This window comes from Apodemus sylvaticus, chromosome 5, assembly GCF_947179515.1.
Source record: "Apodemus sylvaticus chromosome 5, mApoSyl1.1, whole genome shotgun sequence".
In the NCBI taxonomy this organism is placed as follows: domain Eukaryota; kingdom Metazoa; phylum Chordata; class Mammalia; order Rodentia; family Muridae; genus Apodemus; species Apodemus sylvaticus.
Window position 1 is genome coordinate 103,633,546 of NC_067476.1, and position 69,163 is coordinate 103,702,708.

A 69,163-nucleotide genomic window follows, 5' to 3' on the forward strand; every position below is an offset into this window, starting at 1 on the left:
GGCTCCACCTACCAAGAGCTGAGCCCTCTCCCATCAATTGCTAACTACAAAAATGCCTTACAGCTGGGTCTTATGAAGACAGTTTTCTTAGTTGAGGTTTCTTCCTTTCAAGTAACTGTAGCTTATGTCAAGTTGACATAGATCTAGCCATCACAATTGACCTCTTGTCAACTTGACATACAAACACATCACTGTGAAGCCATAACCTTTCCTATTTTTGGTTCATCCTCAAGATCTCAGATTAATAAATATCATTGTGGTGGTCTGAATGAGAATGGCCCTCATAGGCCCACGGGCAGTGGCACTATCAGGAGGTGTGGGCTTGTTGGAGGAAGTGGATTTTGACGTTTCAGTTACTCAAACCAGGCCTAGTATCACTCTTTCTTCCTGCTGCCTGCAGATCCAGATGTAGAAGGCTCAGCTCCTTCTCCAGCACCACGTCTGCCTGAGCACGGCCATGCTTCCCGCCATGATGACAGTGCACTAACTCTGAAGCTGTAAGCCAGCCCCAATTAAATGATTTCCTTTACAAGAGTTACCATGATCATGGTGTCTCTTCATAGCAATAGAACTCTGGTTAAGACAATCACAATAGAAAACATATTACAGTCGGGCGGTGGTGGCGCATGCCTGTAATCCCAGCACTCTGGGAGGCAGAGGCAGGTGGATTTCTGAGTTTGAGGCCAGCCTGGGCTACAGAGTGAGTTCCAGGACAGCCAGGGCTATACAGAGAAACCCTGTCTCAAAAAACCAAATCCAAAAAAACAAAAACAAAAACAAGAAAACATATTACAAACTTAAAAGTCCCACAGTCTTTTTTGTTAAATCTTTTTTTTTTAAAGAATTTTTTAAAAGATTTATTTATTATATGTAAGTATACTGTAGCTGTCTTTAGACACACCAGAAGAGGGCATCAGATCTCATTATGGATGGTTGTGAGCCACCATGTGGTTGCTGGGATTGGACCTTCAGAAAAGCAGTCAGTGCTCTTAACTGCTGAGCCATCTCTCCAGCCCCAGTCCCACAGTCTTTACCAATTCAAACACTTTAAAAGTTCAGTCTCTTGGAAAATCAAAGTGTCTTCTAAAACGTAAAATCTCTCTTAAAATTTAGTTTCTAAACTGTGGGCTCCTGTAAAATCAAAAATAAGTTAAATACTTTCTTACGTTAAGAGGGAAGAACCAGGGTACAGTCACATTCTGAACAAAGCAAAACCACACTCTAACAGTATAAGTAACTCAGTGTTCTATGTCTGGGATTTACTCATGATTTGAGTTCAGGAACTCTAACCCTGCCACAAAGTGCCAAGCCTCAGCTGCTTCCCAGGACCCATCCACACCTTCAAAAACACCCACCTGGGCAACTTACATCACCAAGTTCGGCTGCCAGCACAAGCTATAACTTTAGCTGTCTCTGGAACACAGCTTCTATCTGTTGACTCTGAGGAAGCATTTCCCAGAAGACGTCACCCCAATGATGCTAGTCTCTTCCTAATCATGCCCCAGCTGACCATCAGCTTTTGCCCCAACAAAGCAAAAGTTTTACTTTAGTGGTTCTGGTCTTTTGTTAATCAGAGCCAATTCTTCGGCTTCTGATGACCAGACACCACAGACTTCTTCACAAAATGACCTGGTGGAGTCTACTTCCATTTGAAAGTTCACGAGCCAGATCTTCATTGCTTTCCATACTCTCATCCCCCAGGCTCCTACAGAACATCCCACTGAGTTCTCAAGGACTTTTCTAGCCCAAAGTTTTAAAGTCCTTCCCCAAATAAACATGGTCAGGTCTGCCACAGCAGTAACCCGCTCTCCTGGTACTAATTTCTGTCTTAGTGTTCTATTGCTGTGAAGAAACACCATGACCACACCAACTCTTATAAGAGAAAGCATTTAACTAGGGCTTGCTTACAGTTTTAGAGGTTTAGTCCATTGGCTTGGGATTTTGAAACTTCAAGCCCACCCACCAGCAACACACTTCCTCCAACAAGGCCACACCTCCCACACCTTCTCAAACAGTTCTACTAACTAGGGACCAAGAATTTTAACATGAGACTATAGGGAACATTCTTAATCAAACTACCACAAGCTTATTTGTTAGTTTGGTCCACTTTATTGAAAAGATTTGTTTTCTTTATACATACCTATTATGTCATTGTTTAATATAATATGTATTCTCAAATGTAAACACATTTTTATAAAGAAAAATGCATAAGAGTTTTCATAATTTAGACATTTTGGTACACTGTTTCCAACTATATTGCTATGAAATTATATGCATCTAGAACAGCAGTTCTCAACTAGAGGATCTCCCACCCCTTTGGTGGTCACATGTCATATATCCTGAATATCAGATATTTACATTATGATTCATAACAATAGGAAAATTATAATTATGTAGCAACAAAATAATTTTATGGTTGAGGGCCAACACAGCCTGAGAAACTGTACCAATGAGTCTCAGCATTAGAAGGTTGAGAACCACTGCTCTGGAAGATCATGTACTGGAAAGCAGGTCAAAACTACAGTGGGTGTGGGGTGTGACCTGAATAGGGTCCCTAATACATCAGCACTCCTAAACACCTAGCTATAGATAAGTTTAGACTATTCTTTCAGGTTCTATGATATGTGTTATGATAGCTCTATCCATTCATCTTTGGGTCTTTTACAATAACCACCAGGGAAAGAATTAATCAATGTAATTTTAGAATTTTGTAAAAATTCTATTTTTAGTCAATATTGTCCTTTGCCATCAGAAATAGATTGATTTAAATATTAGGTTGTCTTTCATTTCTGTAAGTTAATGGATATATTAATGATCAATAAAATGGTGTGAAACATCTGGACACCCCAAAATCTGAATGTACTCTGAAAAGGTAATCAGAACATCTCATTGTACTTTGACAAGTTATCTGAGTGTCTTTCCAAAGGCTTGTTTAATACAGAGCAGTTTATTCTAAGACAAATAGTGTTTCTGACTGACTTAGGCTGGCTTAATACCAACGTATTTGGGAGCCAAGCAGTGGTGGCACATGCCTTTAATCCAAGTACTTGGGAGGCAGAGGAAAATGGATATTTAATTTCAAGGCCAGCCTGATCTACAGAGTGAGTTCCAGGATGGCCAGACTACATAGAGAAACCCTGTCTTGAAAATATCAACCAACCAACCAACCAAGTAACCAAAAAAACAATAAAATAATGGATTTTGGTTTCTGTGGGCCATCTAGCTTGGTTTTTGGCCACTGGCCTATTAAACTTTAGTAGAGACTCATTTGGTTTTTTTTTTTGTTTTTGTTTTTGTTTTTGTTTTGTTTTCCCGAGACAGGGTTTCTCTGAATAGCCCTGGCTGTCCTGGAACTCACTCTGTAGACCAGGCTGGCCTCGAACTCAGAAATCCTCCTGCCTCTGCCTCCCAGAGTGCTGGGATTACAGGTGTGTGCCACCACCGCCTGGCTAAGACTCATTTGTTTGATAGGAAAAGTTTCCCTCTGGAGCATGACTAGCCTTAGAAGCTTGAGGGTTGTTTGGGGGTTAAACAGAAACTTCAGGGGCCACCACAAGGGTACTTCTGTGGCCAGTCAGGTTCTGGAACATGTCACAATCTACTTCCACAGTAAGCCTTTGGAGCCCCAGATGTGTCGGGGTGAACTGGAACTGAGTATGCAGGCTGCTTCCTGGCCACACAGAACCCAATCTGAAATAAAGTTAGAGATGAGTGTTAATTCTCCTCTGGATCATTGCTCTACTGATCTCCACGGGTTGTCCTTCCTGGCCTGAAGATATGGGGCACGAGGATATAGAAATCTAAGTAGATTGCTGGGAAGCCAAAAGTGATCATAAGGTAGAGAAGACAGGAGCTTCTCTATACAGAGCAACTGTGTGACTCAAGACAGCATCTGTGATTTGGTTTGGCTCTGTTCTTGGTAATAGTACTGGCAGTGTGTTTGGCAAAGGTTATAGTTTTACACTTCTGCCTGGAGAGCACAGTGAGTCTGCAGGCATAATGAGGGAGTGCCAATGAGCCAGCAGCTTATGGCTGACCTGCCTGGACTATGGTAGGTAGACTTTTCAGTAACTAAGGAAATGCTGGGGACTTTGCTCCACAATTGGTCTGGAAGACCATAAAGTCTAGGTAAATGTTCATGGGTCCCCCTCTCGTTTTGTTGGCAAGAATGACAAAATTTTATGATGCTGTACCCACTGGTACAATAATTGGACCACCTTCTGGGAAGCTCAGTGTTGCCTTTGAACTGTACCCAGCCAGGAGTGAAGTAGGCAAAAACGAAAGAGGATGCTTGCAACGTCTAATACCACCGAGGGGCCTAAAATACACAGGAGCTCCTAAAAAATCAACAAGAATGATGGCAAAGACAGAAGAAAAGCAGCCAAGACAGAGACAACCAGAGAAGAGAAGATGGAAAAGGAGAACCAGCCTGAAGAACAGCAAATAGGAACAGTAAGACATGGATTTCTGTTAGAAATTATTTTTTCTGACTGGAAAAATAATAGTTGGATATTTGTCAGAGAGGTGGGGAGAGAAACTGTCTTTTGGTGCAGGAGGGATCCTGCTACTAAATCTGATAAGATCTGGACAAACCAGATCATGTCCTATGACCCAGAAATTCCATTCCTGTACAGATATAATCCCCAGCATCATCAAAGTTTCAAACAAGCTTAGAAGGGGGCATGCACAAGACTATTGGCTGTGAAACTCTGTGGTGTCAGAATGAGAGGTATTTGTTGCCTATCATTATGGAGCAGTAGGAGACACACAATGGAGTATTATGGAGCCCAAGAAATGGACTTCACATATACATGAAAAGAACATTGAAAAGAAAAAAAAAACCCAAAGCATCTGTATAAGTTAATGAATACACATTGTACATTGCTAAAGAGCCACACATGGACATGGAGGGTGGTGAAGAGATTAGAAATGAAAGGACTTTGACTAGAATTGTGTCTTTTGGTAGTGAATAGGAGAGCTTCCTTATTATACGGAGAGCCAGAATGTCCTATCTGTGCGTTCTCTGGTACCAGATCTAACCTCCCTTCTTCACTGCAATACCTAGGCTGTTCTTGGATGACCAGGACAGGTGAGGAGGGGTTATATGGGGTCCTCATAGTCCCCCTCATCCTCTCCTCCTGTTGACTTGGTGGTTCCAGAATGAGCTAGGCCATTTGGTAGCTTTAATTAAACTTCTGAAGCTATCTGCTTTATCTCCAGTGATATGGCAAAAAGATGTTTTTTAAGTCAGTGAGTCCAAACCAGTTGAGATCTTTTGGTGGGATAAGAAGTTTACAGTCTTAGCCTGGAGGTGGAGGGGTGGGATACACCTTTCATCTCAGCATTCAGGAGGCAAAGGCAGGCAAATCTCTGTGAGTTCGAGGTTAGCCTGGTCTACAGAGTGAATTCCAGGACAGCTAGGGCTTCACAGAGAAATCCTGTCTCAAAAATAGAAAAACAGAAAAAGAAGAGGAAGAAGAAGAGGAAGAATACAGTCTCTTACCCATATCTCTTTTCTCTGTGAATCAGTCCCTTTCCGAAAATGGAGATGATGCAGTTCTGCATGGGGGTGTCTAAGGAGTTGCGCATTCTAACTGAGGCAGTGAGGGGCTGATACTGGGCTACTCTCTTTGGCATCTGTGGGAAGAGGCAACACAGAGAACTACTGATGGACTCTGGGGAAGCAACAGTCATTGATTTCAGGTGTCTACCAACCTGCAACGACACACCTTCTCTAACAAGACCACACCTCCTAATCCTTCCTCAAACTCTTCCACAGCAGCCCCGAATCCTAGCAGCTAAGAGTAACAGAGTTTAGAGCGGGTACCCACCTCAATGATGAGATTTGGTCTACCGATGGCCATATCTTCTTGAGCGAAGCAGGTGAGGCTGGTGTGGGAGTGCCTTGCCATCACTGTGACTCTGAGAAAGCTGTTCTCAGGTGGGTTTTGGTCAAAATAGGAGAAGGACAGGCTGGTGGATATTCTTAGAACTGCAACATACAATAGGCAAGTCAGTACCAAGTATGGAGTACATGCATGCTGGAATCAAACCGTAGCTGCACCTACGACAAGGGACTTAGGGTCTCATAGAAGACAGAAAGATGTCGCATTCCCATGGCCACTCTGTTCTTTTCCAGGACCCCTGCTCCATTACAACCTCTACCAACACTTTTAGCAGACTGTCTCACTGGGGATGTAGAAAAGCTCCTATGAGCTAGATCGGGCCATAAAAATGGTAGGATAACTTGTGTTATGTGACACTGTTCAAGGTAGTGCATATCTCAAAACTCGCCACATAGCAGTTGCTGAACACACGCTTACACAGCCCTGCCCCTTCTCCCATTTGCCTTCCTTTGTCACAGAAAATGTTAAAAGATCAACTGGGACTCTCTCAAGCTCTGGTTCCCACTCTCAACCTGCAGACATAGACATGTCCCCTGCTGTTACCTTTCCCCAGGGGATGTTCACATAGAATCCTATGCTTTTAAAAATATGGGCCCCATTCTCACCCACCGCTGACAAGCTGTGTAGCCTCAGGCAACATGTTTAACTTCTCTGGGTCTCAGTTTCCTCTGACGGCAAGTGGGACTAAAAATGGTACTCACCCCATCAAGTTGTGAGAAAAATGAGATAAAGCATATACTGCACTCACCACCATCTCCAGCAGATATCAAGCACTCAGTAAGGGGAGTTATAATCATTCCATCGGTTATTTGCCCTGAGACTATGCTGTCATTTATAACCCACCTCTCCCAAAGCTTCAGTTTTTTTTTTATATATTATTTACAGCATATAAACAGAGTCACCTTCAAAATAAACCAAAGGATCACACGATCCTCTCCCCAGCAGCTGTACCCTGGGTGACTATACACATAGCCTCTTCCCATCATGCTTTAGGAAGAATTCCACTTCGTGAGTTGAGTTTGTCTAAACCCCAGGGAGCCAGCCTGGGCCACTTTCCTAGTCTGTGCTCTTTAGCCAGGACAACTCGTAATCTCTCTCTCTCTCTCTCTCTCTCTCTCTCTCTCTCTTGTTTTTTGTTTGTTTGTTTGCTTGTTTGTTTTTTCGAGACAGGGTTTCTCTGTGTAGCCCTGGCTGTCCTAGAACTCACTCTGTAGACCAGGCTGGCCTCGAACATCTCGCGATCTCTTCCGACTTTGTGTTTCCCTGTCCCCTTAGACTCCTTTGTCTCCCTCATGTTTGTTCTTTCCCCAAATCCACAATTGCTGATGTGGCTAAGGCTCTCTCCTTGCATCCGGTCCTCCAGCACCTAAGTGCCTGTGCCTGGACTCTGAGTCATTCCCTCTGTGCTGGGACATCTATGTCTGCTCTCCACACGGACTGAATCTCCAACTCTGTGTCTAAATCTCGGCTGCCTGCTGCCTGTCAGAATACTTGGCTGTCTCATGGGCTTTTAACAAAACATGCTATAACTAGATTCTTCTTCCTCCCAAAACTTGCATTCCCCTCTTCTAGTGGCTCATGCAAACCATGGGCAGACACGCACATTCACAGATCCAGTTTCTCTCACCTCTGGGTTATGTCGTATTTCTGAGTGCATTAGGATTGTGAAGTCTCCCAGAGGCTTCTGTGTCCAGCCAAGGTTAAGAAGGGCTGCTCTGACATGACCCCCTCCATTCCATTTGGTCAAAAGGTCTTTTTTTTAAACATGGACTTCTGATAACACTGACACTACTAATGTAAACTTTTTACTAGCCCACTGTTACCCAGACAACAAAACTCAGGCTCCTGAGCATGACACACAAGTCTGTCTGACTCTCCTGCTAACTCACGCTATGCTGGGCAAGGCCCAGTGATGGGGAAAACAGAGGCCTAAACTGCTACAGTCCTGAGGACTACCTTGTTCCTCAAGCTTGCTTGTGCAATGAGATTTCCTCAGGAGTTCTGCAAATTCTGATGTTTGTGTCTACTGCAGAGTTTTTTTGTTTTTTTTTTTTTAACCTTATTTCCTGGAGTATAGCCTAGGCATAGAAAATTCCCAGGTGACTACAGTGTGTGACCAAGTTTAAGCAGGATTGATGGACTTCAGGGAATCTTATCCCTAAAATACATAGAGTTTCTGAAGAGTACCCCTGTGTGACCTCATCTCAGATGAATTAAACAAGTATCTAAAAGAGAGAAGGGACCCCTGCACATCTTCTCTCTGTCTGGAATGCTTGGTGCATTTTTTCTGACTATCTGTCCTTTCTTCATTCTTCAAAACAGCCTTTTGCGGATCATCTGGGTGCAAACTGCCCCAACCTGGGCAAGGGGCTTCCTGTCCTGCCCTCTGTCAGGCTCCCCAAATGCTTTCTTACTGCCAGGGTGGGTCGTGTACTTATCTGACTGCATTTGGGACTGGGATCCTCTTAGTGTGTCAGAACAAATGTATATGATTGATTGAATGTATATGTGTTGACTGAATGTTATGTGAATGTACATGTGTTGACTGAATGTTATGTGAATGTACATGTGTTGACTGAATGTTATGTGAATGTATATGTGTTGAATAAGAGTGAGCACCAAGTGACTAAAAGCTGTCTCTGGAGACTCAAGGGCGGAGCCTGAGAAAGAACCACATGTGTGCAGGGTGCCTGCTGGGGCAGGGTGTCTGCTGGGGCAGGGTGTCTGCTGGGGCAGGGTGCCTGCTGGGGCCAGGGTGTCTGCTGGGGCAGGGTGTCTGCTGGGGCCAGAGAGGTTACCCTGGTTGGGTCCGAGCATGAGGAACTGCTTCTGCATCCAGAGGCCAGTAGCAAGGACTCCATTGTAGTACAAAGCCTGGGCCCCAATCACCAGCTGCACCTCCTTCTCCTTGTCTGTGGGGTTAATCAAGGTCACTGAGAGCCGACCATTTCCTCTCAGAGGGAGGGAGCTAGGTGCTTCCAAGAACAGGTGCAGAGGCTCCCCAGGCTCACAACTAGGAAGACACATGCCATTGTCTTTCCCAAGTTTCATTCTTTCTTTTTCGACTCTCTCCAGCACCTCCTTTTCTTGAAGAGATCCTGCAGAATAAAAGAGAATAGAGAGTACCTAGTAGGCACAGATCCTTCTGATAAAATGGTTAGAATGTATTTACCACTTCTGCTCAAATACCAGAATCCTAAAAAGCTTTGCAGATGCCTCAGGCTTTGATTTTGCCTTTGCACAAGGAAAACAGATTTTGTGATCGTCAGTGCTGTTGCTGGAGACATTTTTTCAAGAAACTGACTCTCTAAATGTTAAGAGACTTGGAATTACTCCAAGGGCAAAGGAGCTGTGTAATTTATTTTTGAGTGGGGAGATAACAATGTTCTCATGTCTTAGAAAGTGAAAGTGAAACGGGAAAGGGAACTGTGGTGGAGACCAGAACCAGGGAGCCGCCATACTATGGGCAAGAGGTTTGGGAGCTGCAGGATTACCCAGGCTGTGAGGAAGACAGAGTCAGGCAGGGACAATGTGCTGTGAAGGGGAAGGCGCAAGTTACAAGCATCCCGATTTGAAATGATAGATAAAAATGCTAATAGAGAGAAATAGTTGGTGATCTTGGAAGAGAGGGAGAATCAGGTAACTTCCTCTCCCTCAGTCCTGAAAATCTTCTTGAACAAGGCTTGGTGTTTAGTGTTTTGTTTCATAGTAACAGTTTTCAACTGGTGGCAATTTTGACCCCCAAGAGGACATATGTAAAAACATGAAGACGTTTTTGGTTATCAGGACTGGCTGGAGTTGGGGACTGACATCTCATGAACAGAAGCCAAGAGAAGACAGCAATGCATCCTGCAGCTCCTACAGTACAGAACTGTCCAATCCGAATCAGCAGCCACGCCAGCCAGACTTGAGAAACCTATTTTTATTTGGAAAAGCCTGGGGCTTTTTCTGGCCTTCATGTGTCCTCCCTTTCCCTTCCTCGAATTTGCTGTTTAAGGTAGCTAGGCCAGTTGCCTTGGCTGGTCAGTACCTGCAGGATACTTGTAGTTCTGAGTGATGTCTTCGCAGCGGTCACTGCCCACGACCTTGGTGCTGATGCAGTTGCCCACGTTCTTTCTGTTGGAGTTGGTCAACTCCAACTTCCCATCCTCACAGCACTTCCAGACCACACACGACGCATTTACTGCAGCAAAGAGCTCTGGTACTGCTGGGTCCAGCTGCAGCTCCCCCTCCTTGACTGCTCTGACTGGGACCAGACTGCAGGGTCCCAGGACTGCGGGGGAGAGAAAGGGCAGGTGAGCAAAGGAACCACACTTGCTCTCTGCTCTGCTTAGGGCTTTAGTGTCAGGCCTCGTCCTGAACATTATTTTTCCTTCTCCAGGATCAAGGTCAGAGGTAGGAAGTAGACAGGATTTCTGAGAAAAATCAGAGATGAAACTCACAATTGGCTGGGCAGTGGTGGCGCATGCCTGTAATCCCAGCACCTGGGAGGCAGAGGCAGGCAGATTTCTGAGTCTGAGGCCAGCCTGGTCTACAAAGTGAGTTCCAGGACAGCCAGGGCTACACAGAGAAACCCTGTCTCCAAAAAACCAAAACCAAAACCAAAAAACAAACAAACAAACAAAACAAAACAAAACCTCACAATTATGCAGTTTTAGGTCCTGGCCTATACCAAAAACTGGACAGGAAGGCCCTCAGAGGAACATAATTAGTTCCCTGTCTTAATACTAATGTGCTAGGGACAGGCCACCTTAACTGCTTCCAGCATGCCAGGCCCCTGGCAGGTCTGCTCCAGGTCAAGGAGCCGCCGTTCCTCAGCCGCCTGAGTTGCCCTCTGCAGGCCCGAGCTTCCCTCTGCAGGCCTGAGCTTCCCTCTGCAGGCCTGAGCTTCCCTCTGCAGGCCCGAGCTTCCCTCTGCAGGCCCGAGCTTCCCTCTGCAGGCCTGAGCTTCCCTCTGTAGGCCCGAGCTTCCCTCTGTAGGCCCGAGCTTCCCTCTGTAGGCCCGAGCTTCCCTCTGCAGGCCCGAGCTTCCCTCTGTAGGCCTGAGCTTACTATTGAGGCCCCTTTCACCCCCACACAGACAAGCCCTCTCTGCCCCCCACAGCCATGTTAAGATCTTGGGCCTTCATTGAGATGGTATTTCCTTGCCCGTGGCTTTAAGTGGGCCTAGTGTTCATGCGGTCTCATGTGATAACTGACATCTCTACCCCCTGAGCCTGCTGGCACCACTTCTGCTTCTTCTGTTTTAAGAGGGTGAAGACCCTCTCTGGATCACACACTGCTCTTAGATCCTTGCAAAGGGCCCCTTAAGCTCTTGCAGCCCTGGTTGGTCTAAGACCCACCCTCAGGCTTTACCTTCAACTCCATCATTAGGAGCTCTTGGGTGCAGAATCTGCCATCCACCATAACCCTGGAACAAATCAGGTCTGTTCATCCAACATTCTACAGAAGTTTGGAAGATCCTAAAGGTAGCAAAAGCAAAACTTCAAGTGGGGGAAAGAAAAAAAAAGAGAATATGGAAGAAAAAGAGTCTAGGAATGTGACCTTAGGGAGCTGTTGGCATGGGGAGTGAGGACACTGTGTAAAACCAGCAGTGACACTCCTGAGAGGGGTTAGCACCCCACCGCTGATCCCCACCACCTCCTGTAAGAGTCCTGAAGGTCTGCTCTTAGCCCAGGGTTCTCCAAGTGTGGGGGTTCACATAGAACTTGGCACTTTCTGGTCTAGAACCCTAAGTCCTTTAGGCTTCTCACCAGATACGCCCCTTCTGTCCTTCTCCGTTCTGGAGTCCCTCCTCATTGTAGTACTCATCCACCAGCAGGCTCCCATCGGTACCTTGGGCTGAATCAAATGTGGTAACAACTCGAGCTGGGATGCCCAGGCACCGCAGCACTGCAAGGAAGAGGCATGGGATATCAGAGGCCAGAAAAGCCCCAGGCTGGACAGGGTCTGTCTTAAATGACAGGTGACATTGTAGAAAGAGAAGGATTCTACACTGAACTGGCGAAGGCTGGTAAATGATGCACAAACCACACAGCACAGGAATATAGGTCAAGAGGGGAGCTGCAGAAGCACTAGGCTTGCCCTGTAGGGGGCGACTTTGAGAGCTAGTTTGTAAATGAGCTCAGATTTGCCGAGGGGTAAGAGAAGCCGCAGCTGGTAGGGAAATTGGTCAGAGGACTGCTTTAAGATGCAGGCTAGACACTACAGGAGTCCAGAAAGTGACCTGTGTGCTGCCTGCCCTGTACCTGTGCAAGCAACAGCAGCAAACACCCATGCCTGGGTCTCATACACGGGTCGTCCTTGGCCAGTGAGCCATTGTCTCAGGATGGGCACGCTGCCTCGTCGTTTATACAAGGCACCTTCCCGGGCAGCCTGGGTCTGTGAAATAGGCAGGACACTCTTCTTCTTGAGGGCATGCAACTGTTGGGGCAGATATGGTTGTCAGTGAGAGTCCTGTGGCTGGACAGCTTTTTTTGGGGGGAGGGGGGAGGGCAGCAAAGAATGCTTAGTGCAGCTTGCCAAACACGTGACTCAATCCCCGGAGTTTGTTAAACGCGCATGCTCCAGGCTCCAGCTTAAATTTTAACTGCCTTATAACCTCAGAGTCAGACCCAGGGCTCTCTTCATCTAAATCATTTTTCATCCCCAGCCACTGGGTGGAGTATCAGAGTTGGTTCTACTGGTCCTCAGCTTCCCCGGCCCTGACTCCTTCAGTATTGTTTGCCCCGGGTCCTAGAGGCCACTTATCTCAAGCCTCTTCCTTCTTGCAGAATAGCCTCAATCCTACACCCTGCTTTGAAAGGAAATAGGGACTGTATTACTTCTCTGAGAGGGTTTTGTGGACATGGTGTGCTGGCTAGTTTTATGTCAACTTGACACGAGAGAAGGGAACCCTAATTGTGAAAGTGCCTCTATAAGATCTATCTGTAGGCAAACCTGTAGGGCATGTTCTAAATCACTGATTGATTGATAGGAGGGCCAGCCTATTGGGCGGAGCCATCTCTGGGTTCTTGGTCCTGGGTTCTTTAAGAAAACTGACTGAGCAAGCCATGAAGAGCAAGCCGGTAAGCAGCACCCCTCCACAGCCTCTGCAGCAGCTCCTGACTCCAGGTTCCTGCCTCGGTTGCTTTCAATGGACTATGGCTCTAGATATGTAACTCAAATAAAACATTTCCTCCCCAACTTGCTTTTAGTCATAATAATTTCATAACAGTAGTATTAACCCAAACTAAGACACATGGGAAACACCAAGCCACCTTCATGGTTTCCGTGTTCTTAGGAACATTTAGAAATAAAACAAGATCATTGGATTACCATAGCCAGCACTGAGAAGGAGAGGGTATAGCTCCCCTCCTAGGGATCTAAGCCTCAAGGTCAGGAGGTCAGGGCTGGGACCTGACCTGGAGGCTTCGAGAGCTCTGAGGAAAGCCGGGTCATCCCCCCCCCCCCCCGGCTTTTGTCTTTGATGAACCCCGCTCCCTGTTCTTTGCCTTTCTCTCCCACCAGGCTCTACTCTGAAAGACTGTCTCCCACACCCGGGGAAGGGGACCTGTCCATGCTCTGAGGGCTTCCAGAGGCGTGAAGGTGGAGCCTCTTGAGCAGAGTGCTCATGGCCCATCGCCTCTCCCTCTGCTTGCCCGGCCTTGTGCTCACCAAGGCGCCTACCACGCGGGCCACGTGAGCAGGCTGGTTCCAGTCTTTCACTTGTTTGTCCACACTCAGTAAGTTCAGGCTGAGGTCCATGACGTCTCTCTCAAACTGTAAGGACAACACAGGGTAAGACAAGGCGAGGAAGGGTTTCCAGGCCAGGCGCCATCTCACAGGATTTGTTATCTTGTCCTTCTCTCAAGCTTGGGTCTTATATCTTCCTCACCTGCCTCAACGTCCGCCTTGGGTGTTCTGGCTCTTCTGTCTACCGTACCAACTGGCTGTGCACCGATGAGGTGCACCTCCACTGGTGGAAGATTTCCACCACTGCTTTGTTCTGTGGGCTGAGTTTCCTGATAGGGTGGGATCTCATGAAGATTGGATATTTATTTATTTATTTATTTATTTATTTATATACAGGGTCTTACTGTATAGACCAGGATGACTTTGAACTCGTAGAAGTCTGCCTGCCTCTGTTCCCAAGTGCTGGGATTTAAGGCTTGTGCCACTATCAGTACCATGCCATTTCAATTCATTTACTTTCATTCATTTGTACTTAGTGAATATCTAATGTTCCTACAGGTACTGGGCCAGGTGTGGAAGGCTCCAGGTAGCTCCCACTCTGGAGGAGTCCCTAGTTGGGATGTATGTGGCCCTTCAGGTAACCATAGCAATGTAGCTCAGACTCTAGGCGGCTATCCTAGATGGTGCAATGGAACAACTCCTCTGTCTTTAGGATTTGGGAGAATTTTCCAGAAGGTAGTAAGACAGGAGAAGTAGTTTTCCAAGGGGAAAAAGGAGGAAGCTAGTCCAAGCAGCAGCTGCAGAGAGTACAGTAATGTGGTCCAAGGAAAGGAGGCACCTCAGGTTGACAAAGGCTCTTGAACCCGCTGGCTTTGGCCTGAATGTTGACCATTATGTGTACCTCTTCTTCCCTAGAGGTCCCTATTACCTGGCCAAAGTCCCAGGGCTCTTCCTGAATGCAGCCAGCTGTGCCCAGGTAGATAAAGCCGTTCTGATTCAATACATATTCAGCCCGTTGAGCCTCGTTCGGCAGAAATACAGCATCATCTGTCAAGAAGCAGCAGAGGTTGAGGGCCTGAGGGCCTGAGGGGCTGGGTCTGTCCTCCATTCTCCAGGCCTCTGCCCTGCTGGCCCAGGTTGGGTTTGGTTTCATCCCTCTCTCCAATCCCTGGACCTAATTAACATTCAGGAGGGGCCTTCTCACTGTTCACTCAGGACCTGGCCCACACACCCTCTGTCAGTCAGGGTGGGGCTAGGAACAAGCCGCCCTTAAAAGCCTTGTGCTTTCCAGAAGAGATTTGCAAATAAGAGCCTTACTGGCTCAACTGGAAATCCTAGGGAGTCTCCCAGTGGCCTGTTAAGTCGTACCTAAAAGACCAATTTGTAACAACACAGAAGTGTCTCAGGGGAGAAGTGAAATGAACACAGCATTTAAACACAGGTTAAACAGGGTAAACAGAGGGGGCACACCAGGAAGGAGCAGGGTTCAAAAGAGGAATTCTGAGCGTTGGGCTTCTGTGCTGGGAGGTTCTCTGTGCCTGGGTGACCACAGTCCTTTCCTACGGCCTCATCTGAATCTATTATCCAAGCACCAGGCAGAGCATCTTGAAGAGACTGCAGGCCAGAGAACAACTTTGGCTTGTTAGTCCTAGGCATCCACCTTGTTTGAGACCAGATCTCTTCAGCACTGGTAGGGTAGGCCAGCTGCCAACAAGCTTCTAGAGAGTCTCCTGGGTCTGCTTCCCATCTTCCTTTAAGCACGCTGCTGCGTCCAATTTCCCTTTGAATTCTAGGGATCTGACCTCAAGTCACCGGACTTGCCTGGCAACTCCTTCCCCACTGAGCCTTCCCCTCACTCCTCGCTACCTTTTAATGAAACCATTGTTCACTGAGGAAGCAGCATGGGGTTCAGCTTTCCTTGTCAGATTTTCTCTCATCCAGGCAGCGTGTGTGTATGTGTGTGTGTGTGTGTGTGTATGTGTGTGTGTGTGTATGTGTGTGTGTGTATGTGTGTGTGTGTGTATGTGTGTGTTTGTGTATGTGTGTGTGTGTGTGTGTATGTGTGTGTGTGTGTGTGTGTGTGTGTGTGTTCATGTGTGCATGAGAGATCATGTACTGTGGGGTGGCTAGACTAGTTTCTAGGAACATTAAAGGAATGTCCAGACCACCAAAAGAGTTTCTAGGCTACAGAAACACCGAGCACTTGAGAGCTGCCCAGGCGTCCAGTATTGTCTCTGCATCCTGTGTGCTGGGATTAAAAGCATGTGCTACCATACTTGGCCCATTGGAACCTCTCTCAGTGAGCAGAGGCAATGGCTCCCACTGCCTAATCCCTCCATAGCAGGGCGTCCCTAGGTGGAGTCCAATAAAGGGAGCAAGAAGGCAGGAATCCAAGAAGTGGAACCATGGGTGAATTCCTTCAGAACCCAATGCTCTCCTAGAACTGTCTTATTGGGACAATATTTTGGCTGCCAGGGGCTAGCTTTGAATGTAGACTCTGAGGCAGTCATCTGGGATGTTCTAAAGCCTCTGCTTTGGAAGGATGACCCCAAGATCTTCCTGTCAGTATGTGGTGAAAGGTGGGATCTCTCTCAGCAGAAGGATCCTGTAACTACAAATGAATAACAAGGGGCAAAAGACACCTGAATAGAAGAGTTCCCATCTATTGCTTTGTTTGCCTGAAACACAAAGGGAGGCCCTAAGCTGAGAGCAGGCAGGACTAACTTTAGGACGTTCTCAGCCCTTTAGACAGCTCATCATGTTATGGTGACCCCCCAACCATAGAATTATTTTTGTTGCTACTTCCTAACTGTAATGTTGCTACTGTTAGGAATCATAATGTAAATGTCTGTAGCTTTCAGCTGTCTTATAAATGACCTTATAAAAGGGTCATTTGACCCCTTAAGGGCTTGTGGATCACACACAGGTTGGGAATGACTGATCTAGAAAGTAAGGATAGGTACTGGAGGTTTCACCCTGGACAACAGAAGTCAAGTCCATTGAGTTCTGACATCATGGAGGAGAGAGCCTGGGACTTGGCTCTAGGTGTGAATCTGTAGGAACCCGCCCGAGGAAATTATTTTCTTTTCCCATATATCCCCTGGTGTGTCCCTGCCCTGTCTTATGAAGGGGGCCCTTCAGGCTGATGGTGAGATTATTGAAAGGAAAAGGAAGTGTGTTTAAGTCTTGAAGGTAGGAAAGCCAGGAGAAACTTTTCCATTCTCCTAATCAACCCCTAAGAATCTGCAGTGATGAGACAGGTGTGACAGATTTGAAAGGGAAAAAGACTCAAATCTCAAAATAAGAAGGAAAGACAATGTCCCACTGTAGCCTCATTTGGACAAACCACCTAGGTCCACTAGATGAATGGAGCTCAGTTTCAACCGGAGCTGTACTTTATAGGAGGTCATTTGATCCCAGTGGAGTCGCTTACAGGCTAGCTCAACTACAGGACTTTAGACAGGTCAGTGTGGAGAGGACCCCATAACCTGCCTTAATAACAGAATAAACAAGTGGAGAGAAACAAAACCACAAAATAGGGCTCCTTTACCATGAAGGTGATGAAGATAAGGACCCTCATAGCACAGACTCCTTTCACATTCTAGAGGAACTGGGCAATTCAAATTTTTGTGTTCTTTTTCTTTAAAAGTATTTCCTTTTATTAGACGACCTATTGACGCCTCAAAACCCAAGTACATCCCAGAGAGAGACTGGGAGAGATAGGAAAGAGACAGAGAAACCCCATCTCCTGAACAATTCATCCCTGCATCTCTTCTTAGTTCTCACCCTCCTTGTGTGTGCCTGTCGATGTGCGTGTCTGTCTGTCTGTCTGTCTGTGTCTGCGTATCTGTGTGTCTGTCTCAGTTTATGTACACATGGGTGCTCTGGTGTATACCTGTGTCAGAAGAACAGATCAGATCTCTTGGACCTGGCTTTAAAGGCACTTGCTGGACGCGTGGCTTGTTATTTATGATCTGGGATCCAAGCCTTTGTCTTCATGGTTGTGCCGCAAGCATTGACTGCTGAGCAATCTGTCTTTCCAGCTCCTCATTTCTCTTTTACTACAGTAAAGGGTAGATTTTTTAAATTCTTCTCAAAGGGTCCAAAATAGTCTGAAGCACCACCAGAGTTTGTCGTAAGATAAGTGTATACTTGTAACCTGAAGTCCCAGGGACACCAAGATGGGACCCTGAGCCTGAGAAGATACTTGTTGGAATTTAATGCTGGTGTTACTCACAGGGCTGCCTGTTGGAGCTATATCCCAGCTGTTTCCCTGCATCCCTGTGCATCTCAGACTAGCTTAGGTCCAAACTTACCTCTGTTCCATGGATTAAAGAGCAGTGTGAATTGGCCCAAGGGGTATTGTTTCTTTCTTGAAACCTGAAGCAAGAGTGAGTAGCGGCCAATGACAGCGTCCACGGGCGTGGTCACAGAGATGGTCCAATGTTGGTCATCTCTTTCCTTCACTGCTGCACTCCACCCTTTTTGGTCCCCAAGAGAGGAAATCGGGAAGATGGCTTGGGTCTTATCGGTCTTGGAAGGCTGCTCTCCTGAAAAGCACAGTAATAAATTGCTTATTTAGACGTCCAGGTCACAGGTCAGAGGTATAAATCAAGGTCTTACAAAAATGGAGGAGGTGCCAATTAGTTTTGAAGGAGAAGAATAGAGGGCTTTCTATAAATAGAAACATTAGAGGATGATGGGAGAACACAGGCTCTGAGTGCTTATGGATTCATGTCTATGAAAGGGTCACAATCTACAAAATGGGTGTAATAATGGTACAACCACCCCTCTGATCCAGGGGTACTGGTTCCAGGACCACCTGCAATATCCAAATGCAAGGTTGTTTATATCTCTTTATATAAAACACCATGGCGTTGTATTTTCTTACATATTAATCCTTTCATTATGTATGAATCCATATACAATGTGAATGCTGTATATAGTCACTCTGCTGTATGCTTTAAGAATTGCTGATGAAGAGGGAAAGACTGTACTCATTCAGTACAGGGACAATCTTTGCCCAGGTTGTTCCATCACAGTTGGCTGTGTCAGCAGAACCCATGGACCTGAGAGCCTGTGAAGGGACTAAATTAGGTATTGCATATGAAGAACTTGATTCAGTAGCTGATACATAAAACAGATTTCAACAACGAGTGCAGACTAGATGCTATATGTAGCCAGAGTTAAGCTCACTCAGCCTTTCCTACAAAGTTGCAGTCAAAAAGAAGCTCGTAATGCTGCTGCTTCTCTGAGAACTTCAGAATCAAAATAAACAGCTTTTCTTATGCACATTATCTTTTTTTTTTTTTTTTTTTTTTTTTTTTTTTTTGGTTTTTTGAGACAGGGTTTCTCTGTTTGGTCCTGGCTGTCCTGGAACTCACTCTGTAGACCAGGCTGGTCCAGGTTGGTCTCGAACTCAGAAATCCTCCTGCCTCTGCCTCCCAAGTGCTGGGATTAAAGGCGGGTGCCACCACCACCTGGCAGTGCACATTATCTTGTAAATGCTTACAATATCCCCTTATCAGACAGAGCAGGACAGCTTAAGGCCCAGCTACTGAATAAACCATTTGTCCCTTGGTCTTCTGAGAGGATACTGGGAAGAGATTCTCCCTCCAGATCCTTGAGTCCCCACAGTGGTCTAGGCCTGTCACACATACCCGTTTGTGCAATGAGAGCCACTTTCTTCAGAGCAGACAGAAATGCACGGGTTGGGGCACGCAACTTCAGGGTGATAGTGAAGGACTGTCCCCTCCTCAAAATAAGGCTCCGGGAGCTGATGGCTTCGGTGTGGTGATCCTCGTTGTTTTCTGCTGCATGGAAGTCACAGCTCTTGATACTCAGAGCTGTTGTGGGAAAAAAGCGAAGTCATAGATATGAGGAAGGTGAATAGAAGTCACTCTCCAGGAGTGGGGTTCTAGTCCCGGGCTCCATTTCCTTGTCACCTGTGTACCCTCAAGCAAGCAGCTCATTTGAACTTCAGTGTTCTTCTCTTTAGACTAACTATTCCTCTTTGAAGAGTTATACGAAATGAATGAAGTTATACACATATATACTTACATTACTGTGCTAGCATTTACATTAGCATAATGCGAAACATGTATTAAGGCCCATTAAATGTTAACATTTATTTCTGGCTCTAAATCCAAACAATGAATAAATCTCCAATCTTGCCCACTCCTCATGTCCCTCTTTTTTTGAGACAGGGACTCATGTGTCCTGGGCTGGTCTCCAACTTTCTGTATACCTGAGGTTGATGTTGAACTTCTGATCTTCCTGGATCCCCCTTCCAAGTGCCTGGGATTGAACACTTGTGCCTGCTAGGTGAGCACTCTGCCCCCGAGCTACATGACTAGTGTCACATTCATGTTCTTGAGAACACAATCAGATAATATTAGAACTGGTTTGAGGCCATTGAGTCAAATTCTCTTGCCTTAAAGATGAGAAGAGTGAGGCTGAGACTAGAATCAACTGACCTGAGATCACGTGTGAGTTTTGATCTAAAAACACCATCTCATGACACTTGAAAGGAGGCAGATGAGTGTATTGTGAGCCCACCTTCTTTGATGGTTGAGTTGGACGGGGTGGTGGAAGGGTGCGCTGTCACATGATTTGAACCAGGTACACTGGGCCCATACAATAGCCATAGATAGAGCATCATGGCATAAGCTATTCTTCAGAATCCTTTGGACTCTTGTTCTGTCTGGAAGGCTTCCCTGCTTTACCTGAAAAGTGCCTGTTCACCTTCCAATACCGAGTGGCATTGCCTCTAAAGCCCCTGCTGACTTCTCCAGGTAGAACTTGGCCCCACTTTACAGGGATCACCTACCACTCCCTGGCCCTCCACCTTGTGAGCTTGTAGAGAGGCTGTGTTTATTTCCTTTCTGTATTCTCTGCCCAGCAGTATGCTGAACACAGTCAATGTTTGCTTCCTCCATGACAGGACATGATCATGGAATCATCCATAAGAAGAGTTTCTCAGACATGCTCGGGGCTCAGGCTGCGCTGTCCTGGCCCTCACAGCGGAGGTGCCCAGACTTTGTACATCCTCTCAATCTGCTTGTCTTACTGCTTTATGTCTGTCTGTCCACTCTGTTTGTGTAAACTGGCTCCTATTAAACTTTGAGGATGCGGACCTCAAGATTTCCCAGGTGTCTTTAGTTTCTTTCTATTGTATAAAACACCATGTCCAAAAGCATCTTGGGGAAGAAAGGGTTTATTTCATCTTATGTAGTCCATCATCCAGGGAAATTGGGGCAGGAATCTGGAGGCAGGAACTGAAGCAAAAGCCAGGAAGAAGTGGAGGAGCTCTACTTACTGACTCACTCGGTCTGTCTTCTTTTATATACTACCCAGGGCTACCTGCCTAGCACAGCACAGCCCACAGTGGGCTGGGCCCTCCCACATCAATCAACAATAGAGAAAATGAACCACATGCTTGCCCACCAGCCAATCCAGAGGGGATGACAGTCCTAGCAGCCAAGAACTGGGTTAGCTTACCTTGCCCCATGGCTACAGGGTACTCAACTCCAAAGCACAGGAGATGCTGACCTCTCGTACTGTTGCCTCAGAGTTCTCTCTCCAAATCTATCTCCACACTGGCGAAGACGGTGGAGTTCTGTTGGTTTAAAGCCTCTAAGAAACTTATTTCCCTCACTCCTCCTGTGAGCCTGCTAATAGGTTTCTTGACTCCTACTCCCGCCCTGGTGCTATCTCCTAGGCCAGCTGCTGGGAGTGACCCTTTTCTCTTTCATGATGTTGCTGAGGCAAGAGGCCTAGGCAGGCCTCTGTCTGTCAGGCTAGAGTGAGAATCCCCAGAAGACCTGCTAGCTGGGAACAAAATCCCTCAAAGCCTGATTCTTCAATGACCTCAAGAACCCCTCAGAGATATTTTCTAGACAACTCTAAATGCTGCTGTATGAATAATGGGTCCATACCCAGCGCTGAATCTCCTGCCTGAAGTAAATTATGCTGATCATATGTGTCTGTGATCCATCTGTTTGAACGAGATAAGGAAATAGAGTCTGTTGAAAAAGAAAATGCAGTAGCCAGGGCTACTCTCTTTCAAGACGACCTGCTTTGGGACAACCAACCAGAGACAGTTTAGAATTGTCTGGGACTCGGTGTTAGTCCTTCTGCTTCCTTCTTGGCTTTTAAGGATGGAGTCACAGGAGAGGGCCTCCTGTCTGCCCCTCCTGGACTCACTGGCTCTTGGCCTGGGCTTCCCAGTGTGTGTCCAAGGGAACACTCGGGGTAGCTGGTATGTGAGGTGCCTGTGGAAGGACACAGAACAGGCCACACAAGCACTATTTCCTGTGGACAAGGAAGCTGGAGTGGCTTGCTTTGCTGTTTACCCTTTTAAAACTATTAACTATTATCTCCTTGAAGAATAATGATTAAAAAAAGAGAGATAAAGGAAGAAAGAAATCCTACTGCCTCCTAACCCCCAAATAAGACATTTTCCTTAAGAACTGAAGAAGCTGAATTTTTATTATTTGATTTTTTTAAAACCTGGAAACCACAAATCTAAACATGATGAGAAAAGGTGACTAGGACCTGGCCAGCACCAGCATCCTGAAGCCAGTATAGTAGCTTTCATACCTGTGATTATTGTCTGTTGAAAATGTACAGCTACAGTTGGAAATGTAATTAAAGCCCTAACTTACAGAAATGAACAATGAGAGGTGGAATATTCAGAAATAAAGCCAAGGAATGTGGAAGGCCTATGAGGAAAACGACTGAAGGGCAGAAGGAAGATGTGACCAGATGCTTGCAAGCTTGGATGGGAAGCCTTGGCATCATTAAGACACCAAACTTCCCAGGCTGATCTTAAGGCTCATGATCCTGACGTTCCAGCAAACCCATCAGAACAACTGTCCTTTGAAACCAGGTAGACCGATTTTAAGTTTCGAAAGGAAACGTAAAAAGCAGAAATGACATGTGATCAGGGTTCCTAGATAATAAAATGAGGTATAAGAGGAGATGTAGAGAGTCAGGAAATTAAACAGAGGTGTGTAGTAATGGGGGATGGGGAACTGGGGGTAGCAACCAGAAAGTCACAGATGCCAGGAAAGCAAGAGCCTCCCAGGGATGACATTAGCTGAAAGACCCCACAAAGGGGAGGAAGAACCTGTCTAGACCATCTCCAGAGGTTAGGCATGGCCCCCGGTTGAGAGATGGGGCCACCCACCCATCTCCAAAATTTTAATTCAGAATTGCTCCTGTTTAAAGGAAATACAGGGACAAAAAGTGGAGCAGAGACTGAAGGAAAGGCCATCCAGACAGTGCACCACCTGGTATCCATCCCACGTGCAGACACCAGATCCAGACACTATTGTGATGCCAAGAAGTGCTTGCTGACAGGAGCCTGATACAGCTGTTTCCTGAGAGGCTCTGCCAGATCCTGACCAATTCAGATGTGAATGCTCACAGCCGACTAAGCACAGGGACCCCAATGGGGGAGTTAGGGGAGGACTGAAAGAGCTGAAGGGGCCTTATCTGGCATCAGTGGGAGGGTACACACACACACACACACACACACACAGAGGCAAAATACCCATATACATAAATTAACAATTAAAAATTTATTCTTTTAAAATGATCATTTGTGTCTATGTCTGTTGTGCCTGTTTTCCTGAGTGTATGTGTAACACATGCATGCAAGAGCTGAGAAGATCAGAAGAGGGCTTTGGATGCCCCAGAATTGGTTATAAGTTATAAACCACCATGTGAGTACTGGGAACGGAACCTAGGTCTTCTGTAAGAGCAGCAAGTGTACTTAATCTCTGAGCCATATCTCTGGCCCAATTAAAGTTAATTCTTTTGATTCAGCTGCTCTACCTAGGCAAAATGAAGTTTATACAAGTATACGCAATACATTGATACTTAAAAAAGCCAACAATGGAAAATAACCTAAACATCCACAAATAATATGTTGTTAGATAAACAGTGATGCATGAATTTAGTAGAACAAAGGTAAACAGAAGGGGACCACTGACTGTAAACAGATATGGAACAACTTTCAAGCAGTATTATTGATTTAAAAAAAGTGAGACATAGAACATTGAACAGTGTAAACTGCTTCTGTATAAAGGATGGATATATGTGGGGAGGATATGTGTGTGTTCTGAATAAAGGAATATATGTGGGGAGGATATGTGAGTTCTGTATAAGGATATATGTGGAGGGATATATGTGCTTGTATTTACCTAGAACATTTCTGGAAAGTTCCTGCATTTGGACAAGGACATTCAGTGCCCAGCAGTAGGTTTTCTTCATCATTCTGTACCCTTGTACCACTTGTACCACGAGCATATTTATATATTAATATTAAAACAATCAAAACTTGCAAGAAAGCCGGGCGGTGGTGGTGCACGCCTTTAATCTCAGCACTTGGGAGGCAGAGGCAGGCGGATTTCTAAGTTCAAGGCCAGCCTGGTCTACAGAGTGAGTTCCAGGACAGCCGGAGCTATACAGAGAAACCCAGCCTCAAAAAACCAAAAAAAAAAAAAAAAAAAAAAAAAAAAAAAAAAAACTTGCAAGAAAAAGAAAAGTCTTACTAAGCAGCCACATAGAGACCTCCTACCTGAGCGGGCAATGGGCAGAGCTGTGGGCTTGCTCCTCTTGGTGGGTTTTTCTATGTTTCAAACCATTTAGCAAAGACAATCTGCTGTAGTGGAAAACCCATGAGACCCTCACAGTATATAGTCTCTGGTGGTTTCCATGGGGACACTTTTAGAAGAGTATATTCCACATATATTCCCGTAATGAGGCAGATGCCACTATGGCTTGGTTTAACCAGGGAAGGTGGAATATGTCAAGAGGAAGGAAGGGTGACCCAAAATGTCCATCCTGCTTCCTGTGACACCCACACCTTCCCACTCCCCGGCCCTCTGCGGAAAACCAGTCCCCAGCTGGTGTGTCCCAAAGACTGATTTGTTTATTCAGCCATGAGGGGGGAACATTTTGACCACTCTTGTGTACCAGAAACTATATTCGATTCTCATAAATTAGATCAATGTTTGTTTTTCTGAGCCTGGAAGCCTGTGTTCCAGCAGGGGGAGACAGACACTTCTAGATTCCTGGAAGGACTTGTCAGTCCAGTCTGCCTTTGAGATAGGTGTGAAGTGGAGGTCAGGATAGACTTCCTCATGAGTAGTACTGAGGCTGAAAAGCTGAGAGGATAAATAGGCCCTGGCTGGCTGGGTGCTGGGGAGGAGGTGGACATGCAGAATCACTAATGCAGAAAGCAGGTGAAAGTCCAGGATGCATTGAGTGTTTGCTATTTATCCTCAGAGCAGGGGGAGACCATCAAGCTATACTTAAAGCAAGCATCACTAAGTCATATTTGCATTTTAAAATGCCATCCCATGGCTAAAATAAATAGTCTAGAGGGTTAAGAGAGAGGAAGTTGACCAATAAGAGACATCTAGTATTGGTTCAGGTGAAAGATAACAAGGACTTCATTAGGGAATGGTGATGGGAAATGTGAACAGATTTGAAAAGAAAGATAATTGACAAGTTGTATCAATGGGAATAGAAAGGGCAAAGAATTCTTTCAGCATGACTCCCAGGCTCATGTAAATTATGCCGGCACTTGCTTTACAAAGCACTTCGGTGTACATCATCTCCTATGATCTCAACCTCAGTTTGTAAGCCAAAGAAGGGACCAGCATCTCAATTTTGTTGATATAGGGAATACATATTTATGAATGAATGAATTCACAAAGCCGTTAATTAATATGCTACCTAGTTTCAGAATTTAAGACAGCTATTAATAAAGCATGACATGGGGCTAGAGAGATGGCTCAGTGGTTAAGAGCACTGACTGCTCTTCTGAAGATCCTGAGTTCAATTCCCAGCAACAACATGGTGGCTCACAAACACCTGTTAGGGAATCCAGTGCCCTCTTCTGGTGTGTCTGAAGACAGTTACAGTGTACTCATATACATAAAATTAATAAATAAATATTTAAAAAAATAAAGCATGACATGACAGAAGAACATGCAGAGTAATGCCAACAGTGAAGGAGTGAAAGCGCTCTAAGACAGAGCCATGGATGTGGTTAAATGAGGTACAGCATAAACTGCTGTCCACATGCCACCCACATGCTGTCCACATGCCATTTACATGCAGTCCACATGCTTACCACATGTCACCCACATGCTGTCTGCATACCACTCACATGCTGTCCACATGCAGTCCACACTGCTGCCCACATGCTGTCCACATGCCACCCACATGCTGCCCACATGCTACCCACATGCTGTCTGCATGCCATCCACATGCCACTCACATGCTGTCCAAAGGCTGGGTTGTTAAGGCTTTAACAACCTCTCAAAAACCTAGATTCAAACTGAGGTCAAATCTCTCTCAGTGTGGAACATATTAACTTGCATCCTGTCCACCATGGAAAAGGCTCTCTATTCCATCTTTTCTAAAAATGTTCTTATAGATTTCTGCTTCTGGAATAAGCAGACCAGCTTGCTGTAATCCGTTCTGTGGAGAACCAGCAAAGCCACATAAAAGGTTGAAGCCATCACGGGAGCCTGGCTGGGTCCAGGTCTTAGGAGGACGGTGCATAGCCGTGGTCTTGACCCCGACACCTGCCTTTCCATAGACATTTGCTGATTCATGGTCGGCAGGTGAGTGTGTGGGAACCTGAGATCATCTGGCAGCCTCACAAAATGGAGTTCTAGGCTCTCCAAGGATGAAGGGTCCCAGGAAATACTTCACGATTTTGACTGGGGCCAAAAAGGGACTCCAGGAGAAAACAGTAGATAGGGAAACAGAAAGCAATTTTATTTTATAATTTAAAAGATTTATTTTAATTAATTACTTTGTTTTATGTGTGGGTGTTTTGCCTGCATGTACAATCTGGGCACAATGTGTGTGCAGTACCCAGGAAGATCAGAAGAGGGCACCAGATCTGGAGTTATAGGTAGTTGTGAGCTACCGTGTGGGTGCTGGGAACTGAACCCAGGTCCTCTGCAAGAACAGCCAATGCTCTTAACTACTGAGGCATCTCAGGTCTAGAAACCAGTTTTAAATCAGCACCAATTACAATGTTTTACCCCTATTCAAACTGACAGAGAATACTCTTTAGAGTAAATTAGCATCATCCAGAGCCTGGTGTTGAATACAGAACTCTCTCTCTCTCTCTCTCTCTCTCTCTCTCTCTCTCTCTCTCTCTCTCTCTCACACACACACACACACACAGATTCACTCATGTTCTCAGTCTTAATGGTTCCTAGATACCCTGGCTAGGAACCCTGACATGGGAGGAAGGGACTGGGCTCCAGGACGGAGAAGAAACAAGCCTTCCACAGCACTGGCCTTAGCTTTTTAGATGGCTACCTGAAGACTTCCATCACCTACCACTCAGCCCATGTGTTTCCCACTATTCGCTCCCTCCTACTCTGACCTCTAAACATCCAGTTTGCAGTTCCTGGCTGCTTCACCCAGCCTCATTGCTTTCTGATCTTATACTATAATTTTGACCATCTCCTGGTATTTTAGTTCCTCATTATGTCACTTCCTCCAGGAAGCTTTCCTTAATCTACAGTTTGAACTGAGCTGCTTTACCCTCTGTGCTCCTACAGCACTCTGGTTACCTCAGTGATGGTTCTCAGCACTCTTTGCTAAAAATCTCCTTGGTGAGTGAGAGGGCTTAGTGGGTAAGGGTGCTTGCTGCCAAGACTGATGACCTGAGTCATGTGGTAGAAGGCAGTCACTTTTGACTGCCATATGCATGCTATGACATTCATGTGGCCACACATGCATGCTCACATTTGCACACACATGCACGTGTGCACACTCACGTGTGCAAACACACACACTAAAATAAATGTAAAAATGTTAAAATAAAAAATTAAAAGTCTTCCGGGAGGTGGTGGCGCACGCCTGTAATCCCAGCACTCTGGGAGGCAGAGGCAGGCAGATTTCTGAGTTCAAGGCCAGCCTGGTCTACAGAGTGAGTTCCAGGACAGCCAGGGCTATACAGAGAAACCCTGTCTCAAAAAAACCAAATCCAAAAAACAAAACAGAACAAAAAAACAAAAAACAAAAAAAAAACAAAAAAAAGTCTTTAAAAATCTCCCACATGTTTTGCATTCTTCAAGTGCCTGTGCTTGAGCTCCTTGTGTCCCTCGGGTCCCTCGGGTCCCTCGGGTATGTGCTCAGTGCCAGTCTGCCTTAGGACCTTATGCCTAGAAGAACCTCAGCCACTATTTGTTGAGTGAGCTGATGAATGTGGTGTTGACAACAGGACTCGTGGACGAGTTTGAGGATGTGGCAGCTGAAAACTCCCAAGTACTTCAGAGGTCACCGTCTTGCAGGTGTGCCTCTCCACGGCGTTTTCCTTAAATGCTTTCTTATTGTTGTCATGTGATAGTCATAGGATAAAATAATTGTAGGTTACTTCCAGCCATGCCACCAGCACCTGCTTCTCAGATGACTCTCCTACAGGACAATCAGCTTCCTAGGTGATTCCCACCACACCCCTTCTCTCCCTCTGATTAATGACATTGACCCTTTTGTTTATGTGTAATGGAAGTCGTTAATTTAATGTCTGAACATTTACTAGGATATCTGTCTTAGTCACAGTAGCCAGTGCCTGGAGGGCAGTGGCATCATGCCTTTCTTTGGCAGTGTCCTGGGCAAGCAGGTGCAAAGTTGTTCTGTGTGTAGCAGCACCCTGAGAGGGCAGGGTTCGAGCGACCCTCAGTATATGCTGCCACCAGGAGGTTATCTCATTCCCACCAAATATCTACCTCATTGCATTATTTGGTGGCTTTTACCTCCCGACTGCCAGCCAATGGCAGACCTGTAAGGACACAAGTGCATTGGATGGAGACCCTGGGACTGAGAGGACTGAGGAATAATGTCAATGCTATATGGGAAATATAGTTAAGGGGAGGCCTGAGCCAGAGATCTTCCAGGATTTTATTTTTCTCTTTTTTGCCAAGAAACTGAGACAGAACATATGTATAAGAAACCTCAGGGATCTTTGCCCTTTGCCTGCATTGTGGTGTGCACCTGTGGAAAGGTCTATCTTCCGTGTTCCCATGAGGATGTGTGTTAGGATTCTGTCTAAGCTCCACCCCACAGCTACCTGGCAACAGCCAGGTATGCCCCTCCTCACCGTTACCTGACAACAGCCAGGTAGGTCTGGCCCACTGTAAAAAGGGGCCGCTTGCCTGCACGCCCTCTCTTGCTTCTCTTGCCTCTTACTCTCTTAGCCTCTCTCTTGCCCCCTCTTGAGCTCTCCTCCCCAACCTGTTCTCTCCATGTGGTCACCGTCAGCCTCTGCTTCTCTACTTTCTCCCTCTCTCTGCCTTTCTGTCTTCGCTACTCCCTTAACTCCCCTCCCCTTGCCCTGAATAAACTCTATTCTATACTATACCGTCTGTCTGTCTGTCCCTCAGGGGGAAGGGATGCCTTGGCATGGGCCCTCTGAGGCACCCTCTACCCCCACATCGCCAGAGAACACATTCTCGCACCTATTTCTCTTTTTGTGATCATAACAATGTGGCTTCCAGCATGCCAGGGCTTTTCTTGTCTTTTCTACTCAGAGTGGTACTGTTGTACTCTGAACACTCAATAAATGCTTCTCGAATGAGTGAATGGGCTCAAACTTTGAAACAAGGGGAAACTCATTAGCAACTGAAGGGCTGTTGGGAGCTCTGAAAGGAAAGCGAAGGATGAGGACCAAGAAGGGAATGGAGTTTGTCCCTGCTGTGACATCATCACAGAAACAAAGCAATCAAGAGCTGCTTAGCCAGTCTTCCCTTGACCTCTGTGCCAAATCACACATCTGTAAGGTAGAATCCCTGAGTTCCAGCAAGTCGTGTAAACAGACCAGGTGACTAGCTATCTCTGGCATCTCCCTTGATGTTGATGATAGAGTCTGGTTAGGCCTTCATTTTAAAATCCATACTGCTGGCACATCTCAGAGTTTATTTTAAATAAATTTAAATGAGTTTAAAAAATTTTTTAGATTTATTTATTTTCACTTTATATGTATGAAAGTCTTTTTTCCCCCCTGCATGCCTGTGTGTGTACCACGTGCACTGGTTGGATCCTCTGAAACTGGGGTTACAGATGATTGTAAGCCACCAGCTGGGTTCTGGGGAATTGAACCCAAGTTCTTTGCAAAAGCAACACAAACTGTCAACTGCCGAGTCAGCTCTCCAGCCTCTGTCTCAGAGTTTATAAGCCAATGTCCACGTACACGTTCTTGTAGCCCTTGATGTCTTTAAACCTATTGCTCCTGAGATTAGCTTGGATCTGCCTTTGGCCACTCTTGAAAGGGACAGTCTTCAGAGTGATGCTGGCTTTGTGATGGGGTTTGAGGACTCCAATGCTGCAAAGAGAGGGGAGAATGTCAGAAAATCCCTCTCCTTGTCACTTCCTAGACTCTGTTTTCCAGGGTCCTGTGTCCGGCCTAGGGGCCTGGTAATGCTAAAGGCAGGAAACATTGAGAGGGAAGGCAGAGTGCTCCTAGCACTTACAGAACTCTCTGCTGCTTCCTAAAGAGCCCACTTCCTTCCAAGGTCAGCACACAGTCCTCAACCGGCTCTGAGAGTGGGTTTGAAAAGACCACCTGGACAGTGAGTGGCTGATTCACAAAGGCAGCTCCTAGAACCTAAGCAGAGACCCAGAGTTTAGTCACCATCCCCCAGTTCACTGAATGCTAATGCATAGCACTGTTTCGTAGGTGTCAGAATAAACCATCCTAAATATGCCACTTTAGCCTAAGGATTATTTTAAGTTGAAGCAGTAAGAAGAAACAGACATAAGAAATGTTCTCAGGCTTCCATGCATGTACCTAATGGCATATATTGATAAAGGTGCCTCCCTATCCCATCCTTCTACCAAGAAGGTCAAAGTTCATCACTGAGAAATTGGTCCCTGGGCTCGTTGGTGTTTGTCAACTGGATAAAAGCTAGCATTATCTGGGAAGAGGGGAACATCAGCTGAGGAGTTGTCTTCATCATACTGGTCTGTGGGTATGTCTGTGGCAGCATTTTCTTGATTGATGTGGGAGGGCTTAGTTCACTGTGAGAGGTAGCACCCCTAGTCAGGTGTTCCTGATTGGAGAAGAAAAGAAGAAGAGCCAACCAGTAAGCAGCGCCCCTTCTTGGTTCTGATTCTATATGAATTCCTTGCCTGAATTCCCTCAATGATCAGTATACCCTTTCTCCCCAGGTTGGCCTTGGCCAGTGTTTTGTTATGACATCAGAGAAGCACACTAAACGAGTCTCTTATCAGCCTGGAGAGGGCACTGGGGAAGTCTACATGACATTTTTCACTTAGCCCTTACTGACCTTAGGTTTCAGGTATCTTTGCCTTCTCATACTTTGCTGCCCCTAGAAACACAAGGCCTTTCCATCTCTTCTCGGGTCTCTCAACATGTATCTGCCCCTTTGCCAAGATGCTGTTTAAGCCTACTCAAGACTATGAGGTGCTTACTGTCAAGGGACTTCATAGCCTCACTTGCTGGGAATCCAGGAGATGGGTTAGACCCTGGATGCAGCACTGCAGAGAAAGAGCCTAACCCCTTCCCACTCAGGTCACAGAGTCCCTGTCATCTATTCTCCTTGACACTTCAAGAAGCAGAGGTCCAGGGGGTTTGCCCAAGGACACATGGTCAAATCAAATCTGACCTGACTTGGAGGTGGACTCTTCCTCCAGTGAGCTACTGTCATCTGGACTTTTTCCTCGTTTGCCCCTGGAAAGCCAACTCAGGAAGAAAGCCGTGGCTTGAGCTCAAAGACCCACACAAAAGGTCTCTAATAGTACAAGGAGATGAAGGCCCCTCAATAAGCTGCCCCTCTCCTGGGGGAACCAGAAGAAGCAAAGAAGGGACATCCTCTGAGCACGCCCAGCTGCCCCCCATCCACAGGGCCCCAGGGCCATTTTTGAAAGAGACCATTCTTTGCCTACATTAATCATGATGCCCGGGAAAGTCAAGGTGATGATCTTGTTCACCAGGATTTTCTCAGGATTGTTCTTCTCTTCACCCAGGGCACTGATGCGGATTAGCTTGTCTGTTGACAGATACTGGCTGTACTGTGAGTAGAGGATTTTGCAAGGGTAGGTCTTTTCTAGGGAGTAAAGACAAGGAAGGAGAAGTGAGAATGACCAAGAAAGGGTTGGTTCTTCTATGGAGAAGAGGGAGCCGATAGACACCAAGTTTTGCTAATGTAGAAACTGACCTTTTGGATGAGAAAACAGTTAAGAAAGGCAACATAGGTTGCCCAGGCATTCTGAGGTCCCAGCCAAAGACTAGTTGACTCCAAAGCTCAGGTTTTCACCAATAAGCTGGCTACTTTCCTTAGGGGTAGTAAAGTAGGTCAGCAGGTGGAAGGAGGGAGGGAGAAAGAAAGAGGGAGGGGCTACAGGAGAATCATACATGTACCTTCTTCAGGGAACAGTGTGATGAATGCTGTGTCCTGCCAGAATGGGGCCAGGGGGCTGCCGTCGTGCAACAGAGACTGGGCACTCAAGTTGAGTTTGAGATCCTTGAATTGAGGTGACATGTTGACAGCCAACAGGACAAAGTTTATGTCTTGGCCCATTTTGGGTGAGTCCAGCAACTCAAACTTCAGAGAGACCTGGAGAACATCACTGGGCCGAAGGGAAGGTATATTGGGGTTCCTGGCCCTGTCCTGCCTTGGTGGCACAGAGCTGAAGCGATTCGAGTTTGCTCGGGGAGGCCCTTGAGACCTTGCAGCCTGTAGCTTCTGCAGAGCCTTTAGAAACACCTCTCTCTCTTGAAGGGAACCTAGAAGGACAGGATAAATTATTAGTATGGGCCAGGCTGACCCAAGAGGTAAGTTTTGCCTGAACATACTGTCCTCAGCACCTCCATCAACAAAATTACACGATGCAAAATCAACTTGCAAAAAATCATTTTTAGGGGGGTTGGAAAGATGCCTTAGAAGTTAAGAACACTTGCTGCTCTAAACAGAAGACCAGAGTTCAGTTCTCAGTACCACATCAGGGTGATCACAACCACCTGTAACTCCAGCTCTAAAGGATTGAACACTTTCTTTTTGCCTCTAAGGGAACCTTCACATACATGCGCATACACATATGTACATAGATACACATGGATAAAAATAAAATAAATCTTTAAAAAGTCACTTGCATTGCTGTATGCTAATAGTGAATTATCAGAATAGAAATTAAGAAAGCACTCTAATTTTTATGTAGTCCCTTAAGAAAAAAAATACTTAAGAATGAATTTAATCAAAGAAGTAAAAGACCTCTATGAATGAAAATCATAAAATATTGAAACAAATATTGAAATAAATTTAATTGAAAGAAATTGAAACAAATACAAAAGGTATTCCATGTACACAGGCTGGAAGAACCGGTATTGCTAATACTCACACTAAGACCCCAGTCAGAGACGATGGTGTTCAACAAGAAGAATGCAAGAGGCTGTGGGAGTGACCCTAGGCAGCACTAAGAGCAGCCTAATGCTCTGTTTGTGCGGTTTTTACATTTAATGGCATGAAGAGTGTATCCACAGCCTTCAAAGGGACCGAGAGAGGCACCATCTACCTTATATCTATCTCATCCCTTACTGGGCCATCTTTCTGTCTGATGGGAAGAATGAAATCCTTCATGATGCCACTTTACCTGGTGAAGGACCATGAGATCAGGCAGCCAGTGTTCCATGGGAACGTCACTAAGAGAATAGTGATGACCCAGGACAGGACTGGGAAGGCTCCCCTTCTTATAAGTTGACCTCCACAGCGTGGGATGCCATTGAGTTCGGAGGGCAGATGCCCCAGGTGGCATCTCAAGCCTCCAGAGGCAAAGACCCTAACTATGGCCTATGGGTACTCTAACATGCCATCAGAGCCTATGTCTTTCCCCAACCAGGAGCCAATGGATGCTTCCCGCAACCTGAGTTATATCTATCCCCCTCCCCCATGACTGATTGGGTCATAGGATTTGTAAAACCCCTGCCTATCTAGAGCCAGTGGAACCCCTGTGTCAGAGGCCCCAACATCCTCTCCACTCCTGCAGCTGGGGCCAGGGCCACAAAAACAGCCAGGCTGCCTACACAATGCCTACCACAACCCAGGCAACCTACATAATGTCTACATGTGCATGAGCAGCCTCCACCACCATCCTGTCACCCACAGAAGACAAAAAGACCCAGTAGATATTGTCCACTTCTCTGCCTCTTACTCCTTTTGTGGGCTTCCCGTAGGACTGTACCTAGGACTTGAGGAGGCCAGGGAGGGCCCTTAAGGGCCATCTCTTGGCTCCTGGACTCTGAGAGGCACCTCTCAGCTTCCCAAGCTAGCTCAGCTCACGGTGCTGAGTTCTTCCCACAGAGGCCACTCCTTCCCAATCCCAGTCTCTCAGTCTTGTGGATTTGTTCTCTACTTCATGGACTCATCGAACCAGTCATGTGTCTGGGTCTTTCTTTGTCTGTGCCCCCTGGCTCCCCAGGCTCTGGTGGGGATGGTACCCTAGAACTTGGGCTCTCAGGAAGACTGCTTGGCTGTACCTTCTTCATACTTGTAGCTTTCAGTGATGTCATCACGCTCGTCACTCTGGATGCTCTTGGTGCTGATAAAATTCCCAACAGTAGCCGTGTCCTGGTGAAGTTTCTGCTCCTTCCCTCCATAGACAAGCCAGGACATGCAGTCAGCATTCACCATAGAAAATGCAAAGCGCGTGTCATACTTTAGATCAACTTCTCCCTCTTTGATGGCTTTGACAGAAGCAGGGCCACAGCAGTAGAGACCTGAAAGAGAATAGGGAGGAAAGCTTTGGTGGGTAGACTGTGGCGTGCCATGCAAGGGCTGAGGCAGGTCTATGGGAGCCTCACCATTGCTGGTTTCCTGAGGTGTAGCATCGAGCACCTGCCAGCCTCCATATCCAGGAGGGAGGTCCTTGCGTGCCATCCAACACTCATTCCACACATGGAAATTCCTAGGAAGAAACCAGGAGAGTCAGTGTTAACACAGAGAAGGCACAGGCTACCCCACTTGTTTCCTTTCTAGACCAAGGATAAGCAAGTGAACTGGCCACAGAAAGACTCCCAGGGCTTAAGCATCTATTAGGTGGAGTGACATGCCTTCCTTCCTCCTGTGAGCCTCTAGTTGCCTGCAGAAAGAACATTTCTCCTGACTGCGTGAACTAAGTGAAGGCTTCCAGTAAACTAAAAACTCCTTTAGGATCTCTCAAAGGAGGCCTCATGGCCCTTTCCTCAGTCTCTGTCACACTGTCTCTCTGTCTCTATATGCATATGCCTGTGAGCATGTGTGTGTCCCCCACAGAGGTAGTCCTAGTCTTTACCGTGTCTACAAGTGGGACATCAGGCCTCTGTGGTCAGACCCTTAGGCTATTAGAAGGAGGTGACAAAGAGCTGTTGGATCCCAGTCCAACAGCTTCGATGATGTGAGGATTCTAAAACCATAGCTGTTTTCTGTTTTGTTCTCAGCCCCAGGATAGGAAGCAGGAGGATGGGGTGAAGGGCACAGGCTAGGAGCGCAGTCCTGCCCTGCTTCCTGTGTGTGGTGGTTTTGGCTCAGATATGTGGTCTAACAAAAAGACTGAGAGGCTGGGTCTCACCAGACAGTGTCCTTCTTCATATTCTCCAAAATCCTGCCTGTGTTGTCGTAATACTCATCAATGATCAGGTTCCCATCAGTGTCATGGCCGGAGTCAAAGTTAGTGATCACTCGGGTGGGAATCCCCAGGCACCTCATCACTGCAAAAGGACAGAGAGACCACTGTTGTGGGTTGCCCTGGTGCTGTTTGGATTCTGATGTTAATTCTGCTTCCTTAAGAGGGGCTGCCCTGTCAAGGAGTGGATCACGTACTCAAGTGATTTCCTGTGAAACTCCAGCCCCACCTTTCCCTTCCACTGCCCAATCACAGGCTCTAAGGAAGGGTAGGAGATGACAGAGGAAGAAGGATGAAGAGGAGGTGGAAGAAAGATGGGACAGGACCATGTGGCCTGGAGAAGCTGCAAGTAGCAAGCGATTCATAGCCAGGGAATAGATTAGTGTAGTTGTAGCTCTGCACAGTCTAGGCATATAGCTTATAAATATAATAATTGGATTGTGTGATTTTTACACGGGTTTATTGGGGTTGGAGAATTACTGCAACAGACCACCAGTGTGCTGTCAATCCTGAAGTCATACAGAGGGTTTCTGGATGTAGTAAAAGTATCCATTTGGTATCTGCAGGACCACACAGGAAGTGTTTAGACTGAGGGCAACTCCGTGTCTCTTCCCATTTCCTAAGCTCAAGGGATAACTATGGTAAAGGTTAGGTTACTGTCTGACCTGACAAGCTTTGCTGGAGCTAAGAAGAGTCTGTGTTAAGTTGTCACATTTGCTGTTTATGCCAGCAGGGTGGGGCAGGCACTTCTCTCTGTTGGCAAGACTCAGAGACCTGACTCAGCCTCACTCCTGTCCTGGCCTCAAGTCTCTCATTTTCAAACAAGCAGCTGGGATTCTGTCTCTTCTTGTCATCAGAATTATTGCTGAGACCATCGGATTGTCAGGCAAGGGTTCCTGTGGCTGGGAGTTCCCTTCTACTCTTGGCAGTATTATGTCAGAAATCTCTCCAGAAAAGTGTCCCAGATCAAGCAGGAAAAAGAGGGTGTCTGTGTAACACAGGATTAGAAAAGTGAGTGCACCTGATACAAAACATTCCTGGAAAGAGGTAGAATGTCCTTATTCCCAAGGGGTGCCTGTTTCCTCGGCTAGCTAACTTCTCTCAGTGCTTTCTGCTGCAAGCCCATTCTGTGCTCTTTCAATGAACCCTTGTCCCTGCTCAGCACTAATTACTCTAAGGACACCTGCCCCTGGTGCCCAGAAGAGTTGACCTGTCCAGCTCAGGACTAATAATAATTGCTAGTACCCAGTGGCGAGGCCGCAAGCTTCCGGGTTCACCTTCACTCTCTTCCAGAGAACTCTGGGTAGTGCCTGCTATAATTATTTCCATCCTGGTGACAGAGCCTAAGAGCCTAAGAACAATGCACTACCTTGAGCAGAGTCACACAACTAGCAAGAGACAGGGTTCTCATTCAAACCATGGCTTTGTCTCTAAGCCCACCAGTAAAGGACCCATCAGTAGCATACGCATGGTTCAAGCAATCAAGGGTCACACATCCCACACATCTTCTCAGGTTATTTTAATATTTGCTGTATTTCTATATTATGTTTTTAGTGCAGCTTAGTTTTTGAAACTTAATAGGCTTCCAGTATTTTTCCTATAGTAAATAATGGTGATGGATATCTTTGCAGATCAATCCCTTCTTATTCATTGAGACAGATTCCAAAAGGTGAAATGACTAAGTAAGAAAACAGATATTTGTAAAGTTTGGATATTTAATTTTTTAAGTAGATCTCAGTTTAGGCCTATTTTTCCTTTTAGACAGTGTCTTATTACATAGCCTGGGCTGGCCTTGAATTTATAGCTATCTTCCACCAAGCCCAACACAACCTTCCTCATTATTATTATTATTACTATTATTATTTTGTGGTGCTGGCGACTGAACTCAGGGTCTTGCACATGCTAGGCAACTACTTTATCACTGAGTTCAGGCTGCTGCTTCTGTTTTCAATACTGAGACAGTGTCGTGTTAAGTTACTCAAGTTGACCTCAAACTCACTCTGTAGCCCTGGCAAGTCGTGAATCTGTGGTAATGCTGCTTCAGCCTCTGAAGCAGCTGAGAGGACAGCTCTGAGCCAGCAGTCTTGGCTAGGCTCCTTAGCAGTTTGACTTCGGCCTCTTTGGTCAGGAAAGAGGGTCACACCTGGATGTGACTTGGTTTGGGGAGGAAAGAAGCCTAAGAGGAAATCTTGAATTCTCCCTTCAGTGGAAGATCTGAAGACATCCAAAAACCAAACCAAACCAAACAAACCGGGGCGAGCAGTGAGCAGTCCTGATAGGCGGGTAGAAGGTGCGGGTTACACAGGACACCCTCAGAGAAGAGGTTGTGGAAGAAAAGCTGCCACTGAAGAAACTCGAGATTGAAGTGTGGCAAGACTGGAGCACTGTGTGGGTACACATATGCTAAAAGTGTGGTCAGGAAGGCAGATGCCTCTCACAGCAGCAAGAGAGCACGCCAAGGCAGGGCAGCTGGCAGAGAACAGAAAGCAGCCTCCTCCTTTTCCCACTCTGACTTATGAATCCAGTCATGGCTACTACTCAAATCGTCAGTGCTGACATCAACTCTTGGTAGCTGAGGCCTGGTGGACCCTTTCCTATCCTAACACATGGTTGGTAATGATTTGTTTAGGAGTCTGCCTTCCTAAGGGTAAAGATTATGTTACTCATCTTTACCATTGCACAGCCGGCAACAATACAGGGCAAGGCTTATTGTGCAAGTAATTGCTGTATGGATGGATGGGTGGATGGGTGGATGAGTGGGTGGATGGATGGATAAGATGACTGATGCCTACTCTAATAATTTCTGGCTTGAATACACACTGTCACAATGGCTATGTGCTATACCCAGGTACCAAACTTCCCTGTCTGTAGAGCACAGTGAAGGATTTACATTCATACATTCTTCCTTGAACTTGTCATCCCTATGAAAGGACTGAGAAGAGGGGGCCAGGTTATTGCAGTGGGACAGAATAAAGCCACAGAAGGGTAATGACTGTTTTTCTTCCTCTTCCTCCTTTTCCTTTGACTGTGTAAAATATCAAATGTTTGTAGAGGCTTACCACACATGCTTTCATCCATTTAGAAAGTATTTCACACTTTCAATTGGATATTTTACTGCGTATAGAATTTAGTTTAGATTCCTTAGGGTTGCCTTGAGTTTACAGGTATGTGTCACCAAATCCAATCTTTACTCTTTGTGGTGCTGGAGACAACCCCAGGGCTGTTCTCATCTTCTTCTTCCTCTTCCTCTTCTTGTTGAAGTGCTGGGGGCTGAGCCCAGGGCTTCACACACATTAGACAAGTGCTCTGTCACAGAACTGCATCCCTGCACTTTCTTTTACGGGTCCAAGTCCTGGCCTGTCTTTCCTCTCTGTGTCATGTGACCTCAATTCCCTAAGCTTAAGGTATGCCATCTTTTTTTTTAAATATTCATTTATTTAATGCACATGAGTAACACAGCAGCTGTCTTCAGACAGGGAATCAGATCCCATTACAGTGATTGTGAGACACCATGTAGATGCTGGGAATTGAACTCAGGACCTCTGGAAGAGCAGTCAGTGCTCTTAACCTCTGAGCTGTCTCTCCAGTCCCAAGGTGTGCCATCCTTAAAGCTGAGAAAAACATAGGATCCTAGAGAGGATTACATGAGAAAATGCTTATACTGTGCTTGACCTCATGGCTAATACCTCCAGTAATGATTATGTCCTTGGTTTGACAGGCATATTGGGAAGGCTAAAAGACAGTTCAACTATAGATATGTTTAGTAATAGCAAGGTCTCCAAATAGTTACAAGATTCAAATCAGGAATCCTTGGCAAGGACTTTTCTTCTTTCTGTGGAACTAGAGATCAAATCCAGCGTTTCAGCTGAGCTGGGAAGTGTTCTACCACTAAGCTACAGCTCTGCCCCCTTATTTTATTTTTGTTGGGGTAGAGAAGTTGGTTTTGAGCCAGAATCTCACTCTATATCCCAGGCTGACCTTACTCCTCCAGCTATCCTCCTGCCTCAGCCTCCTGAGTTCTGGGATTATAGATGTGAGTCACCATGTTGGCAAGAAGAGTTGCTGATATAGAACATGAAACACAAGGCACAGCTGAGGAAGCTTAGAGAAGTGAATCACAAGGAAAGGAGTGTCAGGACAGGACATGGCCTGGTGTTTTCTTAATCTCTTCCTTGCTCTAACTACAAGTTCCACCCTTGCCACATCACGGGCACCCCAGTCACCTGTGATCTCAGTACACCTACCTCTTTGAAGTTTCTCTGACTGCTCTGGGTCACATTAACCTCCTACGTGCGCTGTCAACAGAATCCCAATTGCCTACACATTTCAGCACCAGATTAAGCTCTCTGTAATTTACCATCTCTATCTTATCTCGTTGGCCAGATTACAAAGAACCTCACAGCGAGGCTTCCATCAGAAGCTTCGCCTGTGTTTCGTCATTCCTAGCACAATGCCATGGACAAACTCATTCGCTTTCTGTTAGATTGAGTGCCTTCAGCTGGTGAACAAGGTTGCCATTCTATCAGTTCTGACAACTCATGATCCTGCATGACATTCAGGAGACTCTTTCAGTGACAAAGTTGTGGGACCTAAATCTCTTATGAAAGAGAGATCACAAGGCCATTTATTCATGTGTGCATATACACACATGCCTGCATGCTTGGAAATGGTAATTGGGCAAAAGTGGGTAGGGTTTCAGTTAGGAAGGGGCTTCGGAGTTCCCGAAGTATATTCCAGCCCACTTATGCACTTCCGAGAGCATCGGTTACAGCTCTTATGCAGCCGGGAAGTGATCACACTTAATGTGATGACCTCTGTCACCTATTGTCACGTTTTCTTTTCTGTCTGGATGCATTTACTTTCCCAGTGTTAAAGATACTGCTCCCAGCCCCTCCCTCCCTCATGTAGTCAATTGTCTTTTATAACCACAGTGATTGTTCAGCTTTGGCTTTTCAGACAACACTGTAAAGAGGTCTTTGTCTAACTAATCTTATTCACTGACAATGGGAATGGAAGGAAGTCGTATTTGTTTCCTTACTTATTCTGGATGTTTAAGAACCTTTTTTGCTACTGTTTTTTTTGTTTTGTTTTGTTTTGTTTTGTTTGTTTGTCTCATTGCATGCATTGTTGCCATAGTGTCTGTTACCTGACTGGCTTCTAAATATTGAGCTTAAGTGATCCCCCTGTGTTTACCTCTTAAGTAACTGAAACAGTAGCATCCTTAGCTCTTCATGGTATCTATTAATTGTAAAGGCATGTAATCTGTGTTCTTTGTTACTACTTCAGCCTTTTAGCCTTGCATTAGGGCCACACCCAACCGATGACTATTTTTATTTTCAAGGTGAATTTTTTAATTTTTTTATTTTATTTTTATTATTATTTTTTTAATATTTTTATTTTCTATATTCTTTGTTTACATTTCAAATGATTTCCCCTTTCCCGGATCCCCCCTCCCCATATGTCCCATAAACCTTCTTCTCTCCATCCCTTCTCCAATCACCTCCCTCCTTTTTCTCTGTCCTTATATTCCCTTCCCATGCTAGATCAATCCTTTCCAGGATATGAGTACACTGTTGCTCTCTTCAGACATACCAGAAGAGGGCATTGGATCTCATTACAGATGGTTATGAGCCACCAAGTGGTTACTGGTAATTGAACTCAGAACCTCTGGAAGAGCAGTCAGTGCTCTTAACTGCTGAACCATCTTTCCAGCCCTTTTTGGTTTTTGTTTTTGGTTTTTTTTAAAAGATTTATTTATTTATTATATGTGAATACACTGTAGTTGTCTTCAGACACTTCAAAAGAGGGAATCAGATTTCATTACCAATGGTTGTGAGCCACCATGTGGTTGCTGGGATTTGAACTCAGGACCTCTGGAAGAGCAGTCAGTGCTCTTAACCACTGAGCCATCTCTCCAGCCCGCCTATTTTTATTTTCTTGTTATTGCTTGTGTGTGTGTGTGTGTTATGTGTCTATATGCATGTAGGTCTGTGTGTACATATGCATTCCTGAACACCTGGGTAGAGTTTAGAAAGGGTGTTGGGTGTCCTCTATCACTCCCTGCTTATTTTTCGAGGCAGGGTCTTTCCCTGAGCCTGGGGATCACATTTCTCAGCTATGCTGGAAGCTAGTAAGCCCCAGTGACTTTCCTTTTGCAATTTTTGCTCAGATCAGGGGTTATAGAAGTGTGTGGGACATATCTGGCTTCTAATGTGGGCACTGGGAGCCATGCTCTGACCCTCAGGGCTACACAGTAAGTACTGTTAGCTGCTGCACCCTTTCTCCAACTTCCCAATTTTTTTTCAAATTTAAGAATTTAATTTTAAAAACATTAATTTAAAATTTTTATGTGTTTTATTGTTTACCTGCATGAATGTATGTGTGTCATATCTGTGTCTGGTCCCTGAGGAGGCCAGAAGAATACTTTGGATTCCCTCAAACTAGAGTTAAAGATGAGTTGATTCAACATACGGGGCTGAGAATCAAACTCTGAAGGAACATCAAATGCTCTTAAACCCTGAACTGTCTCTCCAACTCCCCAAAATATTTTTTGATTGGAAGAAGATAGGCTGTTTCAGACTAAATCACAATCATTGAGCTCCTTCTACTATCCAAGAAATACAGGTGAACAATATTTATACAGAAACCAAGCTTGAACCTGAGGGCATCACCTTCTAAGAGGCTGAGAATAACATATGGGACCCACATAACATGGATTATTAGACAGATGGCAGCCCATGTAAAAGAATGGTGCTGAGCAATAAAAGAGACAGCTTCATGGTGAGCACACGCATGTCTGTTCCCTCTGTCCACACAAAAGTCAGTCATCTAGATCAATACAAAAAGACACAAACTCCAGCTCTTGTGCATGTGGAAAATCAGAAGTCTGCTTGAGAAGTAGCTGCCTCTTCTTGACACAGCTGTAGCTCAAGTAGAGCATAGCATGCACTTAGCTCTAGATTTGATGACCAGCACCAGAAAAGGAACAGCCCCGAGACCAAAATGTTTAATTTGACACTTAATTTCTGCTGACAAAGCAAAGTACAGAGGCACAAGATGTCCAACAGCACAGTGAAGCCCTCAGGTGAATACAAAAGTAGGGAATTGCAGGAAAATGTCTTAGGGCTTTCAACATATTCAGAAACAAATCTATTCTAGATTAAACAAGACAGAAATGATACAATAACCAGGTCTAATGTGTAGTTCCATATCATATGCTGGTTTGTGAAAACAAATTGTACAGAAAAGGTTGTAACCCTACTCCTGCCACCTTGTACCTACAAAATGCAAACCACTATGTCCAAGTATCAAGGTCAACATCAGCACTGGTAAACAGTACTGTAGAGTGACATGGTCCCTCAGCAGATGTCATGATGACGGTGCTCTACCTTTTTGGTCTACCTTTCCTGAAGGCAATCATTTAACTCAATCATGAGGGAAAAAGTCAGACATCCTAGCTGAGGCACATCCTCCAAGCAGCTTCCAGGCTGTGAGACAGGGAGGAAGGCCCAAGCAGCCCCAAGGCATTCAAGGGATGAGCTCACAGTTCAGGGAAGCAAAGATGGCTAGAGCTTGTAGGGTAGTGTAGGACAGAAGAGAGACAGATCTGAAGAGAGTTCTCCCAAGCTCTTCAGCAGAGGCCCTGTAGTGTGGGAACAAAGTTCTAGAAGCCCAGGTGAAGTGACAAAACAGAGGCCTTGTGCTACACAGATCCTTTAGGGGCATGAAGAGTCATGACCTACTAGACAAACTAGAACAGACATAAAAACTGGTCTAGAACCATCAAAAGAAAGCTAAAAGGATATCTCCAAAGGCTCAAATTGATAAGCAAAATCCTTATTATGTACATCAGCAAAAGCCTTTAATGGATAAAACAACATTCAGTTCAACAATTTTTCAGAAGCTGTCTAGAAAAGTCTATAGCAAGCAAGTGAGTTTTCTGGAGGTGGTCCACCATTTACCTGGGTGCCATGGATGTGCTCTGAGATGCAGGGTGCTCAGAGGCTTTATCCCAGGATTGCTTCTTGCTGCTGATATGCCATTCCTATCACTATTACATAGCCTAATGATTCCTGGTCATTAGTCCGCATTATTGGGCATAGTTCCTGCAGAATAAATATGAAGATGTACTTTCATGTGGCAATGCTGTGTAGATGAATTGATGATCTGTGTAATTCCTGGTAATGATTTTATAGAACTCCTAAATTGATACAAGTAATATCAACCTACTGTAGAATAAAAGCTGCAAATAGGGCTCTGTAAACCTGCGCTATGGGCTAATGGCACTAGGAAAAGAAAGCAGGCTTGGAACAAATTTATCATCAAGGAAAACATTCCTTCTAAGTTAGGAATGAGGCCACTATCTGATAAATAAAGGTCATAAACTGGGAGTGGGCAATTTATCGTAGGTTCAAGGACAGAAAATAAACAATGGACTTGTTTATCTATACAAGGCTTTAAAATAATAAGACATAGGCAGATGATTTGTCTCTTGACAAAACTGTGCTAACTTATGGCACAAGAATTATTGCTTTAAACTTATAATGAACTTATGGAGCTAGTAACAGATAATGAACATTTAGTCAGATACTAGTCTTATTTTCAAAGACATGTAAACAATTCTGCTCCTTAAGGCTTAACAGTGGCATGAATTATTGTCTTAAACTTACTATGAACTTATGGAATATAAAAATGCTTTTAAAACCATGTGATCGACTGTCTTGAGATGGTATAACAACTAAGAACTACAATAAGGAGTGGTGGAGCCCCTTTTCTTAGCTTCATCCAGCATGTATGTTGATTGTGTGCCTGGTTTTCTTTTCTTTTCTTTTCTTTTCTTTTCTTTTCTTTTCTTTTCTTTTCTTTTCTTTTCTTTTCTTTTCCTCTCTGGCTCATGGAGAGTTAATGAACTCTGAGCTTCTTTCCTGGCTAGTAAGGGGGGTCTGAGTCAAAGAGAAAAAATTCCAAGTAACTAACTCTTTTCCCCTCTTTTCCCCTCATGTGATCAACAGGAGTTAATTGCCAGAGGCCAACAGCTTTTGGTTCCAAAGAGCAAGAAGAGTTAAACTGCCAGAAGCCAGCAGCTTTTGGCCCTTGAATTACAACAGAGAGTTAAATTGTTAGAAGTCATCAGCTTTTGACATGATCTCTAACACCACTCTACCTGCCTTCCCCAGGTACCCAAATGACAGCAGGACCTTGGTAAACAACATAACCCAATGACCAGTGTCCATTCAGACTTACAATAGAAAGATACAGCCTATAACTAGGAAGTGTATTGACCAATAGAGACAAATACAAAAACAATAGGTGATGGGATTAGCAGCTAAAGGTCTAAAAATGCAATTTAAATAGCATGAATATGCTTAACAGAAGACAGGGAAAACATGGATACAATGAAGGAAACCAGAAGTAGAAGAGAGGGTCATTTCTAAAGATGAAAAATACATGCGACACAAAAATCATATTGAATAAAAACTGTACATGGATGGGGACTGGAAACACAGTCCAATGTTTCCAGCCCTCACATGGAGGCTTATCACCATCATAAGTTCAGTTCTAAGGAATCTGATACCCTTTTTTGACTTCTGCAGGAATCAGGTATGCACATGGTACATAAACATACCTGCAGGCAAAATACTCAAACACATAAAATAAAATCTAAAAAAAATAAAAATTCATATTGATGATACACTTGTGAGAACACTTTCCACTATAGTGGTACATATCAAACATATTAAAATGTTTTATGGGTAGGGACTCAATGAGCATGAGTTATGGGATAAAAGGAAAAAGGTAATCGATGGTTTTTAAAAGAGAGGCTAGAAGCAGACCAACTATGACAATACCTAGAAATAAGGAATGTGACCAATTACAACCCCAAATACTTCAAGAAATAGAGGAAGAAAACAATGTGGAGGAAGAGTGATAGGGAGGATATGGAACTGAAGATTGGGAGATGGATGGAGAGATCTTTAAACAAGACCCAGCCAAATCACTGGAGCCCAAGATGTAAAGATTAGAACAGTATCCCAATGATGACAGCTAATGCTTGTGTAAAGGTATGTGCCAGATAGCTTTCCAAATCAGTGTCATGTGCTAAGCAACAATGCTATGAGGGAACATTCCATACAATTTCCATGTTCATAAATCAATGGAAAATAACGGTAAGTGAGTGTTCCAGCCAGGGTGTTGTGCAAGCCTAGTCTGCAATCAAAGAAAGTTTGGGGAGAAATGAAGCATTAAACACATGGATAAGATTCCCTCTTGGAGACTCAGAACTCCATACAAAGAGTGAGAACAGGAGTTCTTTTGAAATTGGCTCTTGACATGAACTTTCATGAATAAGTGCTGTTTAGATGAATTAATGATTTTATAAAATTCCTAATTTGATTCAGATAATTTTAGGAAGAAATTTTTAAGAGACGATTTTAGTTGTTTTTCCAGAAAGATATAATAAAGTTAGAAAGAAGAGAAGAGAAAAGAAAGAAAAGATTGGCTTTAATTTAAATGTCACAAGGCTTCACTGTATTAACATAAGGAAAAGAACAGGATTTTATTGCATGCTTGCATAAAAATAGAAAATATTATGTGTTCATTTTACCTTCTTATTTAAAAAAGTGGAAAGTTTCTAGAACTTAGAATCTTTTTTTTTCTATAAGGAATTGAAGTTTGTAGCTTTTTTACTGTATGGATACTCCTTTAACCACAACATTTATTTAATTCCACAAGAAAATTCAAATTGTGAGGACCTTTCCAGAGCTTAGGCCAACTGTGGCAAGTAAAGGAAAAGGAAAGAAAGAAAGAAAAACAGAGAGAGAGAGAGAGAGAGAGAGAGAGAGAGATTGATTAAGAAAGAGAATTGAATATGCCCACTCCTCATAGAATAGTAAGTATAGGCTGTGTAATAAGGAATGGGTTTTTTTGTAATTGCACTAAGGAACTAAGGAGAGAATGAGGCTTGGGACAAATTTATGATGAAGGAAAACCATTCATTCTAGGTCAGGCCCAAGGCTGAAGCCACAGGTGTGCACTATGATAAAGCAAGGCCATGTGAAACTGTGGCTTTGAACTTATACTGAGCTTATAGAATGAAACACTGCTTTGAAGTTACTATGGACACCCTTCTGTAACTCACCTTTTGTCTAACATTTTATCCATGAGGTGATTTTCTAAGAACCTTTGTCTAAGAAGGCCAGAGGGAAGGAATAAAGTGTGGCATCTGGGCTCTGCCCCATCCACCAAATGTATATATGTCTGTTTGTCTATACATATGTGTATAGGTATATGTGTATGTATTTAAGTATGTATGAACACTTGAGGAGTTGATGACACAGGTGGTCAGGCCCAACCAGTGTGTTTGTGTGTGTGTGTGTGCATAGGCCTATGTAAAAGATTTTAATTCTTTTCCTTTCTTTTCTCTCTGGTTCACAAAGAGTTAATGAGTTCAAGGCTCTTGCCTGATCAGCAAGAGATCCTTGAGTGAAAGAGAAGGAAACCAGCACTTATTAAAGCACAACTAGTAAGAGAATTAGAGTAAGAAACCAGAGCTTATTAAAGCATAAATGGTAATATTATAAGGCCAGAGATCATCAGTCTTTAGCCTCCATTGATGTTGTATCCACCCAGTACCATTTCCCTAAAGGCCCAGGCAGCCCCCAGCATGAAATGATGATGAGGTACTTTGTGGAAACCACTACTACATGGTTAAGTTAGAATGTATCTTTAAAAGCATGGATCTGGGAGGGGTTCAAAAGCTTAAAATAGAAGACACTACTACAAATATTTTCAAGGTAGAATCCAGTCAATGAAAAACACACAAGTGTAGTTGCTATAGTTGAAGAGGGGAGGACCCAGTGCACAGGCCGCATCTCTCACATTGATTCCTGCCTGGCATTCTCACTGTGGCATCCAAGGCTGAGAGCTTCATTTTATATAGGAAAGGATAAACCCCACAGACCAGTTACCTCTTAATGTCTTTTCTTCCCAGGCAACAGCTTACCCACCTACCCAGCTCATATTGGTATGGGATAAAGCAGGACAGGCCTATTTCCAGGATGCCTGGATTTTCCTCAAGCAACTTTCTTAGCTCATATCCAGTTCACCTTTGTCAAATGTACAGTTCATTAGTTGGTGCTATTTGGACGAATTGTGCAACAATTCTAACTATTTAATTCTAGGACATTTTCATTATCACTTCAGAAAGAGAGCCTGCTGAAGCTAGGCATGGTGGCAGAGATGTAAGCCAAGCACTTGGGAGGCTGAGGAAGGAAGAGGAGGAGGAGGAGGAGTGTGAGGAATCCCTGAGCTACAAAATGAATCTCAAAAGCAACAGTAACAGCATAAAACAAAACACCCACTAGCAGACATTCCTGGTTACTTTGTAGTCCTCAGTCCTAAGCAGTCATGGATGAATGTTCTTAGTCTGCATCTGTCAGTCCTAGGTATGTCCTGTGTACAGAGCCATAGAACTGTCTGGCTTCTGGGGTATGTCCTGTGTATGAATCCATAGAACCGGCTGGCTTCTGGGCATTTTCAGACAGCAGAACTCCTCTCTCTCTGGTCCCTCTGCTCCCCTCCTATAGTTCAAGGCATCTAGGCTACTTCTCAGACCCCACTCAAGGGCCCCAGTCTTTTCTAGAATAGAAGCTACAAAGGAAAGAGCCCAATGCTCTAGAGCTCTCTGGAGGCTGGCCCTGAGCACAGAAAGGAGGGCCAGGAATTTCTCTCTAATTAACCACGTAACCACCTACAAATGGGTGCCAAAGAAAACTCCTTGCAGAAAAAACCATAAATACCTTAGTTGAACACAAAACCTCCTTTTGTGATTTTCCTACAGGCAATTAAAGTCATTATCTTTGCTAGCTAGAAAGACAGCAGGACTGTAGAGGGGAGAGCACACGTTTTTTGATTGTACTGTCCATTAAGTTAGGGATTCAAACATGCTGAACTAAGATTTTGTCAGGGAGCTACACTCCCAGCTTAAGAGTGTATTTTTTTTTAGGCCTAGCATGAAGGAATACTCCTCTAATCCTAGCACATGAGAGGGAGAGACAAACATATTTTCTTGAGTTTGAGGCCAGCCTGGTGTACATAGCAAGTTCTAGGACAGCCTGAGCTATATAGAGACACCCTGTCTCAAGCAAAATGAAAGAATGTATGTCTGACAATTTAAAAGTCACATGGTCTCAGTAAGCTTCACCTGTGAGACAGCTGTGACGATATCATCCTCACAGGTAGTGGGGAGGATCAGAGACAATGAAAGGTGTCGGGTGTGAGTGAGACGCAAAGAAGGCAGTAGGCAAACGTCAGCTGCGTGCAGTAGTCTGTGAGTGTAGACCGTGGCCTTCAGTGAAAGCAGACGGAAACGGGAGACCAGCTTTTCTGCTCCAATTGATCGGGTAGGATGGAGGGGATGGAAGAAGCATAAAGCCATTTAGGGGATCAACCAAGACCCTTAGCTGATACTGAACATCACACTAGCAAGGTGCTGTCAGTTGTCAACGCACATAGTAACTCAGTAACTCTTGGCAGATAAAGAAATTGTCACTTTTGGGCAAATGGACAGAGTTGAAAATAAAGTAGACAAATATTGTATGATTTCTTTTAGTTTTCTCTTACACACGGAGCTTAACACAGATGCCTGAATGTGTGTGTGTGTGTGTGTGCGTGCACGCACAAACACATAACAGGAAAACAGAAGTGTGACCATTTGGGAAGAGGAAGGGGTGGTAGGAAAACCAGGAGAGGTGAGGAGAGCAAATATGGTTAAGAATATGCCATATATTGTGCATCAAATATATACAAATAAAAGTTAAAATGAATAAGATAAACAGCAGCAGTCAGCGGGAAGGCTACACACAATGGATGAGGCATTCTGGGCCTCTCACATGATAATTTGCATAATTTCTTAGAGAACATTTTATTAACTAATTTCTAAAATAGTATAAAACACCTTCTAAAGAAAATAAGTCTAAGGCCTCAGGTACCATTCATTTCCTCACCAAATATCTTAGGAGGCAGAGACACAAGTGACTTACCTGAAGTTACTCAGATAGCTGATAGCAGTGTTACTCATGATTCATTTATATCAATTTCTACTGTTTCAGTTACAGCCCCCAGTCAGTCACAGAACAATAGTATTAAATGGAAATTGCAGAAATCAGCGCTTCTTGGCTTTTAAGTCCTGCACTGTTGTGAGCATGATCCTACCAAGGACATGAATCCTCTCTGTGCAGAGAGTCCATGCTATCCTTACACACGCCTGTCAGTCACTTAGTGCCTTCTGGGTTATTGGATCACTGCCAGACTGGTGCAGCTCTAGGTTCAAGTAGCCCTCATTTTATTTAGTAATTGCCCAAAGTTCAAGAGTAATAATGCTGACAGATTTATTATAGGGTAATGTTATAACTATCCCAAATTTCTTTAGTTATTGTTACCAATTTCTTGCTGTGCCTAATTAATAAACTAAACTTTATCATAGGTGTATACAAATGAGAAAACAGTATAAACAGGCTTTTGTACTAGCAGGGTTACAGGCTTGTTTGGGGGTCTTGGAATGTGTTTTCTATGGATAAAGGGACTGCAGAATCCCCAGCAGTCTGCCTCTGAAGTACACATACTTTACTATCACTCTCCTTTGCTAAGGTTTTAACACAGTACTTGGCACTGTTAACGTGCCCATTATCACTATAGCAGGTACGGAACAATAATAATTGCCTAAGACATGATCTGGAAGCTGGGTTGGCATAATTGCTTTGGCTAAACCCTTATCTTGGACTTTAGGGAGGAACCACAGTGTCTGAGTCTTTTCCATCTTTGTATCCAAGAGTAGCTGGAACACAGTATTTAGCACAGAAGGACTCTGCTGTGTGTTGTTGGGTGAATAGATGAGCTTTTGGGACTAAGATATTTACTGACATATGACATGGTGGCCCTGTATGGGAAAGATGACCAGGCTATAGCCGGAGTGGCCACATTTGATCATTGCCCAACTCTTTGTTGGCAAGGTCACTGGAAGGCCAAGATCCTCATAGACACTTTAATTGCCCTGTTGTCATTGTGTAACCTCCATCCACTGTCTCCATCTCTTTCATCACCTATTCCAGACAGCCACTCCCAAACACAGCTCTCTCCTCTACATACAAACTCAGTTTTTCCACACTGGAAGTTTCCCCTTTTATCTTACACAAGATCCATTCTGCCTTTCCATTTTGTGTGTGTGTGTGTGTGTGTATGTGTGTGTGTGTGTGTGTGTGTGTGTGTGAGAGAGAGAGAGAGAGAGAGAGAGAGAGAGAGAGAGAGAGAGAGAGGAGCATGCTCTGCCTGTAGTCCAGGCTGGCCTAGAACTCCTTATATAGCCCAGGCTGAACTTGAATGTACAATGAGTTCCTCCTGCATCATCCTGAGTTCTGGGATTGGAGTTTTGAGTGACCCTGCCCAGTTTTCTGCCCAGGCACACTTGTATCTGCCTTCTGGGTGATTCAGATCCCCCATGTCACCCTAAACTCTTCATCTTTTGGCATCAAAGCTGTTGGATTATTTATGTCTTATCACTGGGTCATCAAAGCATCCCTCAGGATCTGCAGCAGCAGCACAGGCAGATGCTAGCTAAGGGCCACAGCAGGGGCCTACTCTAGGCGCTGTCACAGTCTTTAGTGTCAACAGAGCTCTCCTCGTGCCCTCAGACCGAGGCCTGATGCCACATATTCAGCAGCTTCTCTGGCCTTCATACTCTGTCCCGTCTGGTCTGGCATACATGGCTGTCATGGGGAATTTCTGTGTAAAAAGCCTAAACCTTCAATAAACACCAAGTTACTGCAACTCTGGCCTCCCTGCCTCCTACTGGCATCCTGTGAGTGAAAACCTGACTGTGTCCCTCTCCCTAGCTAGCAGGAATGATGACTAACAGAGACCAACTCGGGGACATGGGCACACAGAACAAGACGAGAGTGGGCAGACTGAGGGTGGGGACCACAAGCAGGAGAGTGTCCTGGGGAAGGCAGGAAGCTCCTCCTGCGTGGGACTCAGTTCCAGATGTCACTTCTTTCAAAATTACCTCCACATCTATTTCTACTTTGTCGTCTTACCACACACAAACCAGTGCCCTTTTATCTTTCTTCTGCACATTTATTCTTTTAGCTTCTCCTCTGGCGATGTGATCTCTAAAAGTTCATCTTCCATTCCCCCCCCCCCTTAACTCCCTGTTCTGAGTCAGACCCCTAATTCCTTCCCTCTGAGCCTGTGGCAACTCCAAAGTCTCAGTCATTCTACTTGGGTGGTCTCTTTCCAGCCCTAAGGTCAGATGTTCATCTCCCCTCTGTGTCCATGTCTTCATTAAGTCAGAAACAGCATAATTTGGTCTTTGGGCTATGGAATCATTTAGCATTTCATCTCGTCTCTTTTGGATATGAACCATTTCCATTCTTATGGGAATGTGTTTTGGGGTTGTGTGAATTCAGAGGGGAGGGTGGTGGGTCTTGATGTGTGCGATTTCTACTTCAGAACCACTGTCTGAAATAAGTCCAAACTGATAAGCTCAGTGATGAGATGTTTTTGTAGGAAACAGCTGCCCTCTAAATATCCCCCGGTGGGAAATGTGAGACTGAGACAAAACTGGTTCTGAGGGCTCATACACAGCTGCTCTAGCTTCCCCCCTGGGGCCCGTCTCACCTCCTACCTGTGCACATGACAGCAGCAAAGACCCAGCATTGCCCATAGCGCACCGGTTGGCAGCCTGTGGCATGCCACTGCTTTAGGATGGCCACACTGCCAGTCCATTCCGCAGGGTTGGTGCCGTCCACATAATTCTCACTCCAGTTGCCGTTGAGCACGCCATTGTCATCATTGCTGTTTATCTAACGAGAAGCCATGGAGAGAAGTGTTAGAGACATATATTCCCTCCACAGGATGTGATGTGTTGCTGATAGGAAGGACCACCAGCCTGAGACACAGAAAAGACCTTTGGTCTCACTTTACCTGAGACTTTCCAGACCTGCTGGGGAGAGTCGAGGGTGGGAGGCAAGCTATTCTGACTTAAACGCGTATTAATTCATTATTCTATTTCAATTTTCTATAAAGCGTGAGCTTGGCTTTAAGCGGTCTAAAAACACATTTGAACCAAGGAAATCTAGAAGCAACAAGATAATTCTCAAACTTAGTGGCATTCAGCTTCTGTCTGAAAACGTGTAACTTGCAATTAGTAGGGACAACAGCCCATACCAGCTATGGTATGGGTTTAGCTGAGCTAACTCATTTCCCACAGTCAGCTGTCAGTCTCATTCTCACAGGGCCTCTGTCCTTTTTTTTTTTTTTTTTTTTTTTTTTTTTTTTTTTTGGATTTGGTTTTTTCAAGACAGGTTTCTCTGTATAGCCCTGGCTGTCCTGGAACTCACTCTGTAGACCAGACTGGCCTCAAACTCAGAAAACTGCCTGCTTCTGCCTCCCAGAGTGCTGGGATTACAGGCGTGCACCACCACCACCCGGCTTCCTGTCTTTTGACTCCTCATTCTCCTATTGCAGGTACAGCCCTGAGAAGGCAGAGGTCCCTTTACACAACTCCCTTAATCCCTGGGCAGGGCACACCAGGGACCTCACCATGGCACACACAACTCTGCTGGTGTAGACAGGACTTCCCCGCAGGGCACAATCCGTGGATGGGTCAACCTGGAAGTTCAGGCTCTTCTCTAGCAGTTCCAAGCAGATGTCTATGATATTCTCTTCAAACTGCAGGGGATGAGGAGAAAGAGGGCATCACAAGCTTGCTGTGTGTGGACAAGTAAGGAAATAGACAACCTATACCATTCAGATCCCCAGGGCAGTGTAGAATAAAACCCAATTGCAAGGCAGTTGTCAAACAAAATGGCCATGAACAGACTCTCAGGAAGGAGCATGGTTTCAAAGCTATGGCAGCACAACCCACTTGGCATATATGTCCAGAGAGCCAAATGTCTCATGACTCATTTGAAAGTCTATTTTTGCCTCTTCCACCTCCATCTCCACATTCCTGAGACCCTTAAGGTGCTCTTAAGCCATGTTCCCTTTCCTTCCACACTTACATAACAGCCCAGCCTATCATTGGCAACCTATCCAACGGAGAGACCCAAGCTGCCTTGGCACTCACAACTCTCAGCTCTGGACTGACCAATCACAGGTGAGTTCTGGAACACTGTACCCCGCCCCCATGGGCGTGTCTCCTCTGGTTATCAAACTTGGTTGTACAACACAGCTGAGGCCTATCTTTCCTGCCTTAGTGTTTGCTCTGTCAGTTCAAGATCTCTTTACAACACTTGGCTTGGTACATAGTAGGGACTCCACATATCTTTGTCAAATGACTATAAACAAATGCTCGTACTCTCATGAAACCATGGCCAATACATAGAAATAGGTTTCCATTGCCTACCTTCTTTAGGGAAACCAGTTCTCTCGTTTACAATGTTTAAAGAGCCCTATAATTTAAAGAATCAAGGTCAAATCCTCCTTGAGGTGTCCTTCAAGTCCCTTAGATCTGGCTTTGTTGTGAAGCAGTTTCCTCTGAGATTAAAACCTTAAACCTTCCACTGTAGAACAAAGCTTGTTGTAACACAGATTGTTAAAGGGAATCTGAAACATTCCATCCCTTCAGAGAAGCTCAGAAAGTTAATAACTCAAATGCTTCAGGAAGTCCCTGAAACTGAAGAGATTCACTAGGTCCCTTCTTCCTCATGCCTGTAGAAGCAGTAAGGACTGCTGATACACACTCCCAGACCAGCTGAGTTGCCTAGAAAGAGACAAATCATTTCTACCAAACTGCCTAGAAGAGGCTCAAACCAACAAGCCTACCCAAAAAGATGCTCTCCAACCTGTCCAACTGCCTGCAGGTCATGCAGTGTGCTCCAGGTTCCCACTCTTGTGAGCTGTCACCCATGCTGGGATGGGATTTTGGTGATACAAGTACATTTGAGTTTATGCTCCTATTATCATTCATAAGTGACCCCAATGTAACACTTTGGTTTACTAAGTTAGACTTTGGTGTGTTATCTATACTTTAGTCTGTCATGGGTTCCCTATCTGAAGTGAGTAGATGTTGTTACTATCTCCCCAGCAGTTGTGTCATACAACAGACTCCCTTCTACTTCTCCAGCCTCTGACCTCAACAGACTCCCACCCCTGCCATTTTTGCTCCAGCTAGACCAAATCCCTTGTAATCTTCGCCAAGACGAAACCCTTCTGGCCTTTCCGGCCCTGCACATGCTCCCCTTGTCCTTTGCTTGACTAACTGAGCTCGGGCACAGCAGCTTTTCTCCCAGGAAGCTTCCTCAGACTCTCTTGTCAAACCAAGAGCACTGGTTCCCAGAGCACTCTGGCCCTATCTCTTGGTCTCACAATCCCACTGTGTGATAAGTAACTGTTTACAGTTCCCTCCAGGACCGTGCTGCCTTTATTTCTACTTTCTAACACTCACGGTCCACTCGGTACTGAGCAGATTATTCAGTATTTGCTTGCTGGAGAAGAAAAAGAGGAAGGGAGGAAGCCAGCACTCCAAAGCCTGCTTCTGCTCCCCACTTCTGTTTCTCGCTGATGAAAGCACCCTTCAATGCTCACACTGAGTGAGGCCTTGGGACCAGTTGAGACTGCTACGTCTTCCCTGGGCTGCAGCTACCTTGGCCGTGAGTGAAACTGACTCATGTATTGAGAGTTCTATTTTGGACAAGACTTGGTGAGGAGCCTTTATCCAAGTGATCCAGGGCTCCGTGAAGACCTCCATATCATCCCAGTTGTCACCTCTTCTGAGTGGCCAGAGGCTCCCTGTGCTCCCTCAGTACTCCCAGAACTGGGGCTCAGCATAGAGCAGCATCTTCCCTCCCTGACCTTGGCCTTCCTGGAGCAGCTGCTGGGCTAAACTGCAAACAGGAGGTAAGTGTTCAGACCGACAGGAGTTGTCAAGCATCGTGATGAGTTTAGCTATTTTGCATACAAGGTCATGAGACTACAGGTAGAAAACAAAGTGAAGTGGAACCAAGGTGGTAGCAACACCTACAACGGCCTTCATGTTCTAGATGTTCAGTTTCTAATAGTTCTTTGCAAAGGTTTTGTTTTGTTTTTTCATTTGTTTGTTTGGTTTTGTTTTCCACATAGGAACTCTGTGGCCTAGGTGTTGTGCCCAAGGATGATCTTGAACTTAAGATCCTCATGCCTCAACATCCTGAGTTCTAGGATTACAGGGGTGTACCTCCACACCCTGGTTATGTGGTGCTGGGACTCAAACCCAGAGCTTTGTGCATGTCCAGTAAGTACTCTACCAACTGACACACATGCTCATCCCTCTGCTTTCCAGAAAGGACTTTTCTGTGTATCACAGGCTGGAAATCCTCAACTAGAAATCCTATCACCTCAGCTTCTCAGTCATCGATATTACAGGCATTCACCATTATACCCAGGTTTGCAAAGTTTGCTCCTCCCTCTCTCTTCCTCCATCCCTCCCTCTATCCCTCTATCCTTTCTTTCTTCCTTCCTTCCTTCCTTCCTTTCTTTCTTTCTTTCTTTCTTTCTTTCTTTCTTTCTTTCTTTCTTTCTTTCTTTCTTTCTTGTATGTATTCCACTATGTATTCCTTATAATGATAAAGCCTATTGTCAAAACAAGCAAGCAAACAAACAAACAAACAGGCATTGGCATGGGGTCACGGAAGACTGTCCACCAGCCCTGTTTCTGGTACAGATGTCCAGGGGCACATACCTACGTGTAAGTGTGACAGGTTTAGGCTCAGCAGCAGTGTTGTCAGGATAAAGTGAAAGAGTAAGAGGTGAGACCCCACAGCAAACTCAGTGCAAAGCACAAATGTCATGTGCAATCGTTTCCAAAATGATTGTGCCCCATCCCCACCCCCTCCACTGCCCTGTAGCTGCTCCTCCCTTAAGTCCTAGTCAAGTAGATGGGACTAGCAAAGATGGAACCTCCCTCCTTTGGCTGCCTCCCTAGCGACCTGAGGTGCTTCTCACACATGCTCTTTACTTAGCACAATCAGTTTGCCTGTCCGGGATCCTTTCTGGATCCCTTTTCCCCACGAGTTTGGGACTTAAGTGGTCTAAGACTCACCTGCCCATAGTTCCAGGGGCATGGGCGGATCCAACTCTTGCTCCCTTGGTAGATGAAGCCATAATCGTTCACAACATACTCCTGCCTCTGGGGCTCACTCTCCATGTACACTGCATCCGCTGGGAATCAAAGTGAGGAGACACAAAGTAGAAGCCACCTGTGCATTCCTTTCCAAACAGTCCCATAGAATCTGCTCTCTGGAGAAGGCTCCTGGGGCAGTTCTGAGAGAAGCTGGTACAGGAGGGATCCCATGCAAAGGTAGGTTCTACCAAGATTTCAACCAGTCTGGTGAACAGTTGTAGGTTCATGATTGAAGTCAGAAGAGTTCCTGAACTGTAGGGTGGATCTTCCCAGCCAAACATCCTGGCCCAGTGAGGTGGCAGCTGTTGGTCATGACTGCACTTGCTTCCTGCCTCTATCCCAGTGTCTGCTCTCTCTAGGACATGGATATGAGCTCAGGAGAGAACCGCGCATGAGGTCCTCCCACCACTCAGACAGATCCTATGTTCTCATGATCAAGTCTGAAGGCCAATCGTGTGTGTGTGTGTGTGTGTGTGTGTGTGTGTGTGTGTGTCTGTGTGTCTGTGTGTCTGTGTGTTTGGTTTGTTGCTGTTGCTGTTGCTGTCATTTGACATGGTCTCATTCTGTAGCTAAGTCTGGTCCTTGCCTCAAGCTCACAGTGATCCTCTTGCTTCAGCCTCCCAAGTCCCAACCCAGGTGAATATTTCAAAGAGAAACGCAAATTGGAGATTGGTATGTATAATTATACTTGTTATAGAATCAACAACAGATGTATACAAACATGCACATATTCAAGCATAAGATAGATCTGTAAGGCTACTCAGAGGACAGTAACAGTGCTTCCACTGGGAAAATGGAGCTGGGAGACTGGGGATCTTAGATCATGTTGTATTTCCTTTCTTTTCCTTCCCCACTTTCTCTCTCTCTCTCTCTCTCTCTCTATCTATCTATATCTATATCTATCTATCTATATATCTATATCTATATATATATCCCTACTATCTTTATTCCTTCCCCTCTCTTTTTTTCTTTTCTTTATTTTCTTTTGTTTTTCTCACTTTCTCTCACTTTTATCATTTTTGCTTCTTTCCTCAGATATTCAAAATAGTGTGTATTTAATACCTTTAAAATGAGAAAGTCTAAATTAACTTAAAAATAGATAATGAAGGTAGATGCTAGCGGTAGTTAAACTTAACAATAGTTTTTTTTTTTTTTTAAGATTTTATTTATTTTGTGCTCTATCTGCATGTATGCCTGCATACCAGAAGAGGGCATCAGATCCCAGTATACACACTTACATATATGGTTGTAAGTCACATGTGGTTGCTGGGAATTAAACTCAGGACCTCTGGAAGAGCAGACAGTGCTCTTAACCAGTGAGCCATCTCTCCAGCCCCTCAATAGTAGTTTTCTATTTACTCCAAACATCATTTTACAATTCTAAATATGGAAATAAAACATCAAGATCTCCCCAGCTTGGTTGTTGGAGGTCAGGTCTGAATCCAAGGGATTAAGGAGCTTATGATGGCCAAGGATCAGGGGCTGGAAACCTGGTGGCATTGACAGAGAGACAGAGGTGAAGGAACCCAAGTGGGTCCCTGCCTCACCTGGGCACCAGGGATTGAAGAGCAGGATGAACTCCCCCAGCTGGTAGGCAGTGACAGAGCCCTGGTAGGAGTCGATCCGAATTTTCAGGAGGTATCGACCCACAGCTGCCATGGGAGGGGCACAGAGACTCACTTCCAGGGAGTTGGCCCTGTTGGCTTCCAGGGAAGCAATCCAGGGGCTAGGGCCACCACTGCCTGTGAGGCTAAACACTGCCCGAGTCCCTTTGGCCAGGTCTGGCAAGGGTCCTAGGAAGGAAAAATAACTAAGACTCTTTATGGTGATCTTCCATTCCTCTAAGATCCTATGCAATGAACATGTACTCACGCACATACACTTCACTTCATAATATACACATATAACACACATGCTCCACTTCATACATGCAACATATTCTCCACTTCTACATACATGCATTCATACAACATACATGCATGTTCCACTCCACACTTACATATATCACATATACACTCTACTTTACATAGACGTACTCCACTTTATACACATCTCACACACACACACCCCAGTCCACTTCTCTATCTCTGTCTTTCTCTCTCTCTCTCTCTCTCACACACACACACACACCCACATGGTCCATTTCACACACACACACACACACACACACACACACACACACACGGTCCATTTCTCACACACACACACACATACACACTACATCACACACACACACACACATACCACAAAAATACACACATAGACACCATGCATATACACCCCAAACACATATATCACACATATACCACACACACTATACACCCCTATCTTAGTCAGGGCTTCTATTCCTGCACAAACATCATGACCAAGAAGCAAGTTGGGGAGGAAAGGGTTTATTCAGCTTATACTTCTGCATTGCTGTTCATCACAAAAGAAAGTCAGGACTGGAACTTAAGCAGGTCAGGAAGCAGGAGCTGATGCAGAGGCCATGGAGGGATGTTCCTTACTGGCTTGCTTCCCCTTGTTTGCTCAGCCTGCTCTCTTATAGAACCCAAGAATACCAGCCCAGGGATGGCACCACCCACAAGGGGCCCTCCCCACTTGATCACTAACTGAGAAAATGCCCCACAGCTGGATCTCATGGAGGCACTTCCACAACTGAAGCTCCTTTCTCTGTGATAACTCCAACTTGTGTCAAGTTGACACACAAAACCAGCCAGTACACCCCCCATACACATACACATATACACACACATGCACGCACACACACACACACACACCACATACTATATATGAACACATACCACATGGTCCATTTCACACATATACACACATATATGCCACACCATACACATACCACATAAATACACACATAAACACCATACACATACACTCCAAACACACATATACACACATATCACACATACACCACACACACATACACACCACATTCTACATATGCACACACATCACATGGTTCATTTCATACATACACACACATATATGCCATGCCATATACATACACACACACCACATAAATACACACCTAGACACCACACATATATACCCCAAACACACATATGTACACATACCATACATACACCACACACATACTCATACACAAACACACACCACATACACATACTACATATGGACACACATCCTGTTGGCCAGCTTACCAGTCTCAGCCACAAACGTGATACTGTCCATGCCTGGCTGGAAGCCCCGACTCTTAAAGTACAGGGTGATGCAGAAGGCCTGGCCCCGGCGGACAACGAGGCGATCAACACTGATCTCTTCCGTGTGGTGCCGAACATTGTTCCGGGAGCTCTGGAGGTCTGTGAGGGCCACCTCGAGCCCTGTGATGGGGCAGCCTGGGACAGACAAACACCAGGGTTGTGAACACTAGCCCACTTTCGTTCACACTTATCAGTTACACAAACTCCAGGAATTAATTAGGCAATTGTACTTGAGTTTCCATGTTGTTAGAATAGTCTTAACACTGCCTTAATAGGTCCAGCTTGAGGCTTTTGTGAGAATCCATGCACACACATCCCTCTTTCTTCTTCCTTTCTTCCTTCCCTACTTCCTTTATCCTCCATCAATTCCTTCCTTGCACACACGTGCAGGCACATGCGTTTTCCGACTAATTTATTTTGTAGACCTGCCCAGGTTTGATGCTCTTCCCTTCAGCCCAGCATGCCTTCAGATACAGCCTGATCCCCACTTCCTGGGATTCGAGTTACCAGTCTCATTTGTCCTTGAACCAACCTCCACATCCGGGAGCAGGCTTCTGGGTCACCTGCCCCTAGAACAGTCGCCCCACTATTACCAACTTATTGGTTCTTTACCACCACCAATACCATGTATCCAGTGTCCTGAATGTTGGCATACTCAGAATCAGAAAGCTTTCAAGATCTTCTTCCAAAGCAGAGTACACACGTTGTTCTCTAGTGTGCCTCTCCCAGAGGGCTGCATCTGAGGGCTTCTTGTTTGACTGTGGTCTTGCCATGGTCCCCAGTCACCTGAGGATGGTTTATGTCACTTAAATTCCAACAGGCTCACCCATGTCTTCAGGCTGTCAATTCCTATGTGACCAAGTGCTCCCAGCCATCCCTTACAGTTTGCCTCGGTCAGTTGTCCCTTTCCAAGTTCCCACTCTCCTCATCTCGCCCTTAGTGACTTTAATAAGCTCTGAGAGTTTTCCTGCCCCAAGCATCTCTCCCCAGCGCCTCCCTTAGCATACCAGCCCTGTTCCCTCACGGTTCAGCATGTCATCTCACTTGCTTTAAAAGTCCTAAGGCACTTTCTCCAGTCCTCCATCGTACACAGAACACTCGTCCCCCCCAACACGGGGCTCTCTGTTCCCAGCTTTAAGTTCTGACTTTATTCTCAATTCCCATCACTCCTAGAGTCGGTCCTTTCCTCCAGGCCTGTCTGCATCTTCTCTTCCTGCTGCAGCCTCTGTTCAGGACATCCTTGACACAAACCTAGGCACATCTGGGAAGAGGGAATCTTAACTGAGGAACTGCCTCCATTAGATTGGCCTGTGCACATGTCTGTGTGGCATTTTCTTAATTGCTGGAAGGACCCTGTCCACCAGAAGTGGACAGTACCAGTTCTGCCCAGTGTACCAGTTCTCGGCAGATGGTCCTGGGGGTATAAGATGGGCAGCTGAGCAAGCCAGGGGAAGCAAGACAGTGAGCAGACTCCTGCACGGCCTCAGCTTCAGTTCTGGCCTCCAGGTTCCTATTTTGGCTTTCTTCGGTGAAGGAGTATAATCTGTTAAGTCAAATAAATCCTTTTCTCCCCTACTTTTGCTTTTGGTCAGTGTTTTATCACAGCAACAGAAGCAAACAAGAACATCCCTCCACAGCTTAGACAAATCCTACCTGTCCCCAAAGACCTCCCTCCTTCACGAAAGCTGCCCTAATGGTCTACCCTTCTTCTCATTTCGTCTGCTCTACAGCTCTGAATTGAATCACTCTTAATCTTACCGGCTTACCTGACCAGTTAATGCCTGTCTCATGCTCATGTGCTCCTTTACATCAATGCATTTATCGCGGGGGCCTGTTCTTCTCAGCCTCGGCACAACAAACTAAGATATTCTTTGTTCTTTCTTTCTTTCTTTTTTTTTAAACGATTTAATTATTTGTCATTTATGTGCATTTTGTATTTTTCTTTCAAGTATGTCTGTGTGAGGGTACCAGATCTTCTGGAACTAGAGTTACAGACACTTGTGAGGTGTCACATGGGTGGTGGGAATTGAACCCAGGTCCTCTGGAAGAGAAGCCAGTGCTCTCAATTGCCAAACCATCTCTTCAGACCCTTCGTTGTTATTTCTTCTTGTGTCTCCGTCTACAACCGAGGCTGGCTGCACACTTTGGTCCTCTTTACTCAGGCCTTGGAGTTCTGGGATGGCAGGTATGTGCCACCACACCCAACTCTGAGCTACTTTTTGTCTGCTTTCCAACACTAGATGTAAGCTAAGGACAGAACTGTACCTGTATTCTCTTGGCTGTGTATTGATTAAAACAACTAATGAGCTAAATCATTTGGCAAAGTCTAATACCCTTTCATGTTAAAAAAAATATTCAACAAACTAAGGAGGGAGGGAGTTCCTTATGATAAATGGTATCTATAAAAATCTACAGTTAGTCATATTTAATAGTGAAACACTAAACACTTTCCTGTTAAGATAAAGAACAAATTAAGGATGTGTGTGTTCTTGCCTGCTTTTGTCTTGTTAAAGACAAAGTGTGCTGGAGGTTTCAGCCAGGATCATTAGGCAAGGAAAAGAGATCAAAGGCATTCAGATTAGAAATAAATAAAGTCATCTGCATTCACACATGATGTAAGAATAATAATACTCCAAAATTAAAATTAACAACAAAAGAGCTGGGCGGTGGTGGTGCACACTTTTAATCCCAGCACTTGGGAGGCAGAAGCAGGCAGATTTCTGAGTTCGAGGCCAGCCTGGTCTACAGAGTGAGTTCCAGGATAGCCAGGGCTACATAGAGAAACCCTGACTCAAAACAAAACAAAACAAAAAACACAACAACAACAACAAAAGACTTCAGGATGTATGCAATAACAATATGCAAATTCAACTGTATTTTCATACACTTACAATGAATAATCTGAGAAAAATATAAAAGTAATTCCATTTATAGCAGCAAAAGTAGTAACAACTTCTCAGTAGAAGGCAAAACTTTTACCACAAAATATCACTTAGAGAAATTCATTTAAATAGTGGAAAAATATTCCATTTTCATGGGCTAGAAGATGGTATTATTCAAATGACAGTTTTATTCTACTGATAGTTGACTCTAGATTCAACACAATACCTATCAAAAACTCCAAAACCCAACTGCCCACCCCACTGATATATCTATCTATAATGCAAGCCCTATACCTAGCTTCAGGGAAAATCATGAAAGAGAGGAGAGATTGTAAGAGTCAGAGAACCAGAACATCTGCTAAATGGAACATCTTCTCTTATAGACATGACAGAGAAGCTGCACCCATGAAATCTCAGCATTCAGTGCCTTAACAAGACCTACATAATGAACAGCAGTTGACATGACAGTGTGGATACCCTGCTCGCTTCAGACAATCAGTGGGGAGAGAGAGAGAGAGAATATCAATTTTCTTCAGGGATAGGCTCTACAATTGCTTAACCAAGCCAATTCTAAGTTGTCAACCCTAAACACATGTGTATACAAGCAACACTAAATGAATTCAAAAGGTTTTATACATATGTTTATGTGTGTGTGACAGTAACAACTAAAGAAGAAGAGGTCATGAGTTTCAGATGGCTGGGGGGCATGGAAGGAGTTGCAGGGGGATAAAAGTCTCAAAAATGTTTAATTAAAAATGTTAAGCTCAACTGCTGTTTTGCAGGAATTAACAAATGGGCCATAAAATTAACTGAACAAAAGAAATGGTCCATAATGGTCAACACAATCTTTCTACGTCTTCTTTGAGGGGAAGAGTAGCACAGTATCTTGCTAGGTAGTCTGGAACTCATGGCATTCCTCCTGCCTCAGCCTCCAGTGTATTGGGATTACAGACATTCACTATGTCCAGCACTAAGGCAATCTTAAAACAAAGGGCTTGCACATCTGTACTTTAAGTTTTGCTAGTAATCAAGGCAATTTGGGGGCATCATTAGCACAGACACAGATGAGTGGGCTAGACATGACAGTCTTAGGAAAGAGGCCTCACACTGTACATGGGACAACACCAAATTCACTCAGGTGGTTTTATATGTGTGTGTTAAACAGTAATAGCATAAGAAGAGACCATGAATGTGACAGGATGTAACAACACTAGATGGAAGCGAAGAAGGACAGAGACCTACCTACTCCATCCTGGCTTTGATTAAAAATAGAAATGAACCAGATTAGTTGGCATAATCCAACACCCTTGAATATAGAAAAACTCCACATGTAAATATAGAAATATAGAATATAGAAATGAATATCCACATGTAAAAAACTGAAGTGTGATGGCTGGAGCAATGGCTCAGTAGATAAGAGCACAGGCTGCTCTTGCAGAGGACCCAGGTTCAGGTCTCAGCACCCACATGGTGGCTCACAACTCCCTGTAACTCCAGGTCCAGGGGGTCTAATGCCTTCTTCTGACTCCTGTGGGCACAAAGCACACACATGGTGCATATACAAATATTCAGGGAAACACTAATACATATAAAGTAAAGAAATAAATACTAAACAAAGTTAATAAAAAGGATGAAGTTCATTGCCTGCTTCCCTGATATACAAAAATAAACTCAATGGGTCAAAGATCTGAATGTGAGAGTTAAAACCCATAGAAGAAAACAGGTACTTCCTCCTTGTCATGAACTAGGCAATGTTCTCTTAGTCACAACAGGAGAGGCAGAATCAGTGCGGAAACTTGGGTAAATTGAACTTCATAGAAATTAACAACATTTCTGCTCAATGATATAATAATGTGAAAATATAATCCACAGAATGTGAGGATGTATTTGTAAATCATATAGTTAATAAGGAATTTGTAACCAGATGGATGGATGGATGGATGGATGAATGGATGAACTGATGGATGGGTAGATGGATGTGTGGGTAGGTGGATGGGTGGATGGATGGATGGATGGGTGGGTGGGTGGATGGGTGGATGGGTAGATGGGTGAATGGGTGGATGGGTTGATGGATGGATGAGTGGGTGGATGGATGGGTGGATGGGTGGATGGATGGGTGGGTGGGTGGATGGGTGGATGGATGGATGGGTGGATGGGTGGATGGGTGGGTGGATGGATGGGTGGGTGGATGGATGGGTGGGTGGGTGGATGGATGAGTGGGTGGGTGGGTAGATGGGTGGATGGATGGATGTGTGGGTGGATGGGTGGATGGGTGGATGGGTGGATGGATGGGTGGGTGGATGGGTGGGTGGGTGTATGGGTGTATGGGTGTATGGGTGTATGGGTGGATGGGTGGATGGCTGGGTGGATGGGTGGGTGGGTGGATGAGTGGATGGATGGGTGGATGGATGGGTGGATGGGTGGATGGGTGGGTGGATGGGTGGATGGGTGGATGGATCAATCCTATAAAACAAAAACAAAGAGCCCAAATGGAAAATTGGGTACCTGGATCTAGTGAAATGGCTCAGAAGGTAAAGCACTTATAGCCTAAGACTAACAACCCAATTTAATTCCTGGGACCCATGTGGTGAAAGGCAAGCACCAACTCCAGAAGATTGTCCCACGACAGATACATGGTCATTATGGCATGTCTCCCCACTCAGTGTGGGCAACTGGTCTGAAGAGATCTTTCTCTAAAGCAGATAGCAAAGCGACAATAAGCATATGGAAGGATGCTCAGGTCGTTAGGTAAATACACATGAACTGTTACTTCATGGTAAGAAAACAGACACTAGCAAGTGTTGGCAGGATGCTTTGAGACACCCATACTTTGCTAGTGGTTCTATAAAATGACGCAGCACTTTGGAGAACACTCGCAGCTCCTCCGAATGTTGAATGCAGAGTTACCATGCGATCCAACTTCTTACAGTGCACCACCATACAGTGAGCGCACACTCACACCAAGCCCACATGCAGATGCTGATAGCAACATTATACAGGGATACCTGAAAAGTTCAAACAACACAAATATCTACCGGCTGATGAATAGAGAATATGGGCTTGTGTAAACTGAGCATATTACAACATGAATGGACCTCAAAAAAATTATGGAGTTGAAAGGAATCAGACTTAAGAGGGCACATTTTGTATGATGCCTTTTCTATGAAATGTCTGCAGAGATTAAAAGTAGATTAAAGTCCTGAATGCCTCTTCTTCTCTTCCTCTTCTCCTCCTCCTCCTCCTCCTCCTCCTTCTCTTCCTTCTAAGACAGGCCCTCTCTACATAGCTACGTAGCCTTGGCTGTCTTGGGACTCATTCTGTAGACCAGGCTAGCTTCAAACTCTCAGAAATCCCTCTGCCTCTGCCTCCCGAGTGCTGGGATTAAAGGTGTGCACCACCACACCTGGCTCTGGACTGCTTCTTTCTGAGATGATGAGATGAGAATGTTTTGAGACTAGATAGTAATGACACTTTCAGAACTGCATGAATACACTTAACTGTATGCTTCAAATGAATGAACTTTATTATGTTTCAATAAAGCTGCTAGAAACAAATGTGTTATAAATCAACGATAAAAAGGTAACAAATATTAGCCTTTGTCTTTTGTCTTAAAAAGTCAGGACCACGGTCACACAGGATCACAATCACCTGAAACCCACCAGGCTACCCTGGAACTCATATGCACCATCCTCTCAGCCTCTCAAGTTGCTAGGATTACTGGAGTGTGCTACCACATCCAGCCTAATCTTTATCTTCTAAACATGTCTAGGTTATTTTGTTTACTGTTAACACACATCTTTTTTTCATTAGCTAGTTGTATTATTATTATTATTAAAGAAACATAATAATAACAATCAGCACATGCACATATAGGCTCATGGACATGTTTGCTAGTTGAAAGAATTCTCTATCTTATGTGAAACCAGTTGCATTTATTTCAAGTTTTAGATTCTTTCAGTAATTTATCTGGGTCCTGTCTACTATTTAATCCTTACCACACCTTGAATAGATGAATATCAAATCATCTACACATTTGGGGGGCGGTGACAAACCAGGCTTCTGAAAGATGGAGGATTTTGTCTCATGTTAAACCCAGATTTATGTCTCAAGGCAGTATTTCTTTCATTACCCAACAGCTGCTGTCCATTGCTGGCTTTCACCCATGTTCAGTAAGAACATCCTAACCCTGCCACTAGGGAAATAACTTGACTTTTTCTGATGATGATGATGATGATGATGATGATGATGATGGTGAGGAGGAGGAGGAGGAAGAGCAGCTTATCCCTTAGGAGACCAGTTGACTGAGCAAAGCGCACTAACTGGCTCAGATCTATGCATGACTAAGGCTACCCAACAGGTGGGGCAACACCTGCCTAACAGGAAGCACTTCAAACACATCCTATCCTCCAGAGACACTACCGGTAAAGTCAACCTCCATCTGTGACACATGACTGCTCTGCACCCAAACATTGTGCTTAGCTTTCATTTTCATGACCAAATAATATTCCATTATTTTGAACTACCGTATTTTGCCAGGCAGTGGTGGTGCATGCCTTTAATCCCAGCACCTAGGAGACAGAGGCAGGCAGATTTCTAAGTTCGAGGCCAGCCTGGTCTACAGAGTGAGTTCCAGGACAGCCAGGGCTACACAGAGAAACCCTGTCTCGGAAAAAAACCGAGAAAAAAAAAAAAAAGAACTTACAAAGTTGGTGATCATAGCTGTCTAGAGAGACCTTTCTCCACCAGTACCCAGAAGCATACATAAGAACACTGACTGTAAGACTTCTTGTCTTAAGATAATGGGAGCGATCTAAGCATCAATTAAGGAAACAAGATGAATAAATCATACCCTGTAGAATACCATACAAAATGGAAAATGTTGAGAGGCAGGTCCAATGCTACAAGACATGCTGTTAGTGAAAAAAAAGCAAGTTTATATTTATAGTATGATAATATCTGGATTTATAACAACATGTGTTGATCCAATTAATTACATTCAGCACTTATACAAACGCTAATGTCTCTACCAAAGACTGGAGACAACGGTTATTCAAGATAAGCCTGAGGTACTTAGAACTTTATCTGCAATTATTACTTTGTTTGACTCCAATTTGGTCCTCATATATTTCCTTTGTAATTAAAATTTTACATTTTTACATAAAGTTAATGAAATAGTAAAATATTTATTATATTGCTTATAGTAAATAAAGGTGACCATGTCACGTTTGTAGGGTAAGTTAAAAGTGCATGCCTTATAGACGGCTTCATGTAGTCATTTCATCCTCAGAGTGTTCTTCATCTAGACAAGAGAGGATGATGTAAACAGAAGAGGATGACGGGAAAAGAAAAGACAGGAGGATTCAGAGGACTTTAACGTGTTCAGAACCCTGACGTGGGAGGCAGGAAGCAGAGAAGCAACTTGGCCAGCGTGGAGAAGTTAGCTCGTGACACAGGTCAGGAACCCCAATGCCCTGATCCCTTGCCTTGCTCGAGCGCCCTATTGCGGAGGAGGCACTGCAGCATGCACCGTGATTACCTTCACCCTGCCTCCGGGTTCTCAGGGGACCAATGAATCCTGAGGGCTCTTGGCTTCCTGCCTAGATCAGCTCTGTTCGTATTGTTTATCCACCACCCTGCCCTGGATGTCTCTGGGTCTTCACTGTCCCCATTTCTACCCACCGAACGGGGCTCCCCTACCTTGGGCCATAGTGGCTGCTTCTGGCTCCTGGACTGCTCCCCCACAGACAGCCTGATGGATTGGAGCTTCGGGAAACTGAACCTGGAGTGGCTGCTTCCCCTTCCATGCCAAGGTTCCGAGAGACACTGGAGGTGGGGCCAGCTGCTGCACTGCCACCTCTGACAGGGCAGAGCACAACTGGTTTTCTCACTTGCCCTCTGGTTTTTCTTGGCAGTGTTGCACAGCTGAGCGGAGGCATGGAGGCTGTGGATCCATCAGGGCCTTTGTGCTATTGATTGGGCTTTTCATAGTTCTCGGGTAGTGGTGCTATGGTAAGGGAGCCAGGAGGAATTGGTGAACGGATGGGCCCTCCGCGGGCATGGAGGGAACTGTGTTTCTGCAGGAAAGAGTGTGAGGTCCTAGTTGAGAGACAGTTGCTCACAACCAAGAGAGCCTCGGCCCGCCCTTGCGCTTGAGCCCTCTGTTTCTGGAGTTTAAGCACGAACAAAGCCCACTCTGGACCGTCTTTGTTAGAACTTTTTTTTTTCAGGCAGTGGCACTATTTCAAGTGGGACCTTCCTGGCCCACAGTGAATCTCAAATAAAATTAGCAGAGGTGGGGCTGAAGAGACAGTCCAGAGGTTAAGAGCGGGGCCTATTTTTCCCCAGGATCCGAGCATGAGTCCCAGCATCTACATGGTGGCAGGGCAGGTTCACTCCTTCAGAGACATAGGGGGAGGGAGAGAAGGGAAGGGAGAGGGGGAAGGAAGAGGGAAGGAGAGAGGTTATGGTGTATTGAGGAGCAAGTCAGAAAGGGAGAAGATGAAGCGGGAGCCTGTGTGAGGAGCGGGCAGGATACCCACCCACTCTGCCTGTCCCACTGTGACTTCTTCCTCTGTCTCCTGATTTTTAGATCCTCTGAGGAACTTATCCATAAGGGTAATTTTCTGTCCTGTGTTTTCAATTCTCTGTGGC

General features: G+C 45.0%; 2 protein-coding genes across 2 annotated transcripts; both read right to left on the minus strand.

Annotated features, from left to right (window-relative positions):
- Nucleotides 1–2,086: 2,086 nt before the first annotated feature.
- Nucleotides 2,087–21,481, minus strand: Epb42 (erythrocyte membrane protein band 4.2). Its single transcript, XM_052183361.1, has 13 exons — nt 21,081–21,481; nt 19,241–19,426; nt 17,897–18,130; nt 14,509–14,627; nt 13,563–13,667; nt 12,155–12,329; nt 11,660–11,798; nt 11,262–11,368; nt 9,937–10,179; nt 8,705–9,004; nt 5,832–5,992; nt 5,504–5,637; nt 2,087–3,690 (listed from the first exon to the last, which is right to left on the minus strand). The coding sequence occupies exons 1-13, from the start codon at nt 21,088–21,090 to the stop codon at nt 3,528–3,530; spliced, it is 2,076 nt and encodes a 691-aa protein (XP_052039321.1). The 5' UTR covers nt 21,091–21,481; the 3' UTR covers nt 2,087–3,527.
- An 8,126-nt stretch (nt 21,482–29,607) lies between these two features.
- Nucleotides 29,608–60,403, minus strand: Tgm5 (transglutaminase 5). The gene is made up of 13 exons (XM_052181679.1): nt 60,286–60,403; nt 59,571–59,765; nt 57,939–58,184; nt 56,311–56,429; nt 52,833–52,961; nt 51,916–52,093; nt 35,184–35,322; nt 34,438–34,541; nt 34,114–34,353; nt 32,002–32,367; nt 31,527–31,687; nt 30,092–30,225; nt 29,608–29,943 (listed from the first exon to the last, which is right to left on the minus strand). The coding sequence occupies exons 1-13, from the start codon at nt 60,401–60,403 to the stop codon at nt 29,790–29,792; spliced, it is 2,283 nt and encodes a 760-aa protein (XP_052037639.1). The 3' UTR covers nt 29,608–29,789.
- Between the last annotated feature and the right edge of the window lie 8,760 nt (nt 60,404–69,163).

What these genes read in the sequence shown, in the direction of transcription:
- Epb42 (XM_052183361.1), bottom strand. An exon ending in GGCTCTCATTGCACAAACGG is followed by an intron (nt 18,131 to 19,240) that starts GTATGTGTGACA and finishes TGTGCTTTTCAG; the next exon opens with GAGAGCAGCCTTCCAAGACC. An exon ending in GACCAAATCTCATCATTGAG is followed by an intron (nt 5,638 to 5,831) that starts GTGGGTACCCGC and finishes CTCTTCCCACAG; the next exon opens with ATGCCAAAGAGAGTAGCCCA.
- Tgm5 (XM_052181679.1), bottom strand. Translation starts at nt 60,403, where the DNA reads ATGGCAAGACCACAGTCAAACAAGAAGCCCTCAGATGCAGCCCTCTGG. An exon ending in TGAAAGCTTTCTGATTCTGA is followed by an intron (nt 59,766 to 60,285) that starts GTATGCCAACAT and finishes TGTCTGTCCCAG; the next exon opens with GCTGCCCCATCACAGGGCTC. An exon ending in CTTCAATCCCTGGTGCCCAG is followed by an intron (nt 56,430 to 57,938) that starts GTGAGGCAGGGA and finishes TTTGATTCCCAG; the next exon opens with CGGATGCAGTGTACATGGAG.